Here is a 72,089-nt window from a genome sequence, read left to right on the forward strand (position 1 = left end):
ACTACATTTGTTTGGTATCTTGATGGGCTTAATGTCTCAATCACGCTTGCGTGACATCAAGGAGTAATGCTTAACAGAAATCCTTACTAAACACCTTATTTTTAGAGGCCAAAAACCCTTCTAGTTGCTTGAGAAGGACAAGTTCGGATACTTGGAAGAGATACTAAGTTCGCTATGGGGAGATTTCCATGGGGACTGATGCTTGGCTGCCCTGAGAAGTGAGTGCTGTGGAGGGGAGCCCGTGGGGTCAAGCATCTATGTATTCTCCTTGAATCCCATAATGAGTCTACCTCTCAAGTACCTAATGTCTTTGCCTACCATAAGAAATGTGGGAATGAGCATGATTGTCTTGAGTCTAAGTTGCAATATCTTGTATTCTTTGATTGTCAAAAGTTGAATTTTATCTCATTTCAAGAACAAGGCAAATTGATCTAACATAAGATTAAACACAAGAGACATTCATCCAACAAAAGTTCAACAAAGTTCAGAAAAACCTTCAAACATGGTTGTCAAACATTGTTGCAAAATCTTGTATCAACATTTGTGTCACTTAGATTTAGGATCATCTTAGGTTTGCATTTTGCAAAGTTCATTGTCAAGTACCAAGGTTAGGTTTCACCTAAGTCATACTCCTTTGCATATCAAAAAGGGTCATCCATTTGCATGTGTCCTTTTGCATTAAAGTCATACCATTGTCATACATTCATATTTGCATACCCTAGGTCTCTTCATTAAGCTTAAGTCATTATCATATCATATTAGGGTCACTTGCATAGTAATTGTCCCTTTGCATATAGTGTCAAAACTAGGTTTTGTCATACTTGAGTAATCCAAATCTTTGATAAAACCTAAGTCATTGTTAAGAAGTCTAGACCTTGTTAAACCTTTTCTTTTTATGTCATTATTGTCATTTGGTCAAACCTAGCTTAGTATCCAAGCATATAGGGGAGACTTTGTCATTTATCCTTTTGTCACTTGGTCCTTTTGTCCTTTGAGGTCTAGACATCATTCCAATTTCCTAAGGGTCTCTTTCTTAGATTTGCATTCCAAAAGTTTGTCAAAATCTTCAAAAAATAACCAAAAACATAGGTTGCATTCTTGCCATAGATTGCATTTTTGTCTATTTAGGTTGCATTTAGTTGCATCTCATACATTATCCCTGAAAAAAATTCCAAAAATATTGCATTGCATAGTGACATGTCTATTGAAACAAGGTTCCAAGCACCAATGATGCAACAAAGTTTGACGTATCAACCGACAATGCAATTGAATTTTAATCCAAGGCAATCACAATTATATCCAACCCAACAACACAACAACATTGATCAAACTTTTTATGATGAAACAAGTCTCCAAATACAAAAACTAGAGGAGAAACTAGCTCAAGAAAATGAGATATTGGAACAAAGAGTGAAAAACATTGCGAAGAATAGATCACAAATGTCCAAAATGTTTCAAAAAATTCCAAGTCGAAATCCAAATATTGAGCCAATTGATGTAAGATCTCTTCTTGAACGATCAGACATACCATCTCTCCTCTCCCAAATAGAGATGATGAAATAATTTCAAGAAAAGAAACAACATCAATTTCAACATTATGTGCCTCCACAACAAGAACAAGAAGGTGTTTACTATCAATCAGATTTTCAACCAATACAACCAATGGTTCAACCAATTGTCCAACATATACAACCAACACAACCAATGGTCCAATTTCAGCAATATGTCCAACCAATTATACAATGTCCAGTCCAACCAATGGTGGAATATCAACAAGTTCAAGTTCAACCAACATATCAATGTCAACAACAGCCACCAAACATTCAAAAACAAAGGTTGCAACAAGCACCAAGCCAAATTTTGAACATGTCAAACCAAAATGATCAACATCTAGTTCAATATCAAAACATGACATCAAACCAAAAACAAGTTCAAATTCCAGATCCAATCATGTCAAAACCTAAAAAGAAAGGCGGATTTTTTGCAAGGCTCTTGAGGAACCTACCAAGTGAGTTTATTGAGGAAGATCAAGATAATACACTTATGTCTAGCAATGCCTCATCCCTCGATAAACAAATTGACTCTCCAGTGGCATCTATCCCTACACCTTTAGAAGTTTCACAAGAACCTTCTATATTGTCCTCATCAAACAATACACCCAAGGATGCAATTATCCAAGGACTATCCATAATTGATTGCCATGATAATCCAATTCATGATGCACATCCTTGTCATGTTTCAGAAATACAAGACCCAATGCCACCATGCACTTTATTGCCATTACCTATTTTAGAGGACCCCATTCAAAGTCCCTCTTCCTCATGTTCAAGCATTGATTCCTTGCCAGAATCCATCACAAATGTTCAAAGTGTATTTCCTTCATGCCAAAACATTGGTTCCTTGTCAAAATCCCCCATGCATATCCAAAGTCCAACCCCATGTCAAGAGGATAATTTAGAGCATGAAGAAACGTGTCTTGAAATAGATCAAGATCAAGATCCCAAAACCTTATCATCCCATCTAATTGTTGACCAGGATCTCATCTTCCTAGAAACTCATGATGATTCTCCTATTCTTGTCCATCCTATCCAAAGTCCCATTGACACTCCATTCCCTGAGCAAGATCAAGATATCCCAGTTCATCCAATCCCAAACAATCCCCTTCCATTTCACGAACACAATGTCCTTTCAAATCCCATTGACATTCCACTTCCTGAGAAAGATCAAGCTATCCCTTCCATCCTTTCCGATGATCCCATTAAAAGTAAAGAGCAAAGCACCTTTAAAGAGGAATCCAATGATCTTCCTCCTTGTCAAGATCAAAGTATCCTTCCAAAATCATTTCCAACACAAGACCCTATCATTCCTTCAGATCCTCCACAAGATCCACTTGTTCCTCCATCTCCACGTCCTAATCCAGCATATCCACTCCAAGAGTGTATTTCTTTTGGTGATCCCATTATTTCTCCCATTCCATCTCTTGAAGAGCCTGTCATTGAACCATGTCCACTACATGATCCTGATCCCCCTAATGATCCTAATCCCCCTCATGATTCTAACATGTCAGTGCAAGACATTCATGAACCCTGGACATGCATAATGGGTTCTTCCACTTTGGTGCAATCTTATCCACTTCAAGATCTCATTATTTCTCTCATATCATATCCACCTCATAATGGACTCGCGTCTTCTTCCCAAAGCAAAGAGTATCCTATTAGTCAAAATATTGATAAAGGCAAAGGGGTAGACCTTCATAAGCAAGAACCCCTTCATATCAAAGAGTATATTAAGGGTCATATCTACACAACTCACTCTCAAGACATTGGTATCCCTCCATCAAAATCAAAACATATCCCTTCCCCTTCATACCTTCCATCCATCTTAGGTCCTTATATCCCTTTGTCCTCTATGCAAGGTCAGCAAAGGCACACATCCTTGAGTAAATTTCATCAATCCAAAAGAACTCCATTTCATTCATATCCATCCATGCATTCCTTTCCTCTTCCAAGCAATTTGGATGCCAAGTATAAACGTCATAAGTCTAGCAATCCACATGTATTCAAGGATCAACATGTCCAATCTAATCAACATGTCAAAGAAAAGAAAAATATGATCCAAAAAGAAAAAGAAATATCCAAAAGGCCACAAAGGCCCACTGAGCAAAATAAAGCAAAGTCACAATATATATGGGTTCCTAAATCCCTTGTGCAAGCAATGCACTCCAAGGAACCACAAAAGCATGAAAAATTAAAAACCATGTGGATCCCTAATCGGCTCCTTGAAGCACAAAAGCCTAACAAAAAATCCAACTTGGCATCCAAAATTTCTATTCCTCCATCCAAACCTCTCAAATTTGTTCCTCCACCGCCTTCTTCATCCATTTTGGGCCCTGATGTCCCAAAATCCCAAGCTATTCCTCCATCCAAATCTCACAATCTGAGATCCATTTTTCCTCCATCAGTCCATCACCCCTCAAGGTGTGTGCCAGTGTTGATCTTGCCAACATTTCTGTCCAGTGAAGCCCAATTTTTCCCATACCCTATCCATTATCCAATGCATATTTTTCATCCTTCAATCCCTTTGATCCAATCATTTGCATAAATTTTTGCGTTAGTTTCATCTCATTTTCCATGTCCTTATCCTACCAACGTCTTTGAGCATACTTTTAAAGGTCATGGTCTATTTTTTCAAGGCTACTATCCAAACAAAAAGATGCTTGAGTCCTTCTTCCATCCCCTATCATGTGTCTGTCTTCTATTGAAAAAGTCAAAAAGTCAAAAAAAAAAAAAAAAAAGTGAAAAAAAAAAGACAAAAGAAAATAAAGTAAAGAAAAAATAATTCGTCCACTGGTGAAAACTTGGCAAACAGGCACCTTGGGCAAGTACCATGATGAAAACCTAGCAAACAGGTGTCATGCGTAATCTATGAACTTCTTGCACACCACACTTGGGGGCAGGTTTCCTCCTTCATATCCTCTTGCCCTTCATTATCCTATCATACCAGGTCATTACCCTTCATATCCTATTGTCCCTCATGTCTAGTTTCCCTTTCCACCTTTGATCTTGACAAGGCTGATGATCTTCATGAGCATCATGCATCTTGTTTGCAGCTTTCAGTCTATCATAGCTTTTGGTCTTTATCCATTTGCTTATCATAACCTTTCATCCATATTCCCTAGCTTATTGCAACTTTTTGCCACTATCCCGTATCCTATCCCGACCTTCAGTCCATGTCCCTTATCCATTCTTGGTCTTGCTTATCCTATCCACATCTTATCGCTATCCATACACTCTTTTTCATTCCTTGATCTTGATCTGACATAAGGACGCAAAATTTAAACATGGTTTCAAAAACCTCTTGACATATCCCTCATGCCATGTCACTACTTTACATTGTCATATCCAGTCTCTTGTCCCATCACACCATAGCCTTTGAAAATTGCATCCATATTGTCTCCATAATAAAAGCCTTTGTCTTCCCTCTATCCACCAACATTTCAGAAAGCCTATTTATTCACCTATCATATTCCTTTCCTTGCTAGACACTGGGGGCAAAAATTAACAAAAAAAAAATCACAAAATGTCCTGAAAAAATCCAAAAAAATTGAAAAATGTCCTGAAATAATCCAAAAAAAAAATCACACAAATGTCCTGAAAAAATAAAAAAAAATTGAAAAATGTCCTGAAATAATCTGAAAAAAATTCATAAAAATTGAATAATGTCCTGAAAAAAGTCATAAAAATTGAAAAATGTCCTGAAAAAAGTCAAAAAAAAATCAATCAAATAAAGTCCTGAAAAATGAACACAAAAAAATTATTAAACTCCCAAAAACAAGCATTTTGTAATAAATTCCCTCTGTGCATAAACAGATCACTGAGCATACATCCAACGACAATCAAATTCAAACACTGTGCTTTAATGAAATCATGCATTAACAGATGAACTTTTTCACTCAAACCAAACACTCAAACTGATCCAAACTGTCATATCAATCGAATATCGGCCTCAAAATCATTTGTCCTTGTCTCTACTATCATGGGTCTTATATAGGGTGTGGTATACTCGAAACCAGACTGTGTCCTGTCTCAGACGGGGTACCGCATTTCCTGAAACCAGACAACATGATCATCCTATCAGCACTTTCAACTTTTGACAATGAAGATCAAGATGTTTGTCTGATTTGCTTGAATTTGTGTGTCTTATCTTTTTATTGATTTATCTTTGGCTTTGATCATGTTCCTATGTTGCTCAATGATGTCACTGAGTGATTTAGAGTGACCGGGATGGCTCATGGTCTCTTTCTTTTTTGATTGTGATTGTCATTTGTCTATGATGTGTCTGTCTTTTGCAAAAAGGGTTGCATTTCAGCTCTAGCCTTCAATGCCATGAGGCTACGCATCCATTTTGCTACATAAAAATAAAGGTTCTCACCTACAAAGTGCATTACTGAAAGCAAGTTTTTCGTCATCTCTAACTCTCCCCTATCTCATTTCTTCTTACTAACATTTCTTCCATTAGTCTAGGTAGTCAGTTCGGTCTAGTGCTCTGATATCCAAACACATATGCTGTATCCTGCATTCATTGGTTAGTACATTTGCATTCCATCACATATTACATCAAGCATTTTATCCATTTCATTTCATAAATACATCAAAAATACATAAAAATACATCCATACATGTTCATAAACAAGTACATAAGTCATCCATACATGAAAAATAACTACAAATCATAACACATTGCATCCTATTATATCGATACATATCATATCATATCACAATAATATCGGAGTACAAAATTGGATTGTCTGTCCTAAGTATGGCCCGCAGGCTGACTACAACATGTCAAACTACATAATGTCCACTATCTGTCATAAGGAGCACGTGCCTCTGTCACTGGGTGCTCCCTTTGTCCTCCTCATCCCTGCCATGTCTCGCAGATGATGTCCCTCTTGGTCCTGGCTGTGGTGGTCTCATAGGTCCACTCACCCCCATGCTGCTCAATGACCTCTGAGAGCATGACCTACTCTCTGTCCTCGATCGTGCCCAATATGAAGGTGCTCTTTGCTCTGGTGGAACTGCACTCTCATATAGTGTCCTCCAATACAGTCTCTCCTCTCTGGTCTCTACCAGCATCTGTGCCATCTCCCATGCACTGGCATCCCTAATTGACCCAATGAACTCAGTGACTCTCTATCCCTCTCGCTGTGCCTGAGCTATTGTTGTATCTCGTTCTATCCTCAAGCTGGAATTCTCTCTCTCCAATGTCGCAATATAATCTTGCTGGCTCACTATGGTAGCCCTACACATATCCATCTCCTCTGTCCTAGCTATCCCTGGCTCTATAGGAATATCCTGCAATGTCTCCTGATCAGCTGAGTCTGGCTCCTCATCGTCCTCCCCATCATCATCTCCGTCCTCGTCCTCCCCACCATCATCTCCCTCATCCTTGTCGCTATCATCCTCATCATCCTCATCATCCTAGTCATCCTCATCATCTCCCTCCTCTCCTGTGAGTGGGAAGTCCTCCTGTCTCCTCGATACTGGAATATTAGGATCAGTCAAAGGCACTGGCTGTCGTTGTGCAAACCATATCTCATACTCCTCTATCGTCCCAGCGTCTATCACATCTGACCTCCACTCCCACTATCTCTGTTGTAACTGTGCAAAGTTTGCATATGCTATGTGTGGCTGGATCATACTCCTCCACTGACTCGTCTCTCTGTGAGATCGGGCAAAGCATGCAGTCCTCCTAGGTACATCCTGCGTCTCTCCAAACTATCGTCTGACTCTCTCTGGCAGGTACATCTCCATCACTCTCTGGTGATTCACTAGTTGCCCAATCAGGTACCTCTCCTATCTATAGTATGGTAGCTCATCATGATCATCTGACCATCTAGGGCAATCAAGATATGGCCTCCATGTGAACTCTCTCAGTCTGTCTAGCTCATGTCGCCAGTATAATATGTATCCAAATGGACCCTGTCTCAGTGCTCCACCATAGCAATACACATATGGTCGGTGTGGTACTACCTGCTATCTATAATCGTTCGACATATGGCTATGTGCTCAAATGCCCATACCTGAAGCAATGTGACTCCACAACTCAGAGTCTGAACCCCCTGATACGCTATCTGATGCAGCTGAAAATATAGCATAGCCAGTACACATGGTCCCCACGCATACACTGTCCCCTCTGTCACCATCTACTCTAGCACTCTTCCCCATCCAATAGGGAATCCATGTCCTCATCTGTCACCTGCTAGAAGACATGCTATCACAACTGCTATCACCACACATCGCTGATCATACTCTCCTGCCATAGTCTCCCAGCGAATCTCTCTCTCGATGATGTCCAGATCATTTGCGTCACACTCAAATAGCCTACACAATGCATCTCTCCATATCATTGGGTCTTACTCTATCATCTCCCCATGTATCAGAATGCGGAGGATGTGCCATACATCCTCTAATGTCACTGTCGCCTCTCCAGTCGCCAGATGGAAAGAGGAGGTCTCTAAATGCCATCGCTCTGCCAATGCGGTAAGCAATCCTATGTTTGCCCTAATCTTGAGAATGTATGTGATGTAGTATATCCCTAGTCCTACTAAGATATCTCTATCCGTGCTCCTGAGTCTATGTCGTAGCATGAAACAGTCTGGTCGGTTCTCCCGCGTGATCAACGGATACTGTCAACTCTGCATCACAATTGGGGCACATTTTGTCAGTTTTAGGGTTTGCTCCTATGAGTTGCATTTCCTCATTTTCATGTCCACCTTAGGGTTTTTTTCATCTATTCTAACCTATCCTACCCTTGTCCCCCCTTTTCAGGTCCTTTGCATGCAGTTTTGAACCTAAATTGAGTCTTACATGCACAATTGCGCTTGTGTCTTGACTCTTGCGCCTGTGTCTTGACTCTTGCACCTATGTCTTGACTCTTGCGCCTGTGTACCCTTACACAAGTGTAGAAGACCTCACACAAGCGCAGAAGACATTACACAAGCACAAAAGACCCTACACAAGCGCAGAAGTCAGTTTCTGCATCCCCTGTGGGTCCCGCAATGTCCCGCAAGCAAGTCAAATTCATGAAATTGGAAACATGGGTTTTTGAGATACATACCACTGCTCCCACATTGTCTGGTCATTTGTACATGCATACACATTCTTCAAGGTGATCTTCCATTGGAATGTTCGCCATCTTTCTGCAAGTGTCCTTTTCTAGAGCAACAAATCCTCTTCTTGGGCTAGTGCAAATGAGCAAATTTCACTCTCTTTTCTTCATTTATAGCTCTTTGTCAGTGCATAGATGGACGTGCATCCTCTCCATCTTATGTTTGTCACGGTCTTGTGCACTTTCAATTGCTTGTCCTTCATGCATCTGATATCCGATTGTCAGTCCGTTCGATCCTATCATCTTTATCAATCAATTGGCCTCTTCTTTGCATGTTTCCGACCAATTCCTCGAGGGGGCATGCATATGTCATTGTTATTGTCTGGGGCATTTTCATTATTGTTCTTTGAAACAATGCTTAAAATCGCATTGTCTCAAAGAGGGGCAAAATGTAGACACCTAAAAATGGTCAACGCTTGCAGGGTCATACTTTAACATTTGCGCATTGCCTCATTTTAGGTTTTTGCATCGCATTAACATTTCTCCTATGTCACGCACTTGGTTTTTATCATTTGCGAGCATCGAGTCATTCTTCTATCATCTCGCCTTCAAATTTGGTCTTGTCGACAACAATCTTCAATCATGATTTTGGTCGATCTTTGTCCTTTTGTCAATCTTGTCATATTGCGATCGATTCGTCATCGATCCTTGTCCTTTTCAATCATGTCAATTTGGTCAATTTGTCATTGATTTTTGTCAACCAATCTCAATCAAATCATTTATCAACACTGGTCATTTATCAATTCAAAATCATGATCGAATCGATATCAATTATCCTTTGTCAAGACCTAATTGTCATCCTTGCATTTCTAATTCATCTTCCAAGGTTTTATGATTTATTCATTTAACCTAATTTGTCATTTTCTTCCTTTAGGATTAATAAATTGCTTATTTATCCTAAGTCTTCTCATTACAATTAAATATTCATTTAATTGGCTAATTATTCCTCTTTGTGAATGAATTAATTAATAAATGAAAAATTATTGATTAATTCACTAATTTCTAATTTCCATCAATTTCTTAATTCCTAATTTCATTATTTCCTAATTCCTAATTTCCACCTATTTTCTAATTTCCTAATTTTAATTTCCACCTAATTAACTTGTCTTTAGTGCTCCCTATTTTGGTGCTTCATGCGTCATACTCTTGGCATAGCAAGACGTCATAGGGTTCTAGTCCTCTAAGTTTTGCATTGGCAATATGTCATAATTTATGACATAGAAGGTGTCATAACCTTCTTCTTTTCACTCATTTTTCCCATTTTGAAATCAATTGCCAAAATATCAATGTCATGCTAATTTGATCCTATCTCCAATTTATCTATAAATTGGATGATCTTCATCAATCAAGGCTAATAATTAATAATAATTGGTAATTAGGCTATCGAATTTATGCTTCTAGTACTCTTGATCAATAATCAATATCCATCTTGCTTTCAATTGTGTGTGTGCACTTGTAGGTGAGATCCACAATCCAACCATTTGAAGAGGAAAGAAGAACAATGGAGCCGCATGAAGGAGCATTCAAGTCATGTCTATGGTTTGCATAATCTTTCATTTTTTGAATTCTTTTATCTCATGTCTCTATTGAGTGTTGTTTAGGATTAGATCATTACAATTTGTGTTTTTGTGATTGAGCTAATTACTAGTATTTTATATCTGTTTTGTGATGATTTCCTATTTCCTAACCTACAATACATATTCTTAATTTCCTCATCACCCAATTCCTCTATATGACAATGTATATACATTCTAGGGTCTTCAGCAAAAACTACTCCCTTAGGAATTTTAGAAAATGCACCAATGTTATCATCTTTCTTGGCAATTTCAGGAACTAACTGAAATACGGGTCTAGGGCATTTAATAACTTTGACAATAGTAGGGTTTGCAATGAATTTAGGAGAAAATGAAGAAGCCATGGATATAAATACCTTTATCTACCTTAAGGAATGATTGCTTGATGAATTTCTTCACTTATTTTCTTGGAATTCATTTGCTCTAGAATTTTCGCGCTCTCGAAGATTTGAATGCTCGGTGAAATGAAAATGGAGCCAAAACACTTTCTTTATAATGTTAATTTTGCCAACCACCATATTTAATGCTTGTCGGTTAAGTAATGACTTAACTTATCTGCCGATATAAAAGTAATTTCAACTTATCACCATCAACCGAGGGAATAATAGCATGTTTCACATTTGGTTGGTAATCCCTCAAAGGAATTTTCTTTAGTTAGATGAAGAGTCTCCTGCCAGTGGAGTGTTACTCTATTCTGCCGGTGGAGTATTACTCCATTCTGTTAGTGGAGGATTATTCCTATCAACATTTAGATCTAACTTTTTGATCCATTGTTTTGAGAATTCTTTCTTTACCTCTTCAACCTTTTCTTTACCTTTCAAACTAGCACCATTATTACTTATCGGTGATGCCTTACTTCTGCAAAATTTTGCAATATGTCCAATCTTGTTGCAAGCATAATAGGTCACATTGTTTTTCTAAATAGCTTTCCCATATCCTATGTTGGTTTGTGTTCTACATATTAGATAAGTGTCCAAATCTTCCACAAACATAACATCTTACATTCATTCTACAATTTTCTGAATTATGACCAGTTTTGTTGCATTTGGAGCATTGACCAATGGGTGTATTAGTGCTCTGATAATTTCTAGATCTACATTGATTTTCTCTATGACCATACTTGTTACAGTTAAAGCATTTTCCATTAAATATATAAGCATTTGGTTGTCTTACTGGTTTGCTATGATCGTGTGTGTTTGCAGTACCGGAGCTTTCACCAACTTCAAAGCCAAGGCCATTAGTGTCACCATTTGGTTTTTGATTTTTCAACAAGTCACCAAGTTCTTTTGAGCTTTTCTTGAATTTTTCCTTGTGTTGATTTGTAGTAGCCAGTTCTCTTTCCAAGATACCTTTTTGTCTCATGAGTTCATTTGAGTCATTTTGTGCATGCATCAGATCTATGTTCAACATATCATTTTCATAACCAAGTCTTGTGTTTTCATTTGCAGCATCATTCAATCTTCTAGTCAAGTCTTCTTCATTCTTCTTTCTATCTTCAATTTCTTTACAAAATCTCATAGTCATATCGTGCATCTCATTCTTTGTTGTCATGTTTTCTTGTTTCAGCTTATTCATCAGATCACTAAGAGTTTCTTTTTCATCAGTCTCATTTTGCATTTTTTCACAAAGTTCTCTTCTCTTATTTCTTGCAATGGTAAGATTTTCTTGACATGCTTGAATAATATCATGTGCAGCCTTTAGATCATCTTCAAGTTTGATATTTTTCAACTTTTATGTATCATAGTCTGAGAGAGCTGCTTCTAATTGCTTCATCAAGTTTTCCATCTCTACCAATGTCAAGATCTTCCTCAAGCTGATAGGCTTCTGAAAATATAGGACCAAGCTCTGATACCAATTGTTAGGATTCCCAAAGATACTGAGAGGGGGAGGTGAATCAGTATCTAACTAGTTGGATAATTTTCTTAACTTAAAACATGTAAAGCATATCAATACTATATACTAGTAAACAAAAAGTAATGCAATAAACAAAGATAACAATAACCACATGAAAAACATGCCATAACACAATAGTTTAATGAGGAAACCCGGTGTAGGAAAAACCTCGCTGGGATTTGTGACCAACAATATTCACTTACTGGCCAATAAGAGATTATTACTGGTACAATAGGGGCCTACACATGCAGGAAGGCCAAGTGCCTAGAGCTCACTACTCAATTACAAAATGGGAAGTCTCACTGACTTACAAAATGGATTATACAATTCCAATGTCTTGTACTGCTTCAAAATAGCATCTACTATGCTAGATCCAATACTGATTTTAGCTCTGCTTCATACATAAACCCTTAACCTATAATTTGCATAACAGGTCTGCCTTATTTTGCCTAATAGGTCTGCCTTATTTCACCTATCTTCTTGCTTACAAAATGTTCTATAATGATCTCATATATATATGAGTCATTTACAACTTTCTAAGTCGTCTTACAATGATTTTACAATTAATTATAAAATATATTTTAAACAAAATTCCTGTCGGCCTGAGTACTGGTATAATTCCTTTTACTACCGGTGTTCAATGTGCCGGTGTAGAGTTTGTTGTTGTTGGTGCCAGTATATTGTCTTGCTGATATCATATGATTGCAAGGTTGCCATCAATGACAAAACCTTCAATCACCTACAATATCTCATTGGAGTGTGCATTTGCCAACATTATTAACATATGTAGTTACACCTTTCTTGATACAAACTATTTTTCTCGATGCCTTCACCACTACATTTCCCTTTGTCTTCTTGATGCAAGAGCATCCCTGGTTCACATCAATCTTGCATCAACCAAAATAATTTTCTTTTATGTTTTCTTTTCTGTTTTCAATTTTAGTGTTCTTTTCTATGTGTCCTAGTTTTGGATCACCAGATCCTATGGAGTTGCATTCTACTTGAAGACTTGATCATCTTTCTTTCTTTCAAACCGCAGCTCATTTGGATCACTTTTCGGCAAGATATTGCTACCAGTTTCGATGACAGTTTCCTGTATCGGTTATTCCTTTGTTACCGGTTGCCTAAGACCTATTTTCTGGTGATCTATTAGAACCCATTTCAAAGCTTGCACAACCTCAAGTGTTGATCTCGATGTTTCTTGACATGTGGTCAACCTTCTATTTTTCATCCTTTGGATTTTCTAGAGTAATCTCTTGGCGGAAGCCAACCTTGCTCATTTTGCATGTTAGGTCTTGTTCTTCAAGTTTTGATCCCTTTTGGGCCCTCTGGATCCTTTGGATTGATATATATATATATATGTATATTTGTAATCATACTTTTGAATGCAATCAATTGAAGATCAATTAGATTCAATCAGAGATAGTCTGTTCCTAAAAGATAGATTTTTCGATTCAAAGTATCGGTGTGACCTATTCTACCAGGCCTGTGTGCCAATATGTTTTAACCTGGTTGTTACCGGTTAGACTGTGATGAAGATGTTACAAGGAATAGAAGCTCGGTTGGAAGCCATTGAGACAACCCAGAGAAGAGGCTGACATATTGAGGATGTGAGTGAAGATGAAGGAGAAGAAGCCTCGACAGAACAAGTGAACTTACCGGTAGTTGATCCAGATGAAGAAAGGTTTTTAAGGGTTTTGAGTAGGGCAAACACTAAACCTCATTTTACCCTACTAGAATATGATGGGAAGTTAGATTCAGATGAATTGATGGATTGGATCTCAAAGATGGAGAAGTATTTTGATGCATCTCTTTGGTGGGAGCATTTGCAAGTTGATAGACAAAGAAGAGGTAAAGAAAATTTTAAGACATGGGATAGGATGATTGCTAAGTTGAAATCAAAGTTATCCCATGAATTATCAAGTGGATTTGTTCTAGAAATTGCAAAATTTGAGATAGAAGGAATCTAGTGTGAAGGAGTACACTGAAGCATTTTACAAATTGAACATTAGATCCAGACATGTTGATGATTAAGTTGAACAGATTGCAAGGTATTTGAATGGATTATAGATGTCTATACAAGATGAACTCAATATGATCAAATTGGAGAGTGTTGAAGAGGCTTACTAGTATGCACTAAAGGATGAAGAAAAATTGAAAAAAATACATGAGCAGAGGGAGAGAGGTAGAGGTGGAAGGTTTACCAGAGGAAGAGGAACCAGTACAGATCAAAACAAGGACAAGGAAGTGAGAAAATAACGTAATTCATACTAGATGGATGATAGAAATTTTTATCAGAGGAGAGAACCAGATGGTTACCAGAATGAGAACTTTGGAAGACAAGAGAAGAGGACATTTAGAGGAACCTATTTTAAATGTAGAGGAGAAGAACACTGTACATTTGAATGTAAGAAGACAGAGGCTATCGGAAGACAGCAGTGGTGGAAGAAAACCCCATCGGATCAGACAATAAACCAGAAGATGGAGAACTATTGATGATGAGGAGATCTTTGTGTCATACTGGAGGAGATGAAGAAACCTTGCAGAGGAAGAACTTGTTTGAAACAAGATGTAAGGTATCAAGTAAGTGTTGTAAAATTGTTATTGATAGTGGTAGTTCAGATAATCTTATTTTAGAAGAGATGGTGAATAAGTTGAAATTGGAGAGATTGAAACACCCTAAGCCTTATAAGATAGCATGGATTCAAGATGAACATAAGTTTCTAGTAAGTGAAGAATGTTTAGTAAAATTGAAAATTGGGAATTATCATGATGAAGTTTTGTTGATATTATGCCTATGGATATTTGTCATCTTTTATTGAGAAGACCTTGGCAGTTTGATAGAGAGGCAATACATGATGGGAGGAAGAATACATACACTATTGTGGCCAATGGGATGAAGAAAACCTTGTTACCTTTGGAGGAACCTTTGAAGAGTGAAGTCTGTACAAATACCAGAATTTGTTTAGTAGATGGAAGGAAATTCATGGATGGACTAAGACATGAGAATGTGTATTTTTCCTTAATTCCTAAGAAGGCTAAGAGACCAAAACTAGAAGGAGAACACTGGGAAGAGATAAGAGATTTGCTACCAAAATATAAGGACATCATTTCAGATAATGTACCTGATGGATTGCCACTTGTTAGAAGCATTAGTCATTGCATGGACTTGGTTCCCGAAGCTAGTTTTCCTAACAAAGCTTCACACCGGTTGCCATCAGCAGAAAATGAAGAATTGAATAAACAAGTGTAGGAGTTGTTGGAGAAAAGTTTGATCAAAGAAAGTTTGAGCCCTTGTGCACTATCAATAGTATTAGCACCTAAGAAGAATGGAGAATAGAGGATGTGTATTGATTCAAGAACAATAAAAAAGATAATAGTGAAATATCAGTTTCCTTTGCCTAGGATGGATGACATAATGGAATGTTTGAGTGGAGAAAAATATTTTACAAAGATATATTTGAAGAGTGGATATCATTAGATCAGGATTAGAGAAGGTGATGAGTAGAAGACAATATTTAATACAAATGAAGGACTATATGAATGGTTGGTGATGCCTTAAGGATTAACTAATGCACTGATCACTTTCATGAGGCTAATGAATGAGGTATTGAAGAAATTATTATGTAATTTTATTATTGTGTATTTGGATGACATTCTGATTTTTTAGTAGAACAAAAGAAGAGCATTTGTTGCAGTTAAGACAAGTTTTATAGAGGTTGAGAGAAGAAAAGTTGTTGATCAATATCAAGAAGTGCACTTTCATGAAGGATGAGTTAGTCTATTTGGCCTTTGTGATATATGAGGATGGTTTGAAGATGGACCCTGAGAAAGTGAAAGCTATTATTGAGTGGTCTACACTGGAAAGCATTGGAGAGGTGAGATCATTTCATGGATTGGCTAGTTTTTACTGGAAGTTTATCAGAAATTTCAGTTTAGTTTATAACCCTAACTAAGACCATGAGAGGAGATTGGAAGGAATTCAAGTGGACCATCGGAAAAAAAAAAAAGTTTTGAATTGTTGAAGCAGAAATTGACTAAGCATCCTGTGTTGGCTTTATCGGATTTCAATAAATTATTTCAAGTGGATTGTGATGCAAGTGGAACAATAATAAGAGTAGTTTTGAGTCAATAAGGGAGAGCAGTAGCATATTTCATTGAGAAATTGAATATAATCGGAAGAGATATTGAGTGTATGATTAGGAATTTTATGCCATAGTTCAAGCCTTGAAGAAATGGAGACATTACTTCTTGCTTAAGGAGTTTGCATTGTATACAAATCATCACACTTTACAATATTTGAATAGTCAGAGTAAGTTGAATCAGAGATATATGAGATGGGTAGAATTCTTGTAGAGTTACACCTTTGTGTTGAAGCATAGAAGTAGAAAATCTAAACAATTTATTGATGCATTGAGTAGGAGAAGGAATTTTCTGACAGAGATGAGGGTGACAATATTAGGTTTTGAATATTTTCAGACTTTGTATGATGAAGACCCGGATTTTGCAAAACCTTGGAAAGCATGCAGAGAACCAGTTATGGTTGATAGAAGAAAATGGTTGGATCATTTCATTCAAGATGAGATGTTATTTGAAGGAGTTTAGTTATGCATACCTAAGAGTTCCATGAGAGAGAACCTGATAAAAGAGAAGCATAGTGGAGGTTTAGCTAGACATTTTGGCACTGATAAAATAGTTGCATTGGTGAGTGAGTAGTACTTTTGGCCCCAGATTCATAAGGATTTTAAGAGATATGTGCATAGTTGTAGAGTTTGTCAAGTTGCAAAAGGTAGTAGTCAAAATGTGGGATTGTATTAACCTTTGATAGTACCGGTAAGACCTTGGGAGGATATAAGCATGGATTTTGTACTTTGATTTCCTAAGACACTAGGAGGGAATGATTCTATATTTGTGGTAGTGGATATATTTTCAAAGATGGCTCATTTTATACCTTGTAAGAAGACATTAGATGCATTGCATATAGTAGACCTATTTTTCAAGGAAGTGGTGAGATTGCATGGATTACCTAAGAGCATAGTTTCAGACAGAGACACTAAGCTTGTTGGCTATTTTTGGAGAACACTTTGGAAGAAGATGAAGATAGATTTAAAGTTTAATTCTACTTCCCATCCATAAACTGATGGACAGATCGAAGTAGTTAACTGGAGTTAACAAGAGTTTGGGAAACTTATTGAGATGTTTAGTGGGAGATAAAACCAGAAGTTGGGATTTGATCCTTGTACACGCAAAGTTTGCCTATAACAATTTAGTGAATAGAAATACCAGAGAAACACATTTTGATATTGTTACCAGAGTAAATCCTAAAGGAATAGTAGAATTGAGAGACATTAGTAGTGAAGACTGAAAGAGTTCAGAAGAAGAAGAATTTGCAAATCACGTGACAGCATTGCATATTCAGGTTAAATAGCATTTGGAAGACATGAATAGAAAATATAAGGAGAAGGAAGATGAGAAGAGGAGACATAAGGAATTTGAAGTTGGCGATGAAGTGATGGTATACATGAGAAAAGAGAGATCCCCAGTTGGAACTTATAATAAGTTGCAAATGAAGAAGTTTGGACCCTGTAAGATTTTGAGAAAGTTTGGTTCTAGAAATCCATATGAAGTGGAGCTACCAGATAGTCTAAGTATTTCACCTATAGTGTTGCAAACCTTGAGAAACAATTGCCCTAGAAGGAACCAGATTAGATTGAAGAGATTTTGGATAGTAGGATTGGGCATAGTACCTAGAACAGTCAGTACAAAGAATATCTTGTGAAGTGGAAGAGCAGACCAATTGAAGACTCATCTTGGATTTCTTAGGCAGAGGTAGACCACCTTGGTTTCCCTTTGACCCTAGAAAAGTGAGAGGATCACTTTTTCATTATCCCTAGATGTTTGGTGCAAGATCAAACCCCGGTTCACAATTGTCTTGCAACAAAAAACATTTTCTTTTTTGTTTTGTTTTATGTGTACAGTTTTAGTGTTCCTTTCTTTGTGTCCCGGTTTTAGGTCACCGGATCCTATGGAGTTGGATTCTACTTGAAGAGTTGATCATCTTTCTTGCTTTCAAACAACTTCTCATTTGGATTAGTTTTCGGCAAGATATTGCTACCAGTTTCCATGACAGTTTCTTGTTACCAATTGTTCCTTTGTTACCAATTGAATGAGACCTATTCTTGTGATCTATCAAAACCCATTCTGAAGCTTGCAAAGCCTTATGCATTGAACTTGATATTTCTTGGCATGTGGCTGACCATCTATGTTTTATCCTTTAGATTTTCCAAAGGAATCTCTTGGCAAAGGCCAACCTTCCTCATTTTTCACGTTAGGTCTTTTTCTTCAGGGTTTGATCCCTTTTGGGCAAACTAAATCCTTTGGATTGATATATATTTGCAATCATGCTTTAGAATACAATCAATTGAAGATCAATTAGAATCAATCAGAGATGGAATGTTCATAGAAGATAGATCTTTCGATTCAAGGTCCCAGTGTAACCTATTCTACCAGGCTTATGTGCTAGTATGTTGTAACCCGATTGTTACCAGTTGGATGTAATAAAATTTCATGCAATAAAACTATCTGTTCTACATTGCCTCCATAATATCTATGTGTTTCCACTGTGTTTACTCTTGTTGACCGGTCTAGACTGATCTCCTTGAGGTCCCTCCTCATCGATGACTGCTTCACTTCTTCATCCAAGTACTTGTCCTCTTAGAACCTTGTGTTGTATAACATGGTGTGTTATATGATGATGTAGTAGTACTTATTCCCTTCATCCTCTATCCACCTTTATCATCCTCCATGTATACTGATTTACTGACTTAACCTACACAACTCTGCTACCCAGATACAACACTCTATCAGCTACTCTGATATTCCTCTAGGATGTTCATCATTGTTGCATCACTAAACTTGCCATCCCGATGTCTCTACATTCTAGTGAGTGTGGAGCTATCACTTGTACATTCTTCTTCAAGTTGCTCATGGCATTTATGGAACTTATCATCTCTACATCTTTGTCCATTGCAACATCTCCACTATTAACATCAATTAACTTTGCATGCCAACTACATCTTCATCCAGTGGGTATCATGTAAGTCTCTCTAACTTATGACATCAATCAACCTGATCTCAATAACTCTTCTACTAAATCTGCAGCCTGCAAGATGACCTGTCTAGTTCACATCAATGGCATCAATGACACTCTTCTACAACTCTACCAAATCAACCTAGAACACACACATGTTGACATCAATGATAATTCAATGCCAAGAAGTAGATCATTTTGAGATTTGAGTTGTTTGTCAAAGGGGGAGTTGATCCTTGTAAATTTTGATGGAGATTGTTGACAGTTGATTTCTTTCTTTGCATTGATTGTTTTTCACATTTATATGTTGCCATCAATGCCAAAGGGAGAGATTATTGGATATTGTCTAATATGTTGTCATTGATATCAACATATGTAGATATTGTTGGAAAGTTTTCTTCTGTGCATTCCAGTGTTGCAATTTGATTGGATGAGTTGGTTTAGGTTGTGTATTGCAGATGAGTTGACGTGGTTTAAAGGGTTTCTGGTATGTTGTCTATAAATGGTCCATTCCCATTTTTAGAGGTCTACATGATAATTTGATTGAGTTATGAGATTTGGTATTGGGATGTTATGTCATTGTTCGTGTTATTTGATATTCTGGTTTGTGCTCCGTATTGCTCTAGGATTCCTATATCTTTGGTTGTGGATGAGTGGAATATGTTTTGGATATTGATGTGTGTCCTTAGTTAGTTTGGTTCATGATTTGGATATCCACAAGCAAATCTTTCAGGTTGATAGTCACTTATGTTGATGTTCTTGAGCTCCAGTAGAGAGATGATGATGAGTTTGGTAATTTGAGTTATTGTGGTTGTTATGATGCAATTCACATTGCTTGCGAATGTCTCTAGGCCATTTTCTATGTTTATTGGTGGTCTAAATTGATTATTGTGCATATTATTGAAATTTTTTCTTGTTCGGTCATATTATTTGTGTTATGCGATGTTCTTGGTGGTTGTAGCATGTTGGAGATGATTGAGGTGTAATTGTTGTAGGTATTTCTTATTTGCAGTGTTGATTTGGGTCCATACTATGTCTTAGCTGACATTGTTTTGGTCCACATGTATTGTTATAGCGTGTGAGGATATTATTTTGTAATTTATTTTGAGGGTTTATCTGACCCATATTTCATGGGTTGATGTATTGTATAAATATATGTAATAATCATGTAAGATATATGCTTGTGACTGTCTGCATTATATATGAAAGTAAATGATCAAGTTGGATGTGTGAACAAGTGATTTGATCTTTCAAAAGTGTGAAGGAGAAGAGAAGTGTTGCAGATCAGACTGTGTGCTTAACCATAATTATACTCAAGCATATGGAGATGATATTTTTGTAGTTCATGTAATCTGGATTGTAGTCCAAATGTTTTTGTAAGTCAATGAGACTTCTTGTAAGGTAGTGAGTCTCCCTTAATGCTATAGCCTTTTTGGGTTTCTTATTTTGAGTAGTGAGCTCTAGGAAGTGTGCCTGAATGCATGTGCATTCCCATTGTAATATTTACATTTACTCCTAATGGGGTATTATCTCATTGTGGGTAGATTCCCACCATGGTTTTTCTTTTATCGATATTTTCCATGTCAAAAAAACTTGGTGTTTTGTGTGTTATTAATGTGGTGTTGTTTAATGTTTTAATTGTTCATTATCAGATCTATATTATGGTTTAAGTTGGAGTAGTTTTTGGTGCAAACTGATACACCCTCCCCTCAGTTTGTTGCATTGTTACCAATAGTTCGTACCCCTATGGTGACCAGATGTAAGTTGAATAAGGATGATGATTCCCCTAAAGCAAATCATACCAAATACCTATCTATGATTGGTGTATTTTTATATTTGACTTAGACTAGACTAGATATCATGAATGTTGTTTTTATTGTTGCTAGATCTCAAATTGATCCTAAGGAATCTCATGTTGTTGTTAAAATAATCTTTAGATATATAAAAGGAACTATTGATTTTAGTTTATGGTACCCCAAGGATAATGATTTTACTTTGAGTGCTTTTACTGATGTTGATTAGGTGGGAGATATTGGTAACCAGAAGAGTACTAGTAGTGGTGCATTTTTCTTGGGTAAGAGATTGGTTTCATGGTTGAGTAAGAAGCAAAATTTTGTTTCTTTATTTACTGTAGAGGAAGAATATATTGTTGTTGCTAACAATTGCACACAGGTGGTTTGGATGAATCATATGTTGAAGAATATTGGAATTATGTATGATGAGCCTATTGATATTTACTACGATAATTCAAGTGCTATTAACATTTCTAAGAATCCGGTGTTGCATTCAAATACTATGCATATATCTATCAAGTTTCATTTTCTGAGAGAGAAGGTAAATGAGAAAGAAATCATTTTAGAATATATGGACAAAGGAATAGATTGTAGATATTTTCATGAAGCCTTTTCCTAAGGATACTTTCGAGTATCTCAAAGAGAAGTTAGGGGTGATTGCCCCTCCTGATCAGAAATAAGGTGCATTGGTATGCTTCAGTCTGGTGCATTTCACAGTCATATTTTGTGATCTAGATAGATGAGGTGGCTGCTACTCAATGGGAGTAGTCAAATGTTTAGATTTGTGAGATTCCACATTTGAAAATATGTCCCTTTGCCATTGATGTAAAAGGGGGAGAGTTTCATGTGAAAAACTATGTAATGATTTTAGAGAGAGAGAATATTTGTATAGTGGGAGAGAGTTATATGAGAGAGTTGTTGATTTCTTTGACATTGATTATTTTTCACATCATATGTTGCCATGAATATCAAAGGGGTACATTGTTGGATATTGTTGTTGGTATGTTGCAAATATGTGCTCTAATGATATCTCATAAATATGTTGTCATTGATGTCAACATATTTTCTATTTCTAGTGCAGGGATGCAATGGAGTTCAGTTAGTTGGTTTATGTTGTATATTGATGATCAGTGTTTGCATATGAAAGGGTTTGTAGAGTGATATCTATAGTTGATTCAATGCAAGTGTTAGAGGTTCACATGAAGATTTGAGTGTGTTATGAGTATCTATGTTGTGGCCAATTTTTATGTTGTTTAGTATTGCCAGAGTTCAGTATTTTGATCTGCATTACTCTACATTATTATATCTTGGTTTGTGGATTTGGGAATATGTCTGGGATGTTGATGTCTGTCCTCAATTCAAGTGGTTTGTGGTTTGGAGGTTTCCAAGTGATTTTTTCTAAGTTGACAGTTAGTTTAGTTATTGTTCTTGAAGTCTGTTATGATGATAACAATGATTCTAGTAATTTCAGTTTGTGTGGATGTTGATGTGGTAATTCATGATGCTTGTGGATATTTCTATATTATGTGCTATTCATGTTGGTGGTTTGCATTGATCAAGAGAAGGTAAATGAGAAAGAAAACAGGTTGGAATATGTATCCACAAAGGAACAGATTGTAGATATTTTCATGAAGCCTTTTCCTAAGGATACTTTGAGATTCTCAAAGAGAAGTTAGGGGTGATTGCCCCTCCTGATCAGAACTAAGGTGCATTGGTATGCATCAGTCTAGTGCATTTAATAGTCATATTTTGTGATCCAAGTAGATGAGGTGGCTGCTACTCAATGAGAGTAGTCAGATGATCAGATTTATGAGATTTTGTGTTTGCAAATATGTGCTTTCCATTTATGTATAAGGGGGATAGATTCATGTGAAAATTTGTGTAATGATTTTAGGGTGAGAGAATATTTGTATAGTGGGAGATAGTTATCTGAGAGAGTTGTTGATTTCTTTGACATTGATTATTTTTCACATCATATGTTTCCATCAATGCCAAAGGGGGAGATTGTCAGATATTGTTGTTGGTGTGTTGCAATTATGTCCTCTAATGATATCTCATAAATGTGTTGTCATTGATGTCAACATATTTTCTATGTATAGTGTAGTGATGCAATGGAGTTCAATTAGTTGGTTTATGATGTATATTGATGATCAATGTTTGTAGATTAAAGCATTTATAGAGTGATATCTCTAGTTGATTCAATGCAAGTATCAGAGGTCCACATAAAAATTTGAGTGTGTTATAAGGATCTATGTTATGGCCAGTTGATTATGTTGTTCAGTATTGCCAGAGTTTTTTTTTTTGATCTGCATTACTCTGTATTGTTATATCTAATGAATACTGAGTCGGGGGGGGTGAATTAGTATACCAAAAAATACTGTACTTAAACACTTTAACAATCTAGCAGTAAACTAGTAAAACAGTTTAACAAACAAACCAGTTAACACACATGCAAACCAAATAGCAAATAAGGCATCACCCATAGAAGAACAATCACCATAACACAAGAGATTTAGACATGGAAATCCAAATGGGAAAAACCATAGTGAGATGAAACTCACAAGTAACTATCTGCAGAATAGTAACCAGACTAGTTAAGGTCATACAATGTTCTTTACCAAAACAGATCCTGTTAGGAATCTCAATCTTTGTTAGGAGATAAGTTTGATTAAAGACTACCTTGTGAGAGGATTTCAGATCCATAGATGTGAACCACCTTGTTAGAGGATTTACAAAGGATTTTCTTGGCCTACCCAGTTAAGGGTTTCTGACTTGTCAAAGATGTGAGTAATCAACAAGTAAGTGATCTAGCAAATGGCACAGTCTGCTTGATTAGAACCATTGTAGCTCATAGCTAATGCTCTTCAACATTACTTCAGTCTTTAGTAAATCCACACTCTGTTACAGTAGATAGACTTGATTTTCTTAGTTAAGATCATACATATAAGAGCTTCAACAAACTCACACAGCCTTACAACTACACTCATACATACACATTCAAAACCCTAGACATGATGTCCTTAAAAGGAATCTGATTTCATGTTGGTCCAATAGGATTACATTGCAAGTTCCTAGGTTCATTGTATCTAGACACATTTGGTAACATGACACAAAATCATCATCAAAGTGTCGGTGGATGGTAACTCATCACAAAAATATATCGATTGGTAACTCATCACAGAGTATTACCGGTTTATACAACTTTTTCGGTTACCGGTTGGTAACTTAGAGTAATACCGGTTCAAACAAATTTTCGGTTGACAAAATTTGAAGACTGGGAAAAAGATAACTGCTACTTCTGGCTCCTTTGCTCTGCTCCACTTGAGATCCTTAAACCATTTGATCTCTCTATGCCACTTGGGTCTTTATATCACTTGAGATTAGTAAACACTTTCTGCATAACATCAGTAGTCTAAAGACTACAACATGATACCGGTTTGGAACAATTACCGATTGAGCATAATTCATACATTCACAAAGTGATCTCATAGCAAGTGTGTGTCCATCAATGACAATCACAACTTAATCATCAAAATGCCAACAATCTCCCCCTTTGGCATTGATGGCAACACTTAGGAAATTTTTTTGACATCTAAGTGTTTTACAGCAAAATTATGCCATAATCAAAAGTATTCCCCCTAAGCATATACACTATCATTTTTGTAGAAAATACAATGTATACTACTTCCTTACTGAGATAAACATGAAAGTATACATAACATGCATCAAAATAAAGAATACTACTCCCCATCAAAATTTTAAAAATAGAATACTACTCCCCCTTTGCCAACAATGACAAAGTACAGCTGAAAAACACTTGTTCCATTAGCATTAAAAACCGCTTTAAAGAGTTTATGACAATAAAGAATGAAACTTGTCAAAAATTGATTTAAAGTCCCGCATAAATGTCTTCATGGATAATGACCATGATTCAAGTAATGAGGTAGCAACCTCATTCTCCATTTGCATCTGATAGACTTGCTCTTCCATGGCATCCAAGGTACTCATCTCTTGAGTGACCATTAGGGCATCCTCTTGAGTGACCATTAGGGCATCCAGGTTTAGATAGCATTTCTAAAGAATTTTCAATCTTGGTAGTAGGACCAGTTGAAGTTCCTGCAAATTACGTGTCCATTTGCTTATCTCTGCCTCTATTCTTGCAGACTAGAGTTGAATCCGGTGAGTGGTTTGTCCATATGTGGAGAAGGAATCATATGGAGTCTTGAAGGTGCTTATAAATGACTGCATATTAGATTGCAATTTAGCTTTCTGAGCAAGCACATCATCACAGAATAGATGAGGTTGACATATCTTACTTAGCAATAATTTGCCCTCATCCATTGCATCTCTAATGCCCTTCTATGTCTTCTATAGATTAGACCAGAGCTCTATTAACTTTTCACTAAGAAAGTGTCCAGAGCCTTTTGATGCTCCTTCTTGGCATTTGCTTTTGCAACCTCTTCTAGGCTTTGTACCTGGTCTTCTACAACTGTGCATTGGAGCTTTAATTGTGCAAGAGAGGAATTGATACTAGGGAGGTTGGTACCGGGTATCAAACTGGTAAGAGTGTCCACCACAGCTTGGATCATATCTTGCTCTTTCTTACTCCTTATTGCTTCCAAGCATTCTTGGGCAACCTTAATGCTCTGTAGCAACTCTGATTCATTTGCAGACTGGAGGTCAATGGGACTAGTAAAGTCAGCTAGTTTGGCTTGACTACCGGTAGCCTTTGGGGTCTCCATCTGAGTGCTCTATGCTGCTCCCTCTTTCTCTTTAGCTCTTTTCTTGTCCTCTTCTACCTTATTTTTCTCCTCTTCTTTCCACTTCTCTTCTTCTTCATCCTTCTTCTTTTTCTCCTCTTCTTGCTTCTTTTTCTCTTGCTCCTTTTTCTTCTCCTCTTCCTTTCTCTTCTCCTCTTCCTTCTTCTTCTCCTCTTCCTTTCTTTTCTTTTCCTCTTCTAGTTTCCTCTTCTCCTCTTCCTTTTTCTTTTCTTCCTCTTTTCTCTCCTCTTCCATTTTTTTCTTCTCTTCTTCCTTTTGCTTCTTTTCCATTTCTTCCTGTTTTCTATTTTCTTCCTCCTGTTTCTTCTTCTCTCTCTCTCTGCCTATTTTCTCTTGTCTTCCTCCAGTTTCTCCTAACCTTCTATTTCTGTTGGTGCATTTGTAATAACATTTTCACCATTCAAGGCATCAACATCAATCGGGTCCAACTAAGTAGTGACCAGTTCTCCTTCTCTATCATATACTTCATCTGGCTGAGTGATTTCCTATTCTTACTTAGCTTTTCTGTTGGCTTCAACCACTTCATGCAATCTTAAAGCTGATTGAGCAAGGGAGTGGGTATCTTTGACCACTTCCTAAATTTTTCCTTCCAACAATAAGAGTCTTTTTCTTCTCATGAAGAAGAGGCCCTTATATCTCTCCACCACTTCATATAGTTCAGTTTTGGGCACATTAGAAAAGTATTGTGCAAATACTTCCTCTCTTATTTCTTGTTCCTTTTCTATGGCAATGCACCATTTGTTATCTAAAGAATTATACAAAGAATCAGGTGTCTTAGATTTAATTTCTGACGGCCACCGGTCATTAATACACAAATAATTGATAACTTCCTGTTCAACTTCCTTCTTTTCATCATCATTAAAATTATCAAAGCACTCTTTCAAATCACCAAGTACTTTTCTTCTAATATTCTTAATTGTTCTTTGACAATGTGTCAAAGGTTTGTAAGAGGAAATATCAATATTTATCGGTGTAGATGTTGTAGGATTTGAGAAATACAAATCCACAGAACCCAAAAGAAACCTGCATGCAAGAAACCTGTCACAGAGAAAGAGAGAGAACGAATACAAGGGTTTTGGCTCTGACAAAGAGAAAAGATGTATTATCAGAGAAAAATGAATCAAGAATATGAATAATACAAGAGATCAATCCTTATAAAGGAGATCAACACCAAAAGGAAAACCTAACCCTAAGGTGTGAGCATTTAATAATTAAATATTAATTATTAAATGACTAATGTATGCATAAAGAGAAATCTTAAGAGGAGAGAAAAGTTAATTAATTACTTTACTCTAACACCCCCCCTTAAGATGAGCTACAATGCAGCTACAAACAATGCAGAAGAAAGCAAAGGAACTACAATGCAAAAGAGGGTCCCGGCAACAAGGCCTGATGAGGTACCCGAATACAAGAAAATCTCTATAAAGCGGAGTAAAGGAGAAAACCCAGTGGGAAAAAACTCCTCTCCAAAAAGAGATAAAGAATCATGCTGAAAAGAAAACATGAAGGAAGGAAGGCCTCACTGAGACCCCCCAAGGACAACTTCCTTCACCCCAAGCATTGAGCGCAACTGAAGATAGCACGGAGATGCCAAGGGTTTAGTGAAGATGTCTGCAACCTGCTCCTCTGTAGGAATATACTCCAAGATGAGAGAACCATCCTGAATCAACTGTCTGATGAAGTGCATGTGGATTTCAATATGCTTTGTCCGCTGATGCTCCACTGGGTTGCGAGAAATGTGAATGGCACTCTGGTTGTCACACCAAAGAATAGTGGGACAATCTGGAGGAAACCCAAACTCTGTCATCGATTGCCGAAGCCATAAAACCTCCTGACTGGCTAACACTGCTGCACGGTACTTAGCCTCTGTAGATGATAATGCAATAGCAGATTGCTTCTTGCAAGACCATGTGATAGGACCAGAACCAAGGCAAAAAACGAAGCCAGAAGTAGACTTCCGATCATTGACATCACCAGCCCAATCGGAGTCAGTGAAGCCAATGATGTGAGGGGATCCTGAAGAGTAGTGAATGCCATAATGTGTGGTGCCCTGAATATATCTCAAAATACGTTTGGCTTCTTGCCAATGGCTCTCATGAGGATCATGGGAGAACCGAGAGACAAGGCCAACCGCAAAGGAAAGATCAGGACAAGAATGTGTCAGGTACAACAGACTGCCAACCAACTGCCTGTATAAAGTGGGGTCTACTGAAGGAGTAGAGCAAGTGGAAGACAAAACAACACCTGACTAAAATGGAGTGGGGGCAGACTTGCAATCAAGCATGCCAAATCACTGAAGCATATCAAGAGCATACTTCTCCTGAAAAATGGAAATCCCATCCGAAGATTGAATAACCTGTAGACCCAGAAAGAAGTGCAAGAGACCAAGATTGGTCATCTCAAACTGCTCCATCAAAGCTCTCTGAACACTATGAATCATGGAGGATGAGCTACCTGTAATGATGAGATCATCTACATATAGCACTAGAATCAAAAGATCACCCTCCTGACGCTAAATATAGACTGTGTGATCGGAATGAAAGCGTGTGAAGTGCGAGGAAAGCAAGAAGGAGTCCATCTTCTCATACCAAGCCCTGGGGGCTTGTTTGAGACCATATAATGAACGTCGAAGTCTGCAAACCAAAGAAGTGTCCTACACAAAACCCTGAGGCTGCTCCATATAGATCTCCTCATGAAGGTCTCCATGCAAGAAGGCACTCTTCACATCCATCTGAAACACTGTCCATCCCTGTGAAGCTGCAAGTGAAAGTACCAGGCGTATAGAATTCATCTTGGCGACAGGAGCAAAGGTCTCAGAGTAGTCAATACCCTCTACCTGAGAAAACCCCTTCGCAACAAGACGGGCCTTATACTTATCAATAGAACCATCTGCAGTATACTTGGTACGATACACCCACTTGCACCGAACCAAATTTCTTCCCTTAGGAAGAGGACAAAGATCCCAAGTATGATTCTTCATCAAAGAAGAATACTCCTCATCCATGGCCCTATCCCACTCTGGGTGTCCTGTCGCCTCTGAAAACTTTTGAGGATCATCTGAAAGGGTATGACTCAAAAGACTAGAAATAGATGTCTAAGCACGAGTGCGACGAGTATCTGAAGGATCACCTGCCAAAGAACCAGCTGCATCAACAGTATCACGGGCCCACTTCGGCAAAGACGGAGCAATTGGTGGTGGTGGAGATGGTGGATCATGATCTACATCATCCTCAAGAGATAAGTAATCCTCAAGAGATGAAGAGGAAGGAGTAGGCAATGAGGGAGAAGCTGGTGATGGAGAATCCATCTGAGGATAGCACTCATCAAACTGGACATCCTGCCGAAACAAGACCTCTCTGGAATCAGGATCAAACAACCTGTATGCCTTAACATCCTCACAGTAGCCAACAAATATGAGTGGTCAGCTCTTCCTCTCCATGGCTATCCGCTGAGCATCAGGAATAAATGCCCAAGCCTCACTACCAAAAACTCAGAATGTAGAAACATCAGGCTTGACATGGGTCCAAGCCTCCTTAGGAGTTATATGTCGTAATGCCTTATGGGGCATCCGGTTCTGAATATAATTGGCACAATTGACTGCCTCAGCCCAAAATGAAGAACTCATAGCTCGAGACTGTATCATACAATTTGCCATCTCCCGTAAGGTTTTGTTCTTTCTCTCAGCAACACCATTCTATTGAGGGGTATAAGGAACTGTAAACTGATGCTGTAAACCATGCTCAGTGCAAAAATCTCTGAAAGCCTGATTTACATACTCCCCCCCATTATCTGTGCGTATCCTCCTGATAGAAAGTCCAGATTGCTTCTCCACAAATGTCTTAAACTTCCTGAAAGAGTCAAAGACATCAGACTTGTACTTAAGAAAGTACACCCATGTACGTCTGGAGAAGTCATCAATAAAAGTGAGTACATAACGGGCCCCTGAAAAAGAAGGAGTCAGAAAGGACATAAGATCACTGTGTACCAACTCTAGGGCTGCCCTAGCACGAGAGGCTCGACCCTTAGGAAAAGGATCTCGATGATGTTTGCCAAGGACACAACCACGACATACACCATCTGTACAAGAAATCTGTGGAAGCCCAATCACAAGTACCTGTGTACTCATCTGCTGTAGATATCTGTAATTGACATGACCAAAACACTCATGCCAAAGCCTGCTCACTGAATCTGCATGTGCTATAAGAGAGGAACCAACAGTGTCTGAACTCTCAAAGCCATCAAAACTATATAAGTGAGATGCAGAATCCACACTCCCAGTAGCCACAACCAAGTCAGGATCATGAAGATCTCAAATAACCACATCATGTGGAGAGAACTCAACTGTCTTACCAGAGCTAGAGTGGCAAATCTGATAAACAGATAGAAGGTTTGTCGAAATGTCAGGAACCAAAAGCACATCCTGAAGACAACCACCATCCAATGAAACAGTACCAGAACCCTGAACGGAAAGTTGTGCTGAGTCACCAACTGCAATATGTCGAGTGCCTGTAGGAGCAAGAGCGGTGACCAAATCCTGTATGTGTGTCATATGGTGAGAGGCACTAGAATCTAGAATCCAAGTGGATGCTGAGGACAATGCTCATGCAGAAAGAGCATGACCTTTCCCTGTGGGCTGTGAAGGAGGCTGTGGTGCACTAATATTATGCTACTGCATGGCTTCCTCCAAAGCCTCTAAACATTTCCAACACCTGGAAACGGGATGTCCTTCCTTGCCACAAAAACTGTAAGGATCACTTGATTTCTTCTTAGTCTTGGAGGAAGACTCACCAGACTTTGAAGATTTGCCCTGTTTAGAATTGAATTGTGGTTTTGAATCAGACTTAGGTGGTGGCTTAGAGGGATTCTCACTAGCCTCTGAATCTTTCTTAGGCTTCAGTTTCTACTTTTGTTTTCCTTTGGAGGACTGGGCTACCAATGCTTGGTTCTGTGAACCTAAAAGTGAATCCAACTGCTTAAGCTTAGCTTGCTCACGAGTCAGACGATCACAAAAGACCTCAAAAGAAGGCATGACATGTCGAGCACCCAAGGCATCCATGGTGGAATAGAAGGTCAAAGAGAAGATCTGAAATGGACCCCGAAGCTTGGGGAGAATCAGGAAAATGCACTCTGTATCAGTCTTAGTCTTACCACAACCCTGCAAGATAGATCTTTGCTGTTTGAACTTCATCAGAAAGTCCTCAATAGAAGGAAATGAATCAGGTACTAAGGAAGTTAACTCTGCCTCAAGCTGCAAAGCTCTGAACTCGTTGACAGTACCAAAAAGTCCCTCAAACTTGGTCCAACTGGCTCGAGGAGTGATACAACCTTCAAGATGAAACTGGAGGCTGTTGGAAATATGTAAAGCCATCAATCCCATAGCCTGATCCATATTGTTCCTGTGCTGCATAATCTCAAAAGGACGTGTCAACTGAGGCTGAACCTCATCCAAACAGGACCATAACCCTTTTGACTGGAGAAGAGTCATCATGCAACCCTTCCAAGTGTGGTAATTATGCGGTGTGAGAGATTCAATAGGTCTATTTGCCATCCTGTAAACTGTACCTCAACTGCTCTGAATTTTTAATTATTATTAAGTGGTCTTTCAGAACTAGACAGAAGATGCAGAAAGGGGTTTGATTTTTTTTGTATTGGTGTTTGTAAATTCTGGTTTTCTGATGTAAATAACAGAAAGCAAGAGAAAACACCCCCCCACAATGCAAAAAACTAATCCCCAGTACAAACTGAAAGCCAGAAAATGATAGAAAGCAATAATGGGTTGAGACAAAATTTGGAGCACCTGAAGATTTTTCTAATGAAATAGACTGTAGATCTGGAAAGAGCACAGAACCACCTTTCCGATGCCTATTCGCTTTCAAAAAACGGAGTCCGTATGCAAAAGATATGGCTCCTGGAGTCCAAAAAACTTGTTCTGACTTTGACTGGAAAAAAACACTACAAAATGGAAAAATTAGAAAAAAAGTAATCCATTAATTAGATCGGGCTCGGAACCAGCTTTCCAATGCCTATTCATTTTCAAAAAACAGAGATCGGACACCCAAGTTATGCCCGATTTTGTAAAACTGCTCCTAAAGGGACCCAGATGGGCCTTTAAGCCCTCAAGGGCTTTAAAAAAATAAGCCCCTGGTCCTCTGGGCGACCAGGGGCGGCGGCGCGGGGGCGGCGCTGCTGCCGGCGGGCGGCGGGCGGCACGCAGGTGGCGCCCGGGCGGCGGGGTCTCGGCGGGCGGCGGCTGAGCGCGGGGCTGCGCGTGGGCGGGTTACCGCCAGTGGCGGTGGCCGCCGGGTGGCCGCCGGGCTGGGCGGTGGCTGCGATTTTTTTAACACTGGCTGCGCCCAAAAAAATTTTAAAAACTGCGTTTTTTTTATTTATTTTTTTTTTTTTTTTAATTTTTCGCCTCGGTTTTTGTGCCCTAGGCCGTACGGCCTTGGGGCCAAATTTTTTTTGCCTCCTGGAGCAACTGTGTCCAAATCAGACGAATTTTATATGGAAATAGGGGTTTTTGGGCGCTACGAGCTCAACGACGAGATCCGTTTGGGCTCAAAGTGCACCGAAAAAAAATACCCCCCTATTCCAAAATAAAAAACAGAAGACAAACACAGATCTGATGCAACCAAAACCTGGATCTCAAAATCTTTCAAAAGTCTGAACAAGCTGCAGCAGATCCAGCTCTGATACCATGTAGGATTTGAGAAATACAAATCCATAGAACCCAAAAGAAACTTGCATGCAAGAAACCTGTCACAGAGAAAGAGAGAGAACGAATACAAGGGTTTTGGCTCTGACAAAGAGAAAAGATGTATTATCAGAGAAAAATGAATCAAGAATATGAATAATACAAGAGATCAATCCTTATAAAGGAGATCAACACCAAAAGGAAAACCTAACCCTAAGGTGTGAGCATTTAATAATTAAATATTAATTATTAAATGACTAATGTATGCATAAAGAGAAATCTTAAGAGGAGAGCAAAGTTAATTAATTACTTTACTCTAACAGATGTTGTCGGTTCACTCTTTGTCTTTTTCCTCGTTTTCCTAGTCTTCTTAGGTTTCTCTTCAGAGACAGTGTCCTCTAAGTTTGGTGTATTTTTTTTTATCTTCCACTTCCTCTCAAAGACTTTGGCAGGTGCCGCTTTCAGTGTCTTCTTTGCTAGTGACTGCTTGGTCACTTTGGGACTTGCTGTGATAACCGATGATGATGATGAAGGCATTGCCTTTCCCTTCTTTATTGAGGGTTCTTTAGCTGATGTAACCCTTTCTAAATAGGTGTCAGTTCTCTTTTCCTTTGGATCAAGGGGTGAGGCAATTAGGGTAGAGGCATACCCATCTAGCATGTCATGCATTACCTCATATCCCATCGGTTCCACTTCTTCCTATCTAGGCTCAACCGGCTCCATTATGCATTCATCAACTCTGATGGTGAAGTAGATGTCTTCCTCATACTTCTTGACAATATCACTGAATATTCTTACCCTTTGGTTCATTTTGCATCTGACCTAATCGAAGTATTTGTTCAGCACTTCCAGATAACCAGTTCCTACCGCTTGTAGGCTTTCCTTGATTTGCTTTGTCACCGGTTGGTCAGCAGACCACTAAATATCACCTACTCCTAGAAAATAGCCTTGGAAGTAGAAGAAAAACCCAACCAATAGTTGTCCAAACTTGAATCTCAAGGCATTGTCCTGTTTGATTGACTTGAGGTTCAATAGAAGTTGTCTTTGCATACAAGTGCACAGATCAAATGATGCATCTTCCTTGATCATCCTGTGGGCGGCATTTACCATTGCAGTAGAGAAAGAGTTGATTTTGCTAGCATGGATCATCTGGTATCCTATCACCATACATGCATATTTGACCAGATCATCCTTGATGGAATTGATAGTCATTCCTTGAAAGTCACTCATTGAACCAGTGAGCTTAGTCATTTTTGTCTTGCTAATCTTCCTTAGGGCTGGCACTTCACTAGCATTGCAAAAACTGATGATGGCATGAATTGCTTCTAGTCTAATATCATGTGTCTACTCTAAGTACATTTTATCACAGTGTACTCTGCTTAGAATAATGCAGATGTGATCATTTGAAAATTCTTCAAGGAAATAGACAGCATTGTGAAGTTTCTTCTTTTCTAGAATGCTAAATTTTGGTTTAATCTTTTTGTCCTTCCCATAGAACAAACTCAACTGGGAATGGATCATCAGAGACCCTAGATCTTTAATCTTATAGTCAATGTAATCAGAAATGCCTTCCTCCACTATAACACTAACGAGTATTTGAGATAGGACATTGTATTTTTCCTTTTGTTGAATGAAGTCTACAGAATCATCAAGTGCACTAGAACTAGCATGTGATGCGGAAGCCATGATAAATAGAGAATTGTGAAAAATACCTTCCTAAGTCAAAATTTAGGGCACATAATTTAAACTTCGCTACACACTCCTTTGGTTGTTGAAATACCGCTTTGTATTCTATACTTCACCAACAAATGTTTGCTTCTGATCCTTCTTCAGGATTTTGATAAATTCTTTGAATCGCAATCCAAATCACTTTCCTTCACTTTGTGCTTGAAAACTTCTTTGCTTGTGAACTGATACGTGAAAAATGACTTTGAAAAATTCTTTTAAACAAGTTCTTCACCTACCACAATAAATGCTCCACTATTAGGGCGTAAACCCTAATTTGCCTTTTACCATTTCTGGTCTTTTTCCAGTTGATAGGTATCATATACCAGTTGAGGTCTTTTACTAGTTTAAACTAGGGGTTCGAGATGTTTCACCGTTTGCTCCCCCTAATCTTTTCTAATGCTTAGTTTGCTAGTTCAACTACTTCCACACTAGGTGTAGAAACTAGTTCTTCTTGAATCACTTCTGCTGGCTTCTTCTTCCAGGTTTTCTTCATATCTTCTTGAACAATTTCAACATCAATCTTTCCTTCTAGAGTGACCGGTATATCATCCGATATACTCTTTCTTGTTCTGTATAATCTTGTTGTATGACCCAGTTTGTTCATTATTCATGTTTCCATTCTTCCTTCCACATGTTGCAGCATTGTGACCATGAACATGACAAATCACACAGATTTCTCTCCATCCAGTTGCCACTTGATAGCCACTACTACTTGACTGATGATTATAGGTATTAAACTAGTTTGGGTTCCAGTTCTTAGAGGATTCAAGAAAAACTCCTTGACTCCTATGAGGATACCTTCTAGTATTGTGCATGACATACCTGCATTGAAATGCTCTATGCCCAAACTTGTTGCATGCATAACAATTTCCATTGAACCTATTGGGTCTAGGCTTATCATTTAGAAAATAAGGAAAATTATTGTAAGCCTTACTTCTACATATATTAGTAGTGTGTACTTCCTTGAGACAATTAAAGCAAATAGGTTTGAACTTTTGCTTACCTTTATCCTTTAATGTGAGTTATTTTTTTGATGCTCCACCTTTTGTTCCAGAGGTCTCACCTTCCTCATAATCAAAGAAACCAAGTCCATTGGTATTCTTTACTAGTTTAGTTGATTCAAGCTTTTGTTCTATCTTGACAATGCTCTTATTGAATTTGGGAAGTATTTCCTTTTACTCAGTGAGTTCTTTGGAAATAATAGCATTGGAATCCTTCAAGGTTGCATTCTTAGAAATAGCCATGTTCAGTTCACCTTGGATTCCTTCCTTTTCCATTTTATTTTCAAGAAGATGAGTGGTAACTGCATTGATTTCTTGCTTTAGCTTGGAGATCTCATGATCTTTGTCTTTTACTAGATCTTCAGCTTTCCTCTGGTTCTCAAGCTCTTGACATATTTTGATACTTAGTCCTTCAAGTTCCCTTCTTAGGTTGGCATTGGACTCATTCAGCTTTTCAACTTCTTGAACTAGGGCTTCCATGTCTGCTTCATCAAAAGAACTATTTTTAGTTAGCTCCATCAATTTTTCAGCATGCTCTCTTCTTTTTGCCTGAGAGGCCTTATATTTGACCTTAAGTTCATCATAGGCTTGCTCAATCTGAGTGAGCTGATGAGTAAGTTCCCTCATAGTGTATTCCCCCATATCTCTTTCCAAGTGGTTAGACTTATAGAAAGGTTGGCTCTGATACCAATTGATGAATACTAAGAGGGGGGGGGTGAATTAGTATACCAAAAAATACTGTACTTAAACACTTTAATAGTCTAGTAGTAAACCTGTAAAATAGTTTAACAAAAAAACTGGTTAACACACATGCAAACCAAATAGAAAATAAGGAATTCACCCATAGAAGCACAATCACCATAACACAAGAGATTTAGACATGGAAACCCAAATGGGAAAAACTACAGTGAGATGAAACTCACAAGTAACTATCTGCATAATAGTAACTAGACCGGTTAAGGTCATACAATGTTCTTTACCAGAACAGATCCTATTAGGAATCTCAATCTTTGTTAGGAGATAAGTTCAATTAAAGACTACCTTGTGAGAGGATTTCAGATCCACGGATGTGAACTACCTTGTGAGAGGATTTCAGATCCACAGATGTGAACTACCTTGTTAGAGGATTTATAAAGGCTTTTCTGGGCCTACTTGGTTAAGGGTTTCTAACTTGTCAAAGATGTGAGTAATCAACAAGTAAGTGATCTAGCAAATGGCACAGTCTACTTGATTAGATCCATTGTAGCTCATAGCTAATGCTCTTGAGCATTACTTTAGTCTTCAGTAAATCCACACTCTATTGCAGTAGACAAACTTGATCTTCTCAGTTAAGATCGTACATACAAGAGCTTCAACGAACTCACATAGCATTACAGCTACACTCATACATACACATTCAAAACCCTAGACTTGATGTCCTTAAAAGGAATCTGATTTTATGTCGGTCCAATAGGATTACATTGCAAGTTCCTAGGTTTATTGTATCTAGACACATTTGGTAACACGACACAAAATCACCGTCAAAGTGTCGGTGGATGGTAACTCATCACAAAAATATACCTATTGGTAACTCATCATAGAGTTACCAATTTATACAACTTTTCTGGTTACCGGTTGGTAACTCAAAGTAATACCAGTTCAAACAGATTTTTGGTTGACAAAATTTGAATACTGGGAAAAATATAACTGCCACTTTTGACTCCTTTACTCCGCTCCACTTGAGATCCTTAAGCCGCTTGATCTCTCTATGCCGCTTGGGTCTTTATACCACTTGATATCGGTAAACACTTTTTGCATAACATCAATAGTCTATACTTCACAACATGATACTAGTTTAGAATAATTACCAATTGAGCATAATTCATACATTCACAAAGTGATCTCATAGCAAGTGTGTGTCCATCAATGACAATCACAACATAATCCTCAAAATGCCAACAATATCTTGGTTTGTGTATTTAGATATATGTTTGGAACATTGATGTGTGTCCTCAATTCAAGTGGTTTGTGGTTTAGAGCTTCACAAGTGATTTTTTTCAGGTTGACAGTTAGTTTAGTTATTGTTCTTGAAGTTTGTTATGATGATAATAATGATTCTAGTAATTTGAGTTGGTTTGGATGTTGTTGTGGTAATTCATGATGCTTCTAGATATTTTTATATTATGTGATATTCATGTTAGTGGTTTGCATTGGTCATTATGCACATTATTGATGATTTCCTTTAGTTTAGTGGTGTTCATGTTCTTGGCTGACATGATGATTGTAGCATGTTGTGGATGTTTGATGCATAATTCTTGGAGGTGTTCATATTCAAGGTGGTAATTTAGGTTCATGTTATATCTTAGCTGACATTGTTTTGGTTTGCATGTGATATTATAGCGTGTATGGTTATATTTTTGTAATTAGGAGATATCTGTTGAGAGAACCTTGATGATATTGATCGAAGGTTGATGTCATGTATAAATAAATATAATATCTTTGTAATTGAGTGTGTCATAGATGAGTGTGTAGTGTGAATAATTTATTAATCATTCAAGAGCATAGTAGAAGTGTGGAGAATTATAAGATATGTTATGTGCTTAATTGGAACTATAACCAGGCATTAAGGATGTTATTTCTTAGTTCATGATTTTTCGAAAGTGATCCAAATCTATTTGTAAGGGATTGAGCCTTCATAGGGTTGTTGCTCTTTGTTGTTTTTGAGTAGTGAGATCTAGACATTATGTCTGAATGCATGTGCATTCCCCATTGTAATATTTCATATACTTCTAATAGGGTATCATCATATTGTGGGTAGGTTCCCACTGTGATTTTTACCTTGACCAAGTTTTCCATGTCAAAAATCTTGGTGTTATGTGTGCTCAAGTTGTGTTGTTGATTTATGATTTCATTGTTAATTATTAGATCTGAGATTAAAGTAGTTTGCTGTAAAATTGGGTGACAACTAATTCACCCCCCCAGTTGTCTGCCCTATTTTCATCACAACTTGCTATTGCAAATAAGTACAAGGAGAAGTTCAAGAATAGCTCTACTAAACTTGATGAGCTACTACAAAGCCAAAAGAGTGAAGATGACAAGAAAGGTCTTGAATTTGAGAAAGGTGAAAGCTCTTGATCTGGTCAAAGAAATCCTAAGTTAGAACATCAGAAGAACAAAGCTAAAAGGTCTCCAGTAAGGCAACCTAATGCTCAAAAATTCAATGAAATTTTTTTTGTTTGCAATAAGTTTGGTCATAAGGCTAGTCAATGCAGAAATAGAACAAATCAAAATGGTCCATCTTTCTCTAGTCAATGTTTCAATTGCAACAAGTATGGTCACAAATCAAGTGAATACAAAAGTATAATAAATAACTCTTTTAATAGAAGGAATGTTAGATGTTATGCATGTGGTAGATATGGTCATATTTATAATCAATGCAAATCAAGAGGAAATCAAGGGAATAATAGGTTTGGACAAGGAAATATTATGTGCTACAATTGCAACAAATCTAGTCACACTGTAAAATTCTATTGACGCAAGAATGTGAGCAAGAAGGGTCTAGTAGACAAAAACAAGAATGGGCAAAAAAATAATAAAGGAAAAGGAAAAATTAATATGGAAGAAATCACAAATCAAATGAAGAAGACATGGGTGAAGAAGAGTGATTCTGATGTAGGAAATGGATCTGTACTTGAATCTGGTGCTACAAATTCTCCGGGGAATTAGTTTAAGGCCTTTGGCCTAGGATGAGTTTTCATGAAAATCCTATTCTCCCCTGACAGCAATTGGTGTTGGAAGATTAAAATATTATCAGTAGTTGCATTGATTCATTGCAGATCTTTTAGAAGGGTTTTCAAAATATTTTGGGTGAAATTGAAGATCCTTGGGAAATTTCTTGAGAACAGTCTATGGATGCAAGGTATCAGGAAGGTTTATGGAACAATGCATTTAATGCATCAAAAATTTAAGTGAGAAAAAGATAAAAGGTAATTTTACCTCTCATTTTTCACTTTGTTTTCTGAAGAGAAGCGATCTCTATGAAGATATTTTTGAGGTGATCATAGTGTGAAGGTGATTCAACGTAGAAACCCTAATGAGGTATTTTTGAGAAAGCTTGTGAATTTGATATTTCTTGGTATTTCTGAAGATGGATACACCTTTGGTAGTTGACATAACCAAGAGATCTTGCCCTAAATTTTAAAAATATCTTTACAAATTCATGGAAGATGATTGTGAAAGAACATTTTCATCTATTCCACATGGTGTTCTTCATGTGGAAGATATTAGGTCATATATTCATGTGAATCTTGAAGAGTTGGGAGGATCCCAGTTGCTAAATTTTTATACTAACCACATTTTGGGAGAGGATTTCAAGATCAAGCCTGAATTTAATATCTCTAGGAGAAATTTACGTAGGTCATTAGGTTTTTGGTATTTGATGAAAATGAGTGGGTTTGATATGTTCTGAGAAAATTCAAAATGAATTCATATGGTTAAATAGGTCATTAAAGATCATGAAGGATGGGATTCTAACTATAACTGGATTAAGCTCATTTGGTGGTCTTCTCGTGCTGTAGTCTATGAAAAATCAAATGGTCATCGATGCAACCGGTTCAAAATTTGATAAAAGAGCTATGACTATAAATAATATCATTCAGCCAGATGTGAAATTTTCTTCTATGGTTGTCAAATGCAAAGTCTGTAACTCCAACAAAGAAAATTTAGTATTCGATAGAACAATATATGTTGCATATCAGATGATTAAATAAAATAAGGATTATGACCTATGTGAATTTAAACCACTTGATGGAGAATCTCACCATAATCAAGAAGGATAAGAAGAATTCATTCAAGTATGGGACTCCAGTTTTATTCCTATTTTTTTATTTCATGAATGACAGTTCTAGTATTGTTAATATTCAATGGGCTAGTGAGAGACTGATAGCAATCCAAATAAGAGATCTTATGTATAGCATTGGAGAAAGAAAGACTCAAAGAGCTATAGCTTAGGGATATTTCAAGAACTTTCAAAGCATGATGCAGGCCAGGGAAAGGATCCCTAAATCTATAGTTGAAAATATCAGGACACCATTTGCTTCATGGTTGAGATTGACCAATGTTTGATGGAGGTATTTGAACCTAGGACTATACTAATCATTCCCATGGGGTATGAAGTTGAAGAACAAATCTTGGAGATGTATGCTCAAAACTTATTAAGTCAGGGGACACCTCTGAGGAAAGATTTGGCACATATGCTGAGAAGGATTTACAACTTCATATTCAATTTAAGAAATTGATAATTGTGAGGAAGGTGAGGAAGGAAGTAGAAGCACATGCATAGAGTATTGGGATTATAGCTGAGGTAGTCTGAGAGGTAAGGAAGAGAAATATACTAGTTGTAGAGGATCCTATCAAGGATAAGACTAGTCTAAAAGTCTTCAACCCCAAGCCAAGACAATCTAGGAGCTCTACACCATCCTGCAATTCTCAAAATCCAACCAACTCTCTAAAATCCGAAGCAAAATTATCCAGTGGAGAAGGCAAAAGGAAGAAGGGTAAGGGAACTAGAGTCTATGTTGTTGTTATTGATGATGAGGATGTTAAGACTCCCAAATATACTGAGAGGGGGGGGTGAATCAGTATCTGACTGGTAATAACATTTTCTTAACTTATAACATGAAAAGCATATTAAAACTGTGTGTCGGTAAACCAAAAATAATGCAGCAAATAAGAATAACAACCACAACATGAAAAACACACCATAACACAATGTTTTAATGAGGAAACCTAGTGTGGGAAAAACCTCAGTGGGATTTGTGACCCAGAATACTCACTTACTGGCCAATAAGAGAATATTACTACTATAATAGGGGCCTGCACATGCAGGAAGGCCAAGTGCCTAGAACTCACTACTCAATTACAAAAGAAGTCACACTTACTTACAAAAATGGATTATACTAATCCAATATCTTGTACTCCTTTAGATTAGCATCTGCTATGCCAGATTCAGTACCAGTTTAAGCTCTTCTACATACATAAACCCTTATCCAATAATTCGCATAATAGGTCTGCTACCTTCTATCTTTTGTATCATACCTTAATATATATAAAGTGAACTATAATGATCTCATACATATATGAGTCATATTATAATCCACCATGTCGACTTACAAAAGATTTTACAATTAATTACAAAAAACATTAATACAAAATTGTTGTCGGCTAGGGTGCCGGTAATCTTCCTTTTCGGTGTCGGTGTTCTGTATGCTGGTGTTTTGTATGCCGATGTAGAGTCTATTGGTGCCAGTGTCGATGTCTATCTATTGGTATCACATGATTGTAAGGTTGCCATCAATGAAAATACCTTCAATCACCTACAACATCTCATTGGAGTGTGCATTTTCCAACAATCTCTCCCTTTGGCATTGATGGCAACACTCATGAGAAAAATTCAAGAATGTATCCAAAAATTAAAGTCCAAAAATCTTGCCAAAAACTATACCAAAAATTGTACCAAATGCGTGCTCCCCCTGAGCATATGATCTCTATTTATGTATTTTTCTTATCTCTACTACTCCCCCTTTGACATCAATGACAAAGGTTGTCATTCATTGTCAATGGAGTCCAGCCTAGATTCTTGTAACCGGTGGGTTACAATCTGAAGTATATATGTCGAAATCAAATTTAAACCATTGTTGAATGATTTGTTGTCTTTTAGTACCTCTTGAGTTCTCTGCATTGTACTGGTGAGTATATGCATTTTCTCTTGTAGTGTCTTAAGTCTAGGAACCAGAGCCTTAGAAATTTCTTTTCTTAAAGAAATGAGGTAGTCTAGTTTGGAACTAAGTCTACATTTCAAGTCCTTTGCTTTATCCTTTATTCTTTCTTTGTCCTTCTCTAACTACTTGATTTTCTCTTCTTGCTCTGCAATCTTCTTCTCTATCTCCAAAAATGAATCTGATGTTCCTATCAGATTGTCAGCAATATTGTTAATCTTATCTTGTGCTTTGCTGATTTCCTTATCTAGATCTTCTATTAAAATATTTGTTTTACAAGAATCTCTATACAGTTTCTTGAAGTCAAGAATTATCTCTCCAAGTTCTGGTAATAATGTCCATTTTCTCCTTATTCTTATTCATAATTTCCTCAAGGAATTTCTCTTTTTCTTTAATCATTCTTTCCTTGGATGTGTCCTCATTTATTTTATCTATAGTCAATATGTTGTCGGTGATGAACTTAGACAATGTGTCTAGTTGACCTAAAGAATATTTGTTATCTACAATACACTTTGGTGCTATCAGTTTAAGAATGGGAATTGTGTCATCAATAGCCTTATAGGCTTGTGCATTGCACTCTATGATCTTCTTTATTGAATCCAATAAGACCTTTGTTACATTTGTAGGTCTGAATTCTACCATAGAAGTACCAGATGTTTGTCCAAATGTCTTCACAATATCCATACTACCGGTTGTAGTAATCACCTTGATTGGTTTGACCTTTGGTAGGTCAGTCTTGTTAGGATTCCCAAAGATACTGAGAGGGGGGGAGTGAATCAGTATCTAACTAGTTAATGAATTTACTTGAATTAAAACATGTAAAGAATATCAACATTGTGTACCGTTAAACCAAAAATAATGCAGCAAATAAGAATAACAACCAAATGAAAAGCACACCATAACACAGTATTTTAATGAGGAAACCCGGTGTGGGAAAAACCTCAGTGGGATTTGTGACCCACAATATTCACTTACTGGCCAATAAGGGAATATTACTATTTTACAAGAGGGGCCTACACATGCAGGAAGGCCAAGCACCTAGAGCTCACTACTCAATTACAAAGGAAGTCACACTGACTTACAAAATGGATTATACAAATCCAATGTCTTGTATTGCTTCAAATTAGCATCTGCTATACCAGATCCAGTACCGATTTTATCTTTTCTTCATACATAAACCCTCAACCTATAATTCACATATTAGGTCTGCTTTATTTCACCTATCATGTATTTTAAATGTTCTACAATGATCTCATACATATATGAGTCATATTACAACTCACCATGTTGTCTTACAATCATTTTACAATTAATTACAAAATATATTATCAACAAAATTCCTATCAGCCAGAGTGGCAGTATCCATCCTTTCACTATCGGTGTTCTGTGTGCCGGTGTAGAGTTTGTAGTTGCCAATGCCGATATATTTGTCTTGCTGGTATCATATGATTGCAAGGTTTCCATCAATGACAAAACCTTCAATCACCTACAATTTCTCATTGGAGTGTGCATTTGCCAACAAGTCTGAGTTTGCATTTCTACAAACAAAGGTTTAGGCTTTTCAGTTTTGGTCGGTGGTACTGTCTCTGTCTGAACTTGTGTCTCAATCTGTACCTATTCCAGTTTTTCCATATGTATCTCAGAAGGTTTCTCTAATCTCTCAACAACTGATTTCTCAATCTGTGTCTTTGTACTATCCATTTCCAGTTCTCTTGACAGTTTATCAGTTGTATCTACCGGTTTCTCTAATGGTTTATTAGTGGTATCCTCTATCGATTTCTCTATCTGTGTAGGTTTTTCTATGCTTATCTTAACTTCAGCATCTGTAGCTGGTGACTTATTAGTCACATCTGCCTTCTTGTCCTTAGTGGTTTCTCTATCAACCACAACATTTACTTCTTGAGTATCTATATTTATAGGGTACAAAACTTTAGACTCAGGATTTGTATCCTCTAATGGAGTCTCCATACTCTCAGTAGCTAGTTGACTGTCAGTAGTATCTACTGGTGGAGTATCTAAAGGAGGTGGGGTTAAGTTATTAGTTATTTCCAAGCTTGGAGTTCCACCTACCCTACCTTTCCCCTTATCCCTATCCTTTTGATATACTTTAATAGTATTTGGTCTAAGTAATTCTTCCTATTTTTCTTTTTCCATAAAGAATATATCCCATGCATCTTTTGTTTCCTTAGAGACTTCATTTACTCTACCTTTCATTAGTGCTACATGTCGGTGAGTAGTGGAGAATACTGTCCAATTTGCTTCACTGATTAGTTTATTTATTTCATCAGTTGAGTTGACTAGATGTTCTGCAAGTAATTTTTCAATTTTAATTTTCTTGTCTAGGTCAACAATGGCTAACCTTCTAGCTTCTAATCTTCTCTAAAGATCATTTGGTATTTCATCAACAACTTCCACCAAAAATTTCTTATATATATCCAAGTGTAAGATTACACTGTTCTCTATGCTTTTCTTTTAATCTGTAGATAGTGTGTTGTATAGTTTGATGATGCTTTTAAATTTTCCATCTTCAGTTATTCTGCTCAAGAGTTTATCTAGTGGAGCAATATCTTGTTTCACCTTTATTTTCTTCTTAGGAGTCAACTTATTTTTCACTGGAGGCCTCACTACTTGTTGTTTTTGCCTTGTTTTCCTAGGTGTAGGTTGATGAATACTAAGAGGGGGGGTGAATTAGTATACAAAAAATTACGGAACTCAGACACTTTAGCAGTTTAGTAGTAAACCAGTAAAACAGTTTTATAAAAAAACCAGTTAACACACATGCAAACCAGACAACAAATAAGGCATTCACCCACAGAAGCACAATCACCATAATAGAGGAGATTTTGGCGTGGAAACCCAAATGGGAAAAACCACGGTGAGATGAAACTCACAAGTAACTATCTACAGAATAGTAACCAAACCGGTTAAGGTCATACAATGTTCTTTACCAAAATAGATCCTATTAGGAATCTCAATCTCTGTTAGGAGATAAGTCCGATCAAAGACTACCTTGTGAGAGGATTTCAGTTCCACAGTTGTGAACCAACGTGTTAGAGGATTTACAAAGGCTTTGCCAAGCCTACCTAGTTAAAGGTTTCAGACTTGTTGAAGATGTGAGTAATCAATAAGTGAGTGATCTAAATATTAGCATGTTATGGTTGGTTAGATCCCTGATAGCTCATTATTAATGCATTTTAGAATTACTTTAGTCTTCAATAAATCCACACTCTGTTTCTTCACACAGACCTATTCTTCTTCTGTAATCGCACATGCAAAAACTGCAACAATCACCTTAAACCCTGACAACTACTAAAAACCTAAACATGATGTCCTTAAAAAGGAATCTGATTTCATGTCGGTCCAATAGGATTACATTGCAAGTTCCTAGGTTTAGTGTATCTAGACACATTTTGTAACACAACACAAAATCACCATCAAAGTGTTGGTGGATGGTAACTCATCACAAAAATATACTGGTTTATATAACTTTACTAATTACTGGTTGGTAAGTTAGAGTAATACCTATTTAATTATTAAACAAATTACCAGTTGACAAAAATGAAGACTGGGAAAATGATAACTACCACTTTTAGTTCCTTTGCTCTGTTCTGCTTGAGATCCTTGAACTGTTTGAGGTCTTCATGTCGCTTGAGATTGGTAAACACTTTCTGCAAAACACCAATAGTCTAAATACTACAACATAATACCGGTTTGGAATAAATACCATTGAGCATAATTCATACATTCAAAAAGTGATCTCATAGCAAGTGTGTGTCCATCAATGACAATCACAATATAATAATAAAAAATGCCAACAATCTCCCCCTTTGGCATTGATGGCAACACTTAGGAAAAATTTTGACATCTAAGTGTTTTACAAAAAAAAATGCCATAATCAAAATTACTCCCCCTAAGCATATACACTATCCCTTTGTAGAAAATACAATGTATACTACTTCCTTATAGAGATAAACATGAAAGTGTACATAGCATGCATCAAAATTTTAAATACCAGAATACTTCTCCCCTTTGCCAACAATGACAAAATACAGCTGAATAACCCCTGTTTTTATTAGCTGAATAAGTGTTTATGACAATAAAGAGTGAAACTTGTCAAAAATAGATTTAAAGTCCTGCATAAATGTCTTCATGGATACAGACCATGACTCAAGCAATGAGGTCACAACCTCACTCTCCGTTTGCATCTGGGATCCCTGTTCCTCCATGGCATCCAAGGTACTCATCTCTTGAGTAACTGTCAAGGCATCCAAATTGAGAAAGCATTTCTGAAGTATTTGTAGTCTTGCTAGTAGAACCAATTGTAGTTCTTGCAAATCCTTGGTTTGGTTGCTGATCTCCAAATCAATTCTTGTAGCCTGGAGTTGAAACCGGTGAATGGTTTTCCCATAAGCGGTAAAGGAATCATATGGCATCTTGAAGGTGCTTATGAATGTCTGTAAATCAGTTTGTAGTTTGTCTTTCTGAGAAAGCACATCATCACAAAATAGATGGGGTTGACATATCTTACTAAGTAGTAGATTTCCCTCATCCAAAACATCTTTAATGTCCTTCTGTACCTTTTGCAGATCAGATCGGAGCTCATGTAACTTTTTCACCAAGGCAGTGTTCAAAGCCTTTTGATGCTTCTTTTTGGCATTAGCTTTAGCAACCTCTTCTAGGCTTTGTACTTGGTCCTCCACAACTATGCATAAGAGTTTCAGTTGGGCTAGAGAGGAATTGGTACTTAGAAGGTTGGTACTGGGTATCAAACTGGTAAGAGTGTCCACCACAGCTTGGATCACATCTTGCTCCTTCTTCCTCCTTATCACCTCCAGGCATTCTTGAGTAAGTTTAATGATTTGCAGCAGCTTTGATTCATTTGTAGATTGGAGGTCAATGAGACTGGTAATGTCAATTGGTTTGGCTTGACTACTGGTTACCTTTGGGGTCTCCACTTGAGTGCTCTGTGCCGCTCCCTCCTTCTCTTTAGCCCTTAGCTTGTCCTCTTCTGCGTTCTTTTTCTCCTCTTCCTCTATCTTCCTTTTCTCTTCTTCCTTCTCCTCTTCTTTCCACTTCTATTCATCTTCATCCTTCTTCTTCTTCTCCTCTTCCTGCTTCCTCGTCTCCTCTTCCTTTCTCTTATCCTCTTCCTTTTTCTTTTCTTCTTCCTTCCGTTTCTCTTCTTCTTTCTTTTCCACTTCTTTCTTTTCTACTTCCTTCTTCTTCTTCTCTTCCTCTTGTCTATTATTCTCCTCTTCTTTTCTCTTGTCCTCTTCCCGTTTCCTCTTTTCTTCTTCTTTTCTCTTTTGCTCTTCCTGTTTCCTCTTTTCTTCTTCTTCTGCCTATTTCTTCTTTTCTTTTTCCTGTTACTTGTTCTCTTCCTCTATCTATTTTTTCTATCTTGCCACTTCTGTTGATGTACCCAGAGTAACATCTTCACCATTCAAGGCATCAACATCAATGGGTTCCATGTGATCAGTGACCGGTACTCCTTCACTGTCATACACCTCATCCGGTTTATTGATTTCTGGTTCTTACTCAGCTTTCGTATTGGCTTTTGCTACTTGGTACAACCTTAGAGTAGATTGAGAAAGGGAGTGGGTATCTTTTACCACTTCCAAGACTTTTCCTTCTAGCAATAGGAGTCTCCTTCTTCACATGAAGAGGCCCTTATATCTTTCCACCACTTCATAAAGTTCTGATTTAGGCACAACATGAAAGTATTGTGCAAACACTTCCTCTCTTATTTCCTATTCCTTCTCTATGGTAGTGCACCATTTGTTATCTAAAGAATTATATAAAGAATCAGGTGTCTCAGATTTAATTTCTGATGGCCACCGGTCATTAATACATAAATATTTAATGACTTCCTATTCAACTTCTTCCTTTTCATCATCATTAAAATAATCAAAGCACTCTTTCAAATCACCAAGCACTTTTCTTCTAATATTCTTAATAGTTCTTTGACAATGTGTCAAAGGTTTGTAGGAGGAAATATCAATATTTATCAGTGCAGATGTCATCGGTTCATTGCTCGTTATCTTTGTCTTTTTTCTTGTTTTCCTAGTCTTCTTAGGTTGTTCTTTAGACACAGTGTCCTCTGAGTCCGGTGTGTTGCCTTTTGTCTTCTGCTTTCTCTCAAATAATTTGGTGGGTGTAGCTTCTGATTTCTTCTTTGCTAGTGACCACTTGGTCACTTTGGGACTTGTTGTAGTAACTGGTATCGATACTGAAGGCACTACCTTTCCCTTCTTTACTGAAGGTTCTTCAAATGGTGTAACCCTTTCCAAATAGGTGCCAGTTCTCTTTGCCTTTGGGTCAAGGGGTGAGGCGAGTAGGGTAATAGCATACCCATCTAGCATGTCATACATTACCTCATATCCCATGGGTTCCACTTCCTCTTGTCTAGGCTCAACCACCTCCATTCTGCACTCATCAACTTTGATAATGAAGTAGATGTCATCTTCATATTTCTTGACAATATCACTTGATATTCTCACTCTTTGGCTCATTTTGTGTCTAAACTCATCAAAGTATTTGTTCAGAACTTCTAGATAACCAATTCCAACTTCTTGAAGGATTTCCTTGATTTGCTTTGTAACCGGTTGGTCGGCAAACCACTGAATATCTCCAACTCCTAGGAAGTAACCTTGGAAGTAGAAGAACAACCCAATCAATAGTTGTCCAAACTTAAATCTCAAGGCATTGTCCTATTTAATCAACTTTAGGTTCACCATAAGTTGCCTTTGCATACAAGTGCATAAATCAAATGATGCATCTTCCATGATCATCCTGTAGGCAGCATTTACTGCTACAATAGAGACAGAGTTGATCATGCTAGCATAAAATGTTTGGTAACCTATTACCAAGTAGGAATATTTGACCAGATTATCCTTGATGGGATTGATGATCATTCCCCATTGGTCGCTCATAGAATTAGTGAGCTTGGTCATTTCGGTCTTGCTGATCTTCCTTAGGGCTAGCACTTCACCGACATTATAGAAACTGGTGATGGCATGAATATCTTCCGGTGAGATGTCATGTATCCACTCCAAGTACATTTTGTCACCATGCACTCTACTCAGAATGATATAGATGTGATCATCTGAAAAATCTTCAAGGAAATAGACCGCATTGTGAAGCTTCTTCTTTTCAAAGATGCTGAATTTTGGTTTAATCTTCTTGTCCTTCCCGCAGAATAAGCTTAACTGAGAATGGATCATTAGAGATTGTCTTCAATTTTACAATCAATATAATTTGAAATACCTTCCTCCACTATAACACCCATGGGTATTTGAGATAGGGCATTATATTTTGCCTTCCGTTGGATGAAATCTACTGAATCAATGGGTGCACTAGAACTAGAGTGTGATGTGCAAGCCATGATAAACAGAGAAATTCAAAAAATACCTTTGTAAATCAAAATTTAGGGTTTGCAAATTCCACTTCGCCACACACTCCTTCGGTTGTTGAAATACCACTTTGTGTTCTACACTTCACCGACTGATATTAGCTTCTGATTCTTCTTCAAGGTTTTGAAAATTCTTTGAATCGCAATCCAAATCACTTTTTGTTGCTCAGCACTTGAAAACTTCTTCTCTCGATAACTGATAAGTGAAAAATGACTTGAAAAATCCTTTTAAACAAGTTCTTCACCTACCATAATAAATTCTCCACTATTAGGGCATAAACTGATGAATACTAAGAGTGGGGGGTGAATTAGTATGCCAAAAATCTTTGCACTAAAACACTTACACAGTCTAAAGATAAACTGGTAAAGCAGTCTGATAATTAAATCGGTTATCACACATACAAACCAAAATGTGAATAAAACATCCACCCACAAAAGCAATACAACCATAACACAAGATATTTGATGTGGAAACCCAACTGGGAAAAACCACAGTGAGATGGAACTCACAAGTCACTATCTGCAGAATAGAAACCAGACCGGTTAAGGTCTTACAATGTTCTTCACCAGAACAGATCCTATTAGGAATCTCAATCTCTGTTAGGAGATAAGTCCGATTAAAGACTACCTTGTTAGAGGATTTTAGATTCAAATGTGTGAACCACCTTGTTAGAGGATTTTACAAAGGCTTTGAGGCCTACCCGGTTAAGGGCTACAGACTTGTTGAAGATGTAAGTAATCAACAAGTGTTTGATCTATCTACTAGCACAAAACTGCTTGGTTAGATCCAGTATTGCTCACAGCTAATGCATTCTAGCATTACTTCAGTCTTCTCTATCTCTCTCAGTTACAACTCAATCTTCTCTGATAAGATCACTCTCCACTTCCACCTTAAACCCTAGCTCAACATAAACCCTATTCGCAACTTCTTCAACAACTTAAAAACCCTAGACATGATGTCCGTTTAAAGGAATCTGATTTCATGTCGATCTAATAGGATTACATTACAATTTCCTAGGTTTAGTGAATCTAGACATACTCAGTAACATGACACAAGAATCACCGTCAATGTGTCGGCACCGTCAAACAATCGGTGGATTGGTAACTCATCACAAAATGTCAGTTGGTAACTCATCACAAAGTATTACCGGTTCATACAAAATGTCGGTTGCCGGTTTGACAAAAATGAAGACTGGTAAGAATGTGTTGTGCCGCTTTGCTTCCTCATACTGCTTGTGATCTGTGAACCACTTGGGGTCGACATGCCACTTCAGACTGGGAAACACATTCTACAAAATCACCACTAGTCTAAAGACTAGAATACAACATACCAGTTGGAACAAATACCAGTTGAGTATGAGCTCATACATATAAAGGGGATCTCAATACAAGTGTGTGTCCATCAATGACAATCACAACATAAACATAAAAAATGCCAACAATCTCTCCCTTTGGCATTGATGGCAACACTTAGGAAAATAAAATTTTGACATCTAAGTGTTTTACAACAAAAACTTGCCATTAACAAAATTGCTCCCCCTAAGCATATACATTATCCCTTAATCAACAGAGTGTATAGAAATTTTGCATTCAGAGCATAATCATTAGAGCATATAGCATATATCACAACATATATCAAAATTTCAAAATAGATACTTCTCCCTCTGATATACTTCTCCCCTTGATATATCAAAATTTCAAAAATTTAAGACCATCAAAACTTTAAAACCAGATACTTCTCCCCCTTTGCCAACAATGACAAAGTACCACTACAAAAACCTATTTCCATATATATATATAAGAGTTTATGACAATAATGAATAATACTTGTCAAAAACCATTTTGTAGTCCTGCAAAAATTGTTTCATGGAGAGAGACCAGGACTCAAGTAGGGAGGTTGCCACTTCCTTCTCTGTCTACATTTGTGATACCTGTTCCTCCATGGCATCAATTGTGCTCAGTTCTTGGGTGACTATCAGTGCATCTAGGTTTAGATAGCATTTCTAGAGAATTTGCAGTCATGGAAGTAATACCAGTTGAAGTTCCTACAAATCCCTAGACCTTGTGCTGATCTCTTGCTCTATCTTAGCTGACTGGATCTGGAACCGGTGAACGGTTTGCCCGTATGCTGCAAAGGAGTTGTAAGGAGTCTTGAATGTGCTTAAGTAGGACTATAAGTCCATTTGAAGCTATTGCTTCTTGGCTAGCACATCATCATAGAACAGACGAGGTTGACAGATTTTGTTGAGTAGCAAGTTTCCCTCATCCAAAGCACTCCTTATGTCCTTTTGATCCTTTGACAGTTCATTCCTAAGCTCATTTAGTTTCTTCACCAGAGCAACATTAAGAGCCTTTTGGTTCTCTTTCTTTACATTGGCCTCAACTGCTTCTTCTAGGCTCTGCACCTGATCATCCACTATAGTACACAGAAGTTTGAGTTGTGCTAGTGATGAATCAATGTCAAGAAGATTAGTACCAGGGATTAAACCGGTAAGTGTGTCTATAGCTGCCTGAATGATGTCTTGTTCCTTTTTCCTGTGAATGATCTCAAGGTGCTCTTGAGAAACCTTGATTCTCTACATAAGCTCCGACTCGCTTGTAGATTGGAGATCGATAGGACTAGAAAGATCAATCGGTGAGTTGACTTCTAGTTGCCTTCAGAGTCTCCAACTGAGAGCTTTTTGCCACTTCACATTCCTTAGCTTCTTCAGCTTTCTTATTTTCTACTTCTCTTCTCTTCTCTTCTTCCTTGTCTTCTTCTGCCTTTTTCTTCTCCTCTTCTCTCCTCTTCTGCTTTTCCTTTTCTTCTTCTTCCCTCTTCTTCTTCTCTTCCTCTTCCTTTTTCTTCTTTTCTTCTTCTTCCTTCTTCTTTTCTTCCTCTTCCTTCTTCCTCTTCTCTTCTTCTTTTTTCTTTTCTTTCTCTTCCTTCTTCTTTTCTTCCTCTTCCTTTTTCCTCTTTTCTTCTTCTTCCTTCTTCTTCTTTTCTTCCATATCCTCTTCTTCTTTCTTTTTCCTTTCTTCTTCTTGCTTCTTCTTCTCTTCATCTTTTCTTTTCTCCTCTTCCTCTTTCTTTTTCTCTTCCTCCTTTTTCTGTTTCTCATCTTCATCCTTCTTCTTTTTGTCTTCTTCCTTGTCTTTTGCTGCTTGCTGTGTGTCCACAGCTTGTGCACCACCCCGATCAGCTTGTTGCCCCTGTTCAATTCCCTTAGAAGGTATGTCCTGAGTGACATCTTCTATATCTAGGGCATCGACATCTATGGTGTCGATTGGTTCCTCCACCAGGTTTCCTTCCTCATCGAAAACTTCATCCGGTTTGGAAATAACCAGTTCCTTTTCCGCTTGGAGGTTGGCCATTCGAGCTTTGTGTGAGCTGATAGCATGGGCCATGTGTTGATGTGTATCCTTTTCTACATCATCAACTCTCCCTTCCAACAACCAGAGTCTTCTTCTCCTTGTGAAGAAGAGACCTTTATTTTGATCTAATACATCAAATAATTCTAAATTTGAGAGTTTGGGGAAGTAATGTGCAAAAACTTTCTCCCTAATATCTTGTTCCTTTTCAATGGCAATGCACCATTTGTTATCCAATGCTTTAAACAATGAATCCAGTGTCTGAGATTTAATCTCTAATGGTGACCAGTCATTTTTGCATAAATAAAGAATGATTTCCTACAGTACTTCATCTTTTTCTTCACTATTGAAATCATCATAATAATCATTTAAATCATGAAGTAACTTTCTCCTAATATTCTTTATTGTTCTTTGACAATGTGTCAAAGGTTTGTAAGAGGAGATATCTATATTTACCAGTGCGGATGTTGCTGGTTCATTCTTCTTCACCTTCTTGGTCTATCTAGCCTTCTTTGGCTATTCATCAGACTCAATTTCTTCGGAGTCCAGTTCATTTGCCTTAGTCTTCCTCTTTCTTTTGAAGACTTTTGCTAGTGTTACCTCTGGTTTCTTCTTTGCCAGTGATCACTTGGTCACTCTTGGAGTCTCAGTGGTAGCTAGTGCTGATGCCGCAAGCACTGCCTTAGCTTTCTTGGTTATCGATTCTTTTCCCTTTTTCACCAATGGTTCTTCAACTAGTGCGATCCTCTCCAAGTAGGTTTCGGTTCGCTTCACCTTTGGATCAAGAGGTGAGGCAATAAGGGTTGAAGCATACCCTTCCATCATGTCAAACATGACCTCATAGCCCATAGGCTCCACTTCCTCCATTCTAGCCTCAACAACCTCCATTGGACATTTGTCCACCTAAATAGTGAAATAGATGCCATCTTCATACTTTTTCACTTTGTCTCCTGAGATTCGCATCCTCTAACTCATCTTTCTTTTGAACTCATCAAATTATTTGTTCAGTATCTCAGGGTAGCTGGTTCCAATGGCTTGCACATTTTCCTTTATCTGCTTGGTTACCAGTTGGTCAGGGGACCACTAGACATCTCCTACACCCAGAAAGTAGCCTTGGAAATAGAAAAACAACCCTACCAGTAGTTGTCCAAACTTAAATCTTAGTGAATTGTCCTTTTTGATTTCCTTGAGATTTAACAGGAGTTGCCTTTGCATACCGGTGCATAAGTCAAATGATTTATCCTCTATAATCATCCAGTAAGCGGCATTTACCGCTGCAGTAGATACAAAATTAATCCTGCTGGTTGAGAATGTTTTGTAGCCTATCACCATGCAGGTATATTTTACCAGTTCACCCTTGATAGGATTAACAGTCATACCTCGTGAATCACTTGTCGAACCGGTGAGCTTGGTCATTTCTATTTTGCTTACCATTCTCAGGGCTGGCGCTTCCCTTGTGTTGCAGAAACTGGTGACTACATGAATTGCCTCAGGCATGATATCATGCATTCTCTCTAGGTACATCTTGTCACCATGAAATCTTCTAGAAAATACACTGCATTATGGAGTTTCTTCTTCTCTAAGATACTGAACTCCAGTTTGATCCTTTTGTCCTTTCCACAAAATAGACCTAATTGAGTATGAATGGCTAAGGACCCTAGGTCTTCTATCTTGCAATCAATATAGTCTAAAATTCCTTCTTCGACTATGACTCCAGCTGAAACTTGTGACAAAGCATTATACTTGGACTTCCTTTGAATGAAATTTTCTGACTCAATGGATGTGCTTGAACTGGTATGAGATGCAGAAGCCATTGAAGAATATTTCAAGAACACAAAAAATACCTTTCTAACGTGAAATTAGGGCTTCCTGATTCTGCTTTACTTCATTCTCCATCGGATGCCAAATCATTGCTTTGAGTTCTCCACTACCACTTGCAAACTATATTTGAATCTCTTTCAAAGCTATCCAATTTCTTGAAATCTAAGCTCAAATCGCCTTTTCTTCACTCTGCACTTGAAAACTTTTCTTCACTTGAAAAATAGATAGTGAGAAATGATTTGAAAATTGCATTTATACATATCTCTCACCTACCATCATTAATGCTCCTATATTAGGATGTAAACCCTAATTTGCCTCTTTACCATTTCCGGTCTTCTACCAAGCGATAGGTGTAGCATACCAGTTAAGGTCTTTTACTGGTGTTAACCAGGGGTTTGAAAGTATTTTGCATTTGCTCGCCCTAAGCCTTTGAGGCTTAGTTTGCCGGTTCCAATATTTCCACACTAGGTGCAGAAACCAGTTCCTCCTCCAATAATACTGGTTTCTTCTTCCATATTTTCTTCATGTCTTCTTGAACTTTTTCAACATCTATTTCTCCTTCCTGAGTGACCGGTATATCATCAGATATACTTTTTCTACTTATGCAGAATCTTGCAATGTGACCCAGTTTGTTGCAATGATAGCAAACAAGTCCAGGTGCTCTCCAAGGTCCATTTTACATGTTTCCATTCTTCCTTCTACATGTTGCAGCTGTCTGACCATGACTATGATAGATCATACAACTTTCTCTCCATCCGGTTGCCACTTGATGACCACCACTTCTTGACTGATGATTGAAGACATTAAACCGGTTGTGGTTCCGGTTCATAAAAGATTTAGGACCAGTTCCTTTGGTCCTTTGAGGATATCTTCTAGTGTTATCCATTACAGACCTGCATTCAAATGTTCTATGCCCAAACTTGTTGCATGCATAACAATGACCATTGAACTTATTGGATCTAGGTACATTGTTGATAAAATAAGGAAAATTATTGTAGGCTTTACTCCTACATACATTGGCAGTGTGTCCTTCTTTAAGACAATTAAAGCAAACAGGTTTGAATTTTTGCTTACCTTTTCCTTTGAGTGTTGGTTGCTTCTTTGATGCTTCAACATTTGTTCCTGAGGATTCTCCTTCCTCATGTCCAGAAAAACCAAGACCATTGGTATTCTTTGCCGGTTTAGATGACTCAAGCTTTTGCTCTAGCCTGATTGTACTTTTGCCAAACTTAGCTAGTATTTCCTTTGATTCAAAGAGTTCTTTGGAAATAGTAGTGTTTGTCTCCATAAGACTTGCATTTTCAGAGATGGCAATGTTCAGTTCTTCTTGCATGTCTTCTTTTTCCATTCTACTCTCATGAAGGTGATCAGTTAGTGCACTAATCTCATGTTTCAACTTGGAGATCTCATGAGCTCTATCTTTTACCAGATCTTCAGCTTTTCTCTAGTTCTCAAGCTCTTGGCTAAACCGAATAGTCAGTCCTTCCAACTCCTTTCTCAAATTAGAGTTTGAATCATTTAGCTTATTCACTTCAGCAATCATAGCTTCCATGTTAGCTTCATCTTCAGAACTACTTTCAGATAGTTCCATCAGCCTCTCTGCATGTTCTCTTCTTTTTGATTGAGATGCCTTGTATTTGACCATAAGATCATCATAGGCTTGCTCAAACTTAGTGAGCTGCTGAGTAAGTTCCCTCAATGTGTATTCCCCCATATCTCTTTCCAAGTGGTTAAACTTATAGAAAGGTTGACTCTGATACCAATTGATGAATACTAAGAGGGGGGGGGGGGTGAATTAGTATGCCAAAAATCTTTGCACTAAAACACTTACATAGTCTAAAGATAAACCGGTAAAGTAGTCTGACAATCAAACCGATTATCACACATACAAACCAAAATATGAATAAAACATTCACCCACAAAAGCAATAAAACCATAACACAAGATATTTGACGTGGAAACCCAACTGGGAAAAACCACGATGAGATGGAACTCACAAGTCACTATCTGCAAAATAGAAACCAGACTGGTTAAGGTCAGACCGGTTAAGGTCTTACAATGTTCTTCACCAAAACAGATCCTGTTAGGAATCTCAATCTTTGTTAGGAGATAAGTTTGATTAAAGACTACCTTGTTAGAGGATTTTAGATTCACATGTGTGAACCACCTTGTTAGAGGATTTTACAAAGGCTTTGAGGCCTACCCGGTTAAGGGCTACAGACTTGTCGAAGATGTGAGTAATCAACAAGTGTTTGGTCTATCTACTAGCACAAAACTGCTTGGTTAGATCCAGTATTGCTCATAGCTAATTCATTCCAACATTACTTCAGTCTTCTCTATCTCTCTTAGTTACAACTCGATCTTCTCTAATAAGATCGCTCTCCACTTCCACCTTAAACCCTAGCTCAACATAAACCCTATTCGCAACTTCTTCAACAACTTAAAAACCCTAGACATGATGTCCTTTTAAAGGAATCTGATTTCATGTTGGTCCAATAGGATTACATTAGAATTTCCTAGGTTTAGTGAATCTAGACATACTCAGTAACATGACACAAGAATCACCATCAATGTGTCGACACCGTCAAACAATCAGTGGATTGGTAACTCATCACAAAATGTCAGTTGGTAACTCATCATAGAGTATTACCGGTTCATACAAAATGCCAATTGCCAGTTTGACAAAAATGAAGACTGGTAAGAATGTGTTGTGCCACTTTGCTTCCTCATATCACTTGTGATCTGCGAACCGCTTGGGGTCGACATGCCGCTTCAGACCGGGAAACACATTTTGCAAAATCACCACTAGTCTAAAGACTAGAATACAACATACCAATTGGAACAAATACCAGTTGAGTATGAGCTCATACATATAAAGGGGATCTCAATACAAGTGTGTGTCCATCAATGACAATCACAACATAAACATCAAAAATGCCAACATAAACCCTAATTTGCCTTTTACCATTTCTGGTCTTCTGCTAGTTGACAGGTATCACATACCGGTTAAGGTCTTTTAGCAGTGTAAATTAGGGGTTCAAAACATTTCACTGTTTGCTCCCCCTAAGCTTTTCTGATGCTTAGTTTGTCAATTCAGTGACTTCCACACTAGGTGCAAAAACCGGTTCTTCTTGAATCACTTCTTCTAGCTTCTTTTTCCACGCTTTCTTCATATCCACTTGAATAGTTTCAATATTAATCTTTCCTTCCAGAGTGACTGGTATATCATTTGATATATTCTTTCTCATCCTATAGAATCTTGTTGTATGACCCAGTTTGTTGCAATGATAGGAAACCATTTTAGGTGCTTTCCAAGGTCCATTGTTCATGTTTCCATTCTTCCTTCTACATGTTGCAGCAGTGTGACCACTATCATAACAAATGAAATAGGTTGCCACTTGATAGCCATAGTTACCTAACTGATGATTATAGGTATTAAACCAGTTTGCATTCTGGTTCCTAGAGGGTTCAGGAAAAACTCCTTGACTCCTTTGAGGATACCTTTCGGTGTTGTGCATGACAAAACTCCATTCAAATGCTCTATACCTCAACTTGTTGCATGCATAACAATTACCATTGAATCTATTGGGTCTAGGCTTATCAATTAGAAAATAAGGAAAATTATTGTAAGCCTTACTTCTACATACATTAGAAGTGTGTCCTTCCTTGAGAAAATTGAAGAAAACAAGTTCAAACTTTTGTTTACCTTTATCCTTTGGTGTTGGTTGCTTCTTTGATGCTCCATATTTTGTTCCAGAGGTCTCACCTTCCTCATATTTAGAGAAACCAAATCCATTAGTATTCTTTACCAGTTTAGCTGATTCATGCTTTTGCTCTAGCTTAACACAGCTCTTATTGAATTTGGCAAGTATTTCCTTTGACTCAGTGAGTTCTTTGGAAATATCAGCATTGGATTCCTTTAAGGTTGCATTCTCAGAAATAGCCATGTGTAGTTCACCTTGCATGTCTTCCTTTTCCACTTTACTTTCATGAAGAGAGCGGTAAGTGCACTAATCTCTTGCTTCAACTTGGAGATCTCATGATCTTTGTCTTTAACCAGATCTTCATCTTTCCTTCAGTTCTCAAGCTCTTGACACATTCTGATAGTTAGTCCTTCAAGTTCCCTTCTTAGGTTGGCATTGGACTCATTCAATTTTCAACTTCTTGAACTAGGGCTTCCATGTTTGCTTCATTAGAAGAACTGTTTTCAGTTAGCTCCACCAGTTTTTCAGCATGCTCTCTTCTTTTTGCCTGAGAGGCCTTATATTTGACTTTAAGTTCATCATAGTCTTGCTCAGTCTGAGTGAACCAATGAGTAAGTTCCCTCATAGTGTATTCCCCCATATCTCTTTCCAAGTGGTTAGACTTATAGAAAAGTTGGATCTGATACCAATTGATGAATACTAAGAGGGGGGGTGAATTAGTATACAAAAAATTATGGAACTCAGACACTTTAGCAGTCTAGCAATAAACCAGTAAAATAGTTTTACAAACAAACCGGTTAACACACATGCAAACCAGATAGCAAATAATGCATTCACCCACAAAAGCACAATCACCATAATAGAGGAGATTTTGACGTGGAAACCCAAATGGGAAAAAACCATGGTGAGATGAAACTCACAAGTAACTATCTATAGAATAGTAACCAGACCGGTTAAGGTCATACAATGTTCTTTACCAGAATAGATCTTGTTAGGAATCTCAATCTCTGTTAGGAGATAAGTCTGATCAAAGACTATCTTGTGAGAGGATTTTAGATCCACAGTTGTGAACCACCTTGTTAGAGGATTTACAAAGGCTTTGCCATGCCTACCTAGTTAAAGGTTTCAGACTTGTCAAAGATGTGAGTAATCAACAAGTGAGTGATCTAAATATTAGCATAGTATGCTTGGTTAGATCTCTAATAGCTCATTATTTATGCATTTCATTATTGCTTTAGTCTTTAATATCTCCACACTCTGTTTCTTCACACAGACCTATTCTTCTTCTGTAATCGCACATGCAAAAACCTCAACAATCACCTTAAACCCTAACAACTACTAAAACCCTAGACATGATGTCCTTAAAAAGGAATCTGATTTCATGTCAGTCCAATAGGATTACATTACAAGTTCCTAGGTTCAGTGTATCTAGACACATTTGGTAACATGACACAAAATCACTATCAAAGTGTCGGTGGATGGTAACTCATCACAAAAATATACCGGTTTATACAAATTTACTGATTACTGGTTGGTAACTCAAAGTAATACCAGTTTAATTATTAAATAGATTACCGATTGACAAAAATGAAGACTAGGAAAATAATAATTGCTGCTTTTAGTTCCTTTGCTCTGTTTCACTTGAGATCCTTGAACTGCTTGAGGTCTTCATGCCTTTTGAGATCGGTAAACACTTTCTACAAAACACCGATAGTTTAAAGACTACAACATAATACTGGTTTGGAACAAATATCGGTTGAGCATAATTCATACATTCAAAAAGTGATCTCATAGCAAGTGTGTGTCCAACAATGACAATCACAACATAATCATCAAAAATGCCAACATAGGTGAGGGTACCGGTAAAAGATGAGCTTTCGGTTGAAGTCCTTCCAACTAACTTTCCTTTATACCAGTTTGCTTCAAAACATCTTCTTTAATTGCTTTAGCCTGCTGGGTTCCTTTCCTTACTGTTGCTTCAACTTTCTTAACCCTTTTCCTGGACTGAATTCCACTTTTTATTGTTTTAGCATTTCCAAAAACTTTCTTAGTAGGTTCCTTGGGTGCTTCAAGGAGGGCTTTTGCATAAGTGTCAATAATATTGTCATCTATCGTATAGCCCATTGTAGTTACCTAGATAGTTCTAGGGACAACTAGCTCCATCCAGATTTCATCCTTTTTTATTACAAAACAAATTTCTTTCTAATACTTGTCCACAATAGCTTGCAACAGTCTTACTCTACTTTTCATTCGAGTCTTTAATGCTTGAAAGTGTTCATCTAAGTTTTTCTCCCAGTTTTATCCCATGTTGTTTAGTAGATCCAATAGTTGCTTTCCTACCGGTATATCAAAGCCAAAATCTCTTGCACCAATATCGGGTACTTGTTTAGTTATGTACAATATTAAACAAACAAGCAAATTTCCAAATCTGAATGTTCCTTTCTTATCTCCTTTAATTTTCCCTAGATTGTCTATCAATTCATCTTTGAGCCATTCATATACATCTATTCTTGCATTATCATCAACTATGTCACAAGCACTTTTAATACATAGGCTAGAAATTGAGTTCAACCTATTTGTATGTGTAGCTTTGTAGCCTAAGATCATACTGATAAGTCTCACATTTCTGTCCTTTACATCATTTACCCTTAGAGACCTTCTGTCAAATGTTGCACCAGTTAAATCCATCACTGTGTCATTTGAGACTCTCTTTGTTTTGTTAGGTCTGCTACCGGTGGAAGGTAACTTTGTTACTACCTTAATGGCTTCCTTGTGATTTTATGAATTGTATCCAACCAGAAGAATTCACCATGAACTCCGCTTAGCACAATCCTTATAATATCCTTGGGAAAATCCGGGACACTAAGGATTTTAGTAAAACCTAGGGTTTCCACTATCTTATGTTCTGGCTTGATATTTCCAGATTTATCACAAATCACAGTGCTATACATGTTTTTGATCTCATCATCACCTAATTCCTCTATATGACAATGTATATACATCCTAGGGTCTTCAACATATACTACTCCCTTAGGAATTTGAGAAAATGCACCTATGTTATCATCTTTCTTCGCTATTTCAGGAACCAGTTTGAAAACAGGTCTAGGGCGCTTAATTAATTCAACAACAATAGGGTTTGCAATAAATTTAGGAGTAGATGAAGATGCCATGATTATAAATACCTCAATCTACCTTTAGGAAGAATGCTTTGATGAACTACTTCACTTTTTTTCTAAGAATGCCTTCGCTCGGGAATTTTCGCACTCTCGAAGGTTTGAATGCTCGGTGAATAAAAAAAGAGCCAAAACACTTGCTTTATAATGTTATTTTCTCCAACCAACACATTTAATGCTCACTGGTTAAGTCACAACTTAACTCATCTACCGATATAGAAGTAATTTCAACTTCTCAAAATCAGCCGAGGGAATAATAGCATGTTTTTCATTTTGTTGCTAAACCCCCAAAGGATTTTCCATCAGTTAGATGAAGAGTCTCCTGCCGGTGGAGTGATATTCTATTCTACTGGTGGAGGGGTATTCCCTTCAATATTCTGATCTGACTTTCTAATCCATTGTTTTGAGAATTCTTGCTTTACCTCTTCAACCTTTTCTTTACCTTTCAAACTAGGACCTTTGTTATTTGCCTGTGGGGACTTGCTTCTACAAAATTTTGCAATATGTCCAATTTTGTTACAAGCATAACAAGTCACATTGTTTTTCTGAATAGCTTTCCCATATCCTATATCGGTATGTGTTTTTCATTGATTAGATAAGTGTCCAAATCTTCCACAAACATAACATCTTACATTCATTCTACAATTTTCTAAGTTATGACCAACTTTGTTGCATTTAGAACATTGACTGGTGGGTGTATTAGTGTTTTGATAATTTCTAGATATATACTGATTTTCTCTATGACCATACTTGTTATACTTAAAGCATTTCCCATTGAATTTATAAGCATTAGGTTGTCTTATCGGTTTGCCATAATCATGAGTGTTTGCAGTACCAGAGCTTTCACCAGTTTCAAAGCCAAGGCCATTTGTATCACCATTAGGTATCTAATTCTTCAGTATGTCAGCAAGTTCTTCTGAACTTTTCTTGAATTTCTCCTTGTGTTGATTTGCAATAGTTAGTTCATTCTACAAGATTCCTTTCTATCTTATGAGTTCAGTTCTGTCATTTTGTGTGTGCATTAAATCTATCTTCAATATATCATTTTCATGACTGAGTCTTGTGTTTTCATTTCTAGCATCATTTAGTCTTCTAGCCAAGTCTTCTTCATTCTTCTTTCTATCTTCAATCTATTTACAAAATCTCATAGTCATATCTTACATCTCATTCTTTGTTGTACTAATTTCTCATCTTAGCTTGTTTACCAAATCATTAAGGGTTTCCTTTTCATCTTCCTTTTCTTGCATCTTCTCACAAAGTTCTATTCTTTTATTCCTTACTATAGTATAATTTTCTTGAAGTGCTTGAATGATATCCTGAGTAGCCTTCAGATCATACTCAAGTTTGATATTCTTCACCTTTTCTACATCATAGTTTGAAAGAGATATTTCTAATTGATTTCTCAAGTTTTCCATCTCTACTAGTGACAAGATCTTCCTCAACCTGTTAGGCTTCTGAAAATAGAGGACCAGGCTCTGATACCAATTGTTAGGATTTCCAAAGATACTGAGAGGGGGAGGTGAATCAGTATCTGATCAGTAATAATATTTTCTTAACTTATAACATGAAAAGCATATTAAAACTGTGTGCTGGTAAACCAAAAATAATGCAGCAAATAAGAATAACAACCACAACATGAAAAACACACCATAACACAATGTTTTAATGAGGAAACCCGGTGTGGGAAAAACCTCAGTGGGATTTGTGACCCACAATATTCACTTACTGGCCAATAAGAGAATATTACTACTACAATAGGGGCCTACATATGTAGGAAGGCCAAGTGCCTAAAGCTCACTGCTCAATTACAAAAGAAGTCACACTGACTTACAAAAATGGATTATACTAATCCAATGTCTTGTACTGCTTCAGATTAGAATCTGCTATGCCAGATTCAGTACCGATTTAAGCTCTTCTACATACACAAACCCTTATCCAATAATTTGCATAATAGGTTTGCTATCTTCTATCTTTCGCATCATACCTTAACATATATAAAGTGATCTATAGTGATCTCATACATATATGAGTCATATTACAATCCACCATGTCGGCTTACAAAAGTTTTTACAATTAATTACAAAATACATTAATACAAATTGTTGTCGGTCAAGGTGTCGGTAATCTTCCTTTTCGGTGCCGATGTTTTGTATGCTAGTGTAGAGTCTATCGGTGTCGGTGTCAGTGTCTCTCTACCGGTATCACATGATTGTAAGGTTGCCATCAATGACAATACCTTCAATCACCTACAATATCTCATTGGAGTGTGCATTTTCCAATAGAGGAAACTAAATCTGATGAAGTTGTAAATGAAATAAATTCAAAGGACACCAAAGCTTCTAAAGTATCTAAGGATAAGCCCTCCAGTGTTGAGAAATCAAGCAAAAAAGATGAAAACTGATTCTGACTGATCCAGTATGTCAGTGGAAGAATTGGAAAAAGCTATCACAAAACAAGGTAATCTCAAACCACTCTTTGAGTTCTATGAGAAATTTTATGAGGTTGGTCAAAGAACCTTAGAAGAAGCCACTATAAAATACTTGAACAAATTCAATAGGGCTCTTATAGAGATTGCGTTAGAAATTCCCAAAAGTGAAAAGAGGAGAGAGTGCAAAAACTTAAGATGATAGACTAAGGGAGTTTGTCCTGGTCAATATATGTCCTATGATAGTTATAGAGGAAATATATAGAATCCTCAAGGAATCCAAGAAGGAATTTAGGAGAAAAACAAGAATCAATAAACTTTTGATTGGCAAAATAAATAGGGAAGATCTTGAGATCAATTTTGCTCAAAAATCAATTTGAAGTTATTCTAGAAATTGCTCATGGAGATAGTGTTAAGACACCTACTCTGGAAGCATGAGGAATGCAATCCAAAGTTGAGCAAGCTGAGATGGATGTCCCTTCTATTCCAAAAGAAGTAGAACTAAACAAAGGAGGTGATGAGTGGGTGGCAGTAGATGCAGTTGAGGATACTCAAAATCCTCCAAATCAGTCTAAAGATGAAATACCTATAGAGACTGAGACCTCTAGGGTTGATGCAGAGAAGGTAAAAGAAGTGGAGGAAGTTGAGGTCAAGATAAAACCTAGTTTAGAAGCAAGAGACACAACAGGGGTAGTGAAGGATCTTTTTAAAAAAGATAAGCAAGAAGTGTTTGATCCAAATTTTATTCAAGGTCCTATCAAATTTGCCTCTTTGTCTCCCATTTAGAAGTTGCATTTAGGTTCATTTTCTCAAGCCAAGGCAAGGGAAGATTTACTAAAGTATCACATTGAAGACATTGAATTTCTCACTTTGGCGTCCAGTGTGTTAGAAAAGATTATGCCTATGTATGTCAAGGAAAAATCTGATTACCCATCTGGCCAATTAAAGAGTCTTATCAACTCAGTAAGAACTCATTTTGAGTCCTTTTAAAAGTTTGTTGTAGTCAATGTCCAAAATGAATTTGATGTAAATAGGTTCAGTAAGTTGAAAGGGATGATTTCCAATGATAGAGTTTTGTTAGATACATGTGTCAAAATCATTCAAGATGCATTATCTGAAGGTGGCATAGTATCTACAAGTCTTATTTTTCATTGTCTAATTTCATTGAGAGTTTTGAGAAGAAGATCAAGGAGCATGAGAAACATTTGGAAGAAATCTCCTAGGCATTTGATCCTTTGACTATTTCAATAGCTAGTCAAGAAGGTCAAATCAATGCTCTACTTGATAAGATTAAAATCTTAATGCATGACAAGGACAAAGTGGTGAATAGAGTTGGTGAGCTCCAAGGTCTAATTTTTTTGAAGATGGAGACAATGCTCAATGATTTGGAGGAAGCCCAAAATGTCATAGCCACAAATGATGCATTAGGCCTTCAGGCAACAAAGATGTAAGAATTCCTCTTTAGTGGTCAAATCTCAATTTTGGAGAGTCACAAAAAGAGTTGGGATAGTAATTTGAGTTCATTGAAAAAAAAATTCGCATATGTATTTAAGTTTTTGTAAAGTTGATAGAGTCTATTTGTACATATGTAAGAATTTTGTATGACTTTTGGTATGTGAAACCCTATCTTTGCTAGTGATACCAAAGGGAGAGTGTAGGGTAGTGAAAAATGTTATAATCATCTCAAGGGGAGTCTTTGGGAGTTTTGGAATTTTGATTTTTTGAGTGTTGCAGTGTATGTTTATAATTGGTCTGACACTTAGTCATTTTTCATTGTGTTGCCATCAATGCCAAAGGGGAGATTGTTGGAAAGAGACACTGTACAGGTCATCTAGTGTTTTCATTAATGGAAACCAAAGTCATCTATTAATTTCCAACAAATCTCAGATTGTAGATTGTTCATACTCCAATAGAGTAGAACCGAGTATCCGACATCGTTCAATATTTTGGATAGTATTTTATTTTAGGTTAATATCTTGTGTTGTGGATCTAGTTGAAGGTTGATACATATCTATATAGCCTTATCCCATGATTTTAGCCTCTGATGTTGATTTAATTATAAGTTAGGTGCTCTGGTATATCAGTCTTTAGTTCAACAATGCACATCAACAGTCTCATGTGAATAATCCTTATGTAGATTATGTGGATCATTTTTGGTGATTACTTTTGGGATCCAAATGTTTTGTTCGATGGTTTTGATAGCGTATGGATAATTTTTTTCATCCGCATTAGTATTTTAGTTTAGATTCAGCCGACAGTGTGTACACATTTCATTATTTATAGTGTTTTTGTAGTAGACATGTAACTAACCTAATTTATTTTTATGGATATATAAGGTCAATTATTATGATCATTTTTGGATATTGGTGGTTATGTGAGAAATGTCCATGATTGATTGTGCATAGTTTTACATGCGGAAGTTGAAGATTTATGTTCCAAAATATTGCAGAGCTATGGAACAGAGTAGAGTGAGATAAGTGTGGAAAGTTTGATTATTATGCTTAACTAGAACTATACTCAAACTTTTGTAGATGTTTCTCAATAGTTCAAATTATCTTGTGATCATTTGTAACTCATTTGTAAGGTAGTGATCCTTCCTAGGGCTATAGCCCTTCTTTGTTTTGGGTAGTGAGATATAGGCAATGTGTCTAAATGCATGTGCATTCCATTGTCAATATTATATTTGAGTATACTCATTTTTTAGGTCTTATTCCCATCATGGTTTTTCCCTTGACTGGGTTTTCCATGTCTTTGTTATGGTGTTGTGGCTAATTGTTTTGTGTTTCTACATATTTATTTTGGTTCGAAGTATTAATTGGGTAAAAGAAAAAGTTAGTAAAGTAAAAAATTGTAGAACACTTATTCACCCCCCTCTTAGTGTTCATTGATTCCAATATGGATTTCAACATGAAATCATTATTGATGTGAAAGAGACGCTTGCATTGCACCTCTCAGGACTCAAGAATACATGCACAAACTAAAGAAAATAACATATTGAATAGTGTTTTACAAGAGCTCTCATGATTAACTAGCAATCTAAATAAACCCATGTATAACCAATTGCAAACCAAACAAATGCTTAAATAGACAAAAGAAAATCTAGAAGATTCACCAATTGCTAATAATAGCTACAAATCCAAGATGAAAGATAAGAACATGCTATCTGAATTGACAATATCCAAAAAATATTTGTACCATTAACAAATATGAAAGGATAGGGAAGATCAAAGATATTAGGTGAACTCACAATACTAGTTCCCACTTTTTGACCAACTTTGACACTCAGATGAACATTTTGAAAAAAAAACTTCACTTTTCAACACCTATAACTTTTAAATCGTTAAGAATTTTTAGATGATATAAACTAGTGATTTGTAACATCTTGTTTGTAGGTTATAAATATATATATTTTTTAAAATTTTGAATAAAATTTTATTGATTTTTCCATCTCCCTCAGGAAGTAGATTTTTACAACAAACATTATTTTTTAAGAGTGACGTGCATCCCAAAATGCATAAATTTTATTCTATAAATGATAAAAACTTAATTCTATTGAATTTTGGTTTGTAACATCAATACCTAGAACATGCAGTTGGTTTGATAGTGATATCAATGTTCAATATTTTTCATTTGATTAAGTTTTGAAGTTTGACTAACTATAATTTAGATATAGGTGTGTGTTTGAACACATAACTTGTTCTATATATATTAAAAATCAATTTTATTTTTTTGTTAGAAATAAGACATCAAATACCTAGTGCACAGATATTTTTTTTAGAATTTTTTTGAATTAGTTTACTTTTTTTTCCAATGCATTGAACAAAATAGTTCATGTTCAGTGAAAAACATATATTCATAAGAAATAGAATAAAAATATATTAATTAAATGAAATATATTAAAAATTATACTATTTGGAAAGATTATAAAAAGGACTAAATGCTTAAAAAAAAAATTCTAAATGAATTCATTTGACCCGCCAAAAGCTAATGTAAAATTAGTTTTTTATCAACATTTGATAGATGCAAAGGAGACTCTATTGCAAGTATGATTTAGAAGTAGAGAGGTTATATCCAAGAAATTTTGATCTAAGAGACTTTGATCTAAGTCTCTTCAATTAATTACTTAAAATGAGACATCTTAAAGCTTAAATCATTACATTTCTAAAAAATGTATGATTTCAGCAAACATCGGGATGTACCAAAAAGCGGGAACCAACATTGTGAGTTCGCCCTATTGTATATTCTATTTTTATTAAACAACAACTCCAAAAATCAAAGTAAACCAACATGTCAAACATGAATGTTGTGAAGGATAATCAAAATTAAAGTGGTAATAGAATTACTGTCTTAGAGTAGCATTGTTAACCATCAAATTTGACAAGGAGAGAAACTCATCAAGTTCAATAGTGGTACCTATTCTTGTGGACTGAAAAGAATCATATCAGGAAGTATCAATAGGAAAATGTACTTACTTTATAAGACCAATATACCTACATGTGTTATCTTTTAGGAGATCAAAAAATATATAAAACAACCCTTGAAAGAACAAATCTATCAAAACCTTAAGAGAGAATTAAAAATGAGACTGGACCTAATCTATGTCTCAATTTTCCAAAGATTTCCTTCGGCAAAAGTTTGTAAAGATGTTTGCCACTAGGTCCCGAGTGTTAACATAGTTTAGGATCACCTCATCTTCTGCGACTTTTTCTTAGAGAAAATGACATCTTATAGAAATATGTTTTGTTCTAGCATACATCACTAGATTTTTGAAAATATTGATAACACTTGTGTTGTCACAAAGAATATAAATAGGTTTTGATACATGGACCTTCATATTAGATAATTTTTGTGCCATCCATAGGACTTGAGTATAGCAGGAGACAACAACTATGTACTCTACTTATGTTGTTGACAAACAAATTGAATCTTGCTTTTTTCTATTCCAAGCTACTAGCTTTGTACCCAAAAAGAAAGATGGTCCATTGGTATTTTTCTATCATTTGAATAACCTACCCAATCATCATCTATAAATGTAGTGAGAGTAAAATTTTCATCTCTAGGATACCATAAACCATAGTCAAAGGTTCATTTAATGTATTTGAAGATCCTTTTAACGCCAGTGACATGTGACTCTCTTGGTGAAGCATGAAATCATAAAACTAAGCATATTGCATGGATTATATTAGGTCTTGATGTTGTAAGATATAAAAGACTCCCTATCATGGATTTATAATTTGTTTGATAAACATAAGGAGAATCATCTATTGGTAGAAGGGCATCAACAATGCAAGAAAACTTAGAGTGGGGGTGAATCATTTTTCACCAAACTCAACCATATTAACAAAAAATTCAGATCTGATTAGGAACAATAATAGCAAAGATAAATACCACATCAACAATACACATAACACATGGATTTTTTATGTGGAAAACCCAGTTATGGGAAAAACCATGCTGGGAACCTACCCACAATATGATGATACTTAGAGGTAGTAGTATGTGTAAATATTACAATGGGGAATGCACATGCATTCAGGAACACTGCCTAGAGCTCACTACTCAAAAACAAGAAAGGGCTACTGTTTGCTCCACCAATAGGAATAATAACTATAGTTAAAGTCTCAACCCAAAGTTAGGACATTCACTCTGTGAAGTTACTATCTCCATAACTGAAGTTCATTTGATTATCAACCTAGGGACATATTACTTCAAATGGGTTTGCATTATATATGTACTAAGTTCCCGCAATAGCTATTTTGCATTAGTGCAACAAAGAAAATCTATTTGGGACAAGAAAGCAAGAATTAAAACAACTGAATGGCTACAAGAAAACTCTGCATTAACATAAAAATCACTTAAAGAAATGTTAACTAAGCACAGAGCTATCAAATAGGAATTACTCTATTTTCTTTGGCTATAGGAATAGTCTATGGATCTGTTTCCAATGGCTGTATGAACAGTCAATACTAGGATGTCTACTACAGCAGAAAAGGAAAACTAAATTTGACAAAGGAATAAGAAAACTCACCAAGTGGGCCCCCTTGGATGAGTTTATCCAGGCTTCTAAAATAACTCTAAGTGCTAAGAATAACATAACTTTATTCATTACTTTTCAAAAGTCGATACATCATTTAGAATGAAAGAAGACAAACACTCTGCAACTTTATTTCTAAATCTTCTACTCTTTTTCCCTCCCTTTCTTTCTAACCTTAGAGAAGAGGTGGAGACACTTATTTAAAATAAAATTACAACTTCTTACAATTAAGATCATGTCAATGAGAAGAGGTGGATAACAATCATGAAGGAAAACAAACAGAGTTAACCCACTAAAAATGTGGATCTACACCAAACCACAACCAAGAATATAAAGGGGTGGTATTACAAGATTGATGCCACTAAAGTCAAATATAAATGAATCTTGTGTGCCTTGATACTCCTTTGCCACTCCTCATTCCCATTATCCTCTTTGCTGATTTAAAATTTTAGTCACCCCTTGAATATCTCAAGTTGTCTTCTCGACGTGACATGACAACCTTCTGTGCATCATCTCATTTATTCCTACAATTGAAAAGAGTGAACATACAAGCATATAAATATCTATTTCAATTAATCATAACACTTATTCATTTCACACATGATATCACCTATAACAATCCATATAGCAACATAAATAAATAACATGGCTACAAGAATAACTGGCATGGCAACAACAATAACTAGCAGAGACAAAACATGATTTAATGGGTTCAGTTAACATCTAAAATGCATATAGTCAATCTTTAATGCATCATTACCATCCCATTATACAAATTAAAATGTGACAAAAACTTATGAGTTCTAGAAATAAAAGGAGCTAATATCTCAGCTCATCATGCCCCACAACTTAGTGTCTTTCTAATCCTCCAGCAAGAGTAAAGTTTTTGATTCGGGCACTAATTTGCAAGTCACCAATAGTTACCTGACTTGTCCCTCCTGAAGCTAAATTCCAATAAAATCCCTCCGTCTTTTCTAGTCTAACCCATCTAGCTTCTTTTTTGGTTGCCCCATAGGGTTTGTCTATAATCCTGCATCCCAACAATGCCCACATGAGGATAGGGGGTTGGAAGATCAAGGGTAGCCATTCATTTTTTTTCATCCTACCCAAATGGATGTATTTAGGGGCTCTTTGTATAGCTGCATGAAAATTGGGAAGTGAATGAGGTTCACCCTATTTTAGGTCCTCTAGAAGATTATTCCAACGTTGAATCAGATAGTCAATTGCAGTTGCACTTTCATTTTCAATCAAGTGTTCATATTCATGGAATATTTATTCCCGCATTGGTAACACTTGACTCCTTACATCAAGCCTTGCTAATAATTTCTACCAATCATAATAAAGAAGTCATGGGTCCTTGGCTTCAGTCCTAAGTGGCAATGGAAAATCAAATTCAATATTTCTATATGCTTTGGTCTGAGTTCCCATGCTAATTTCATTTTGCACCCATAACATTAATGCTTTAATGTGGATATCACCAATGTATAACAAGGGATTTCACTCACTATCAGAAGTCACAACATAGTTATGCAAATAGAATTCACATAATAAATTTTTAATAGCTATTAGAGAGGTCTGATAAGCATTATAAAATTCTTCTAGGCTCTCTAAAGAAGGACTAAGGTCTCTAATAATAAGGTTTAGCTTAAAATTTAAATACCATTCTTTTAGATACAAAGCATAAACCCTTCAAGGATCCCTACATTGTATTAATTTAGAGACCATACTGGTAATTGTGTCAACTTTAGCTTCAAATTCTTCAATCTGATTATCCCTCTTTTCAATTTCCCTCTGTTGCTTATCAATAATTCCATGTAATCTAACCCTCTCTATCTCCCACTACCTATAAAATGTTAATGCAATAGAAAAAGTAGTGAGAGATGATGGAGGTCTGATAGTTGTTACATTAGGGAATGGAATTTCTTCAACACATTCATCAAATTGTTCTTCCACATATGCCAAACTTGAAAGTCTGTTGACACCATGTTCTTCCTAGATTTTTTACCTCTGTTGGACTCCCATGTTCCTCTTCTGATATTTCTACTGAAATGACCTCCATTGCATCGCCTGTTGGTTAAACTTTCTATGTACTATGTCGAGTCCTTCTTGCATACACTTTTGGAGTCACTACAAGAACAATTTCTACAAGAGGCATTGTTGTAGGAGAAATTCCCTTTGGCTTACGCCTTTT

This window comes from Cryptomeria japonica, chromosome 6, assembly GCF_030272615.1.
Source record: "Cryptomeria japonica chromosome 6, Sugi_1.0, whole genome shotgun sequence".
Taxonomy (NCBI): Eukaryota; Viridiplantae; Streptophyta; class Pinopsida; order Cupressales; family Cupressaceae; genus Cryptomeria; species Cryptomeria japonica.